We start from the raw sequence: 72,089 nt of genomic DNA on the forward strand, positions 1-72,089 counted from the left end.
GCCAAGCTAATGGATGGGTCTTGTCCATCACATCATTCTCCTAATGATGTGATCCCGTTCATCAAATGACAACACATGTCTATGGTTAGGAAACTTAACCATCTTTGATTAACGAGCTAGTCTAGTAGAGGCAACTACGGACACTTTGTTTTGTCTATGTATTCACACATGTATCAAGTTTCTGGTTAATACAATTCTAGCATGAATAATAAACATTTATCATGATATAAGGAAATATAAATAACAACTTTCTTATTGCCTCTAGGGCATATTTCCTTCAATCGGGACTTCAAAGACGTTTTGAACGTCATGGAGCATATGAGATGTTCTAGTAGTTGAAGCTAATATTGCAAGCAAATGCCCGAGTTGAGAGATATGAAGTCTCCAACAAGTTCTATAGCTGCAAGATGGAGGAGAATATTTCTGTCAGTGAACATATACTCAAAATGTCTGGGTACCATCTCCAAAGCACCGTCATGATCACCATCATCACCGGCTTGACACCTTGATCTCCATCGTAGCATCGTTGTCGTCTCGCCAACTATTGCTTCTTCGACTATTGCTACCGCTTAGTGATAAGGTAAAGCAATTACATGGCGATTGCATTTCATACAATAAAGCGACAACCATAAGGCTCCTGCCAGTTGCCGATAACGGTTACAAAACATGATCATCCCATACAACAAATTATATCTCATCACGTCTTGACCATATCACATCGCAACATGCCCTGCAAAAACAAGTTAGACGTCCTCTACTTTGTTGTTGCAAGTTTTACGTGGCTGCTACGGGCTTCTAGCAAGAACCGTTCTTACCTACGCATCAAAACCACAACGATTTTTCGTCAAGTGTGTTGTTTTAACCTTCAACAAGGACCGGCCATAGTCAAACTCGATTCAACTAAAGTTGAAGAAACTGACACCCGCTAGCCACCTGTGTGCGAAGCACGTTGGTAGAACCAGTCTCATGAATGCGGTCATGTAATATCGGTCCGGGCCGCTTCATCCAAAAATACCGCCGAATCAAAGTAAGACGTTGGTGGTAAGCAGTATGACTATTATCGCCCACAACCCTTTGTATTCTACTCGTGCATATAACATCTACGCATAGACCTGGCTCGGATGCGACTGTTGGGGAACGTAGTATTTCAAAAAAATAATCCTACGATCATGCAATATCTATCTAGGGGAAGCATAGCAACGAGCGGGGAGAGTGTGTCCACGTACCCTCGTAGACTGAAAGCGGAAGCGTTCAGTAACGTGGTTGATGTAGTCGAACGTCTTCACGATCCAACCGATCCAAGTACCGAACGTACGGCACCTCCGTGTTCAGCACACGTTCAGCACGATGACGTCCCTCGAGCTCTTGATCTAGTTGAGGACGAGGGAGAGTTCCGTCAGCACGACGGCGTGGCTACGGTGATGATGAAGTTACCGGCGCAGGGCTTCGCCTAAGCACTACGACGATATGACCGAGGTGTGTAATTGTGGAGGGGGGCACCGCACACGGTTAAGAGAAGACTTGGTGTGTCTTTGGGGTGCCCCCTTCCCACGTATATAAAGGAGGGGGGAGGAGGCCGGCCAAGGGGGGGCGCGCCATAGGGGAGTCCAACTAGGAGTCCCAATCCTAGTTGGAGTCCCCTTCCTTTTTCCAAGAGGGGGAGAGAGAGAAGGAGGAAGAGAGGGAGAAGGAAAGAGGGGGGCGCCGCCGCCTCCCTAGTCCAATTCGGACTTGCCATGAGGGGGGCGCGGCCTCCCCTTGTGGCCCTTCTCTCCTTTCCACTAAAGCCCATTAAGGCCCAATACTTCCCCAGGGGGTTCCGGTGACCTCCCGGTACTCCGAAAAATATCTGAATCACTCTCGAACCATTCCGGTGTCCGAATATAACCTTCCAATATATCGATCTTTACCTCTCGACCATTTCGAGACTCCTCGTCATGTCCGTGATCTCATCCGGGACTCCGAACAAACTTCGGTCATCAAATCACATAACTCATAATACAAATCGTCATCGAACGTTAAGCGTGCGGACCCTACGGGTTCGAGAACTATGTAGACATGACCGAGACATATCTCTGGTCAATAACCAATAGCGGAACTTGGATACTCATATTGGCTCCTACATATTCTATGAAGATCTTTATCGGTCAAACCGCATAACAACATACGTTGTTCCCTTTGTCATCGGTGTGTTACTTGCCCGAGATTCGATCGTCGGTATCATCATACCTAGTTCAATCTCGTTACCGGCAAGTCTCTTTACTCGTCCTGTAATGCATCATCCCGCAACTAACTCATTAGTCATATTGCTTGCAAGGCTTATAGTGATGTGCATTACCGAGAGGGCCCAGAGATACCTCTCCGATACACGGAGTGACAAATCCTAATCTCGATCTATGCCAACTCAAGAAACACCTTCGGAGACACCTGTAGAGCATCTTTATAATCACCTAGCTACGTTGTGATGTTTGATAGCACACAAGGTGTTCCTCCGGTATTCGGGAGTTGCATAATCTCATAGTCAGAGGACCATGTATAAGTCATGAAGAAAGCAATAGCAATAAAACTAATCGATCATTATGCTAAGCTAACAGATGGGTCTTTTCCATCACATCATTCTCTAATGATGTGATCCCGTTCATCAAATGACAACACATGTCTATGGTTAGGAAACTTAACCATCTTTGATTAACGAGCTAGTCAAGTAGAGGCATACTAGGGACACCCTGTTTGTCTATGTATTCACACATGTACTAAGTTTTCGGTCAATACAATTCTAGCATGAATAATAAATATTTATCATGATATAAGGAAATATAAATAACAACTTTATTATTGCCTATAGGGCATATTTCCTTCAATTGGGTGAATGAATGGTTCAGTAAAAAAATTGAGCAAGAAGAAGAAAAACTCATGATCTCTTTCGCTGCCGCACGCAATGGCCATCTTGCGTCCAGCCGAGCAACTGCGTCACAAAACTTGGTGACGGTGGTCTGGATGGCGTACCATTGATACGATACTGATTCCACATTGCATTGTTGGACGATGTGCATGTCATAGGGCGCACTGTGCTTTCGCGCATGAAGCGAATCATGCAAGCGCTGCCAGAAGAGCCCCCTTTCGCTCTTGCCTACGAAATCCACGGAATCCAACCACGCATCGCACAACAGCTCATCCTCCATGGCCGAGTACCTGCCATCCTTCGTACTCTAAAAAACAACATGGCGTTTGAAAATAAGCTCAATTGCATTTGACCGAACACCTGTCGAGCATGATGTCCGCCATGGACGTCGTCAACAGTGGGCGGAGTGTACCTGGCTATGGACAGGTCCAGGATGGACGGTGCTGTCGTAAAAGGCGAGCGGACGCGTCGGTGCTGGTTGCGGAGGTCCAGCAAGCATGTGTGGCGGCCGGAGAGGGACAAAGGGCACGATGCAAAGTATGGCGGAGAAGGGGCGGATTGGAAGGCGGTAGGACCGGGAGGGGAGATTTAGTGGGCCGGGGGTGTCGGAGTCCTACGTATTTGTTGCCTGGACTCCCGCAAACCCCCCACTTTTGTTCCAATTTGGGAGAAAATATGCGTCTGGACAGGTCGACGGACCGATACAGACCCGTATTGAATGAAAAACATGTCTGGTCGTGTAGTCCGGATATATGCGGTTTAAGGATTGATGCGTTGAAGATGCTCTTACTATTCATTAAATAGGGGAGGGTTTTAATGTAGAAAAAGACGTTCCACTTGACAAAAGTTTCCCCCTTGCGTAGTACTCCACAGATTTCTGCCCCGGACTACACGTTGCAGGTAGTTTAGCTCTTTTTTTTGCGAAATCGTTTAGCTAGATATTCATTCGATAGCCGATCGCCTGGACAGTGGGAGAATTCTAGCCCGGATTTTATTTCTCTTCTTCTTGTAAATGATATGACCATTCTATGAGAAATAAAGTCTTTCACCCGTCAAAAAAACTCCACAGATTTCTGCATGCATGCCATGAACTTGATCAGCGACGGTGTCAACTAATGAATTGGTCGTCCTGTGTCCCCAGAGATGCGTTGCGTTTGTCTTTGAGCGGCGTGTGAGTGAGGGCGCGAAATCAAGTTATCAACTTGCGACGCAACGGGCCGATAATGGCACTGAAAGAAGTCGACACGCAGTACTCATAAATTAATGAGTGAGTGCATGTGCATGCATGCAAGGAGAAAAGTTTGAGAGCAATTTAATTGATTGGACAGTTGGAATATTCTCCAGGTTTTGTACCGCAAGTTGAACAATAATTGTATAGCCAGCAGCCGGCTATATGACACTGTCGTGTCATTTAATAATCCACTTGTACAATAGTTAGTCATTACGACTCGGGATATGGAGTGTTGATAGGAAATTGATACAACATCCCCTCGTTTCATTTGTACCATCATACAAAAATTGAATTTGAAAGTCTTATAGCCCGTCTATATCACCCTATTATATTTGCTGTAAGGACCCCTAAAAATTTTTTTTGCTCCAAGGAGATATGCTTCACAATTAATTACTCCCTCCGTTTTTTTTATAAGACGTTTCCGACAGCTTGCTTTGTACTGTTTTGAACAGTGTCTGAATGTCTAAAACATCTTATAAAAATAAACAGAGGTAGTACATGGAAAACAAACCGCTGCGCCATGCTGCCAGCCATGTAAAGGTTGCACTCTCAATAAACGGAGAGCGAATTAAGGTTCTACTAACACTACTAGATTTTTGGGTTTTTTTTTTGCGAGTGAACACTACTAGATTTGACCCTAAGAAAACACTGCTATTTTTTTTTTGCTAATGAAAGAAAAACACTACTAGATTTGCCAAGGACAATATTTAATTATGTACTTCATTCGTTTTATTTACTCTGAATATTAGCTCTATCTTAAGTGAAAATTTGGTCATATTTATATTAAAAATCATTAATATTTTTTGAAAACATGAACATTTTTTGAATTCGTGAACTTTTTTTAAATTGTGAGCATTTATCAAAGACCCCCAAAAAAATTGAAATCATTAATACTTTTTACAAATTCCCTACTTTTGTCTGAAATTGCCAACATTTTTCGGATCCGCGAACATTTCCTAAAATTTAAGAATTTTTTGGAAGTTCACAAAGATATTTTTTTGTTTTGACAACATTTTTCGAATTCAATATTTTTTTTGAATCTGCGAACATTTTTTGAATCAGTGAACTTTTGATATTTGGGCATGATTTTTGAAATTTTCGAACATTTAAAAGAACATGAAGAATTTGTTGATTTATGTACATTTTATGGAATTCCAAAACCTGTACTTGTGAAATTTTTCAAATTGATGAACAATTTTCAAATTAAGAACCTTGAAATCGCGATCATTTTTTTAGAAGACGATCATATTTTTTTTAATTTGGGACAAAAGAACAGGGGTGCATGCGCCCATGGGCTGGCCCAAATCGAGCGCTGCGGAGAGGTAGGGGAGAGCGCGTTTGCTGAGTATCCAGCACGCAGATCGCTGAATAGGGGCACCGCAGGGACAGTAAAATATAAAGTCCCTTTCAAGTCCCGAGCTCAAATGCTCCCTAATAAACAGTAAAACCAGAAAAAAAAATGTATAAAGTTATAAAAGAAATTGATCTTTTTTGGTTGCAAACTTTGACAAATGTGCTTGCAAAAAATTAGCATAAAATGACATTTCATAAAGTCATGATAAAAAAATCAAAACCGATGCTCCAAAAATGATGTGTTCAAAAGCATTCTTGGAGTGCTGATTTTGTTTCTTTTGTCATGACTTCCACGAATGTTGTTTCAAGAAGAAAATTTTCAAGCACTGAGAACATTTGTCAAAGTTTGCACCCTAAAAATTCAGAATTTTCAGAACTTTCTACTATTTTTTCCGGAATTTACTGTTCATTCCAAGCTCATATGAGCTTTGGAGTAGAAAGGGACTTCCGCACCCGCAGGGTGCTTAGCCTGCCCCATGCTTCCTATTCCTTATTCCTACAGCAGTAGCCTGGCTGTATTTAAATGATTTATACGTACTCTGACGCACAGCGGATGCACATCATCAGTCCGAGGACATCAACCAAACGCACGTAGCCTCGCCAGGCAATATTTTCAATCTTCTCAGGCTCAATCCAGGCAGTCCATTTCTCCAGGCACGGTGTTCAGGTATCCAACCAAACAGGCCCTACAAGCGACATATATACCCCTCTCCAGTTTATTCCTCTACTCATCAAATGGTAAAAAAAAATCTATACGGCTACCAGATCTCCACCTGCACCTAGCAACATTATTACAGAAACACACTGTTCCAGCACGTAACCCGGCCAAAGAGAAGGAAGACGGTACTACTTCTTGGCCGCGCCCAGCACCCGGCAGCGGTACTCGCCAAGCGCCCAGATAGGGAAGATGTTCCGATACTGGGAGTAGCTGATCATGCAGTTCTTGTTGAAGACTCCCATGATCTCCTGTTAAATGCGGCAAAAAACAAATTTAGATGATATAACGCTTGAGCTTCCCTAGTACTGTATCAAATATCATGCAAAAAGACAAGCAATTCCTACCTATTCAATGGCATGTTTTAGACTGTCCAAAAAGACATGCAAAAAGGTCACAAGTATTGTTGCAAGATTCTGGTGGGGAGGTGACGACAAGAAAAAGGAAATGCATTGGAAAAAGTGGCAGGACATAGGTATCCCAAAATGTGAGGGGGGAATGGGCTTTAGAGATTTTGGCCTAGTTAATCAAGCCATGTTGGCTAAACAAGGGTGGAGGCTATTGACCAACCCTGACTCGCTTTGTGCAAAGGTGCGCTCAAAGGCAGATATAATCATGATTCAGATTTCTTGGCAGCAACAAAAAAGAGGAACTCCTCTCATACTTGGAGGGCAATTCTACATGGAAGAGAATCCCTGAAACTAGGGCTGATTAAACATGTGGGGGATGGTGCTAGTGTTAACATATGGGAGGACCCTTAAATACCCTCTATGGCTATCGTCCAATTATTCAGTTACCAGGGGATACAGTCACTAAGGTGGAGGAGCTTATTGATCTTGAGAATAATAGTTTGGATCTTATTGTCTTGGAAGAGAACTTTGCAGCACCTGATGTTCAGGCTATTGCTAAAACACCAATAGGTAACTGGGGTGAAGATTGCTGGGCCTGGGCGTTGGTGAGGAATGCTAATTTTTCTGTTCGGTCGGTGTATAAAATTCTGAGCACAAGTATGACACATTCCTATGAACCGTCTTCTTCAGGCACGGCAGGAAATGTCTTCTGGAACAAATTATGGAAACTGTCGGTACACCAAGAGTCAGGAATTTTTGGTGGAGAGTTATAAGAGGATTTGTGACATGTAAATCTGTTCTGCTCACCAGACACATAGAAAAAATCCCATTCTGCGACCTATGTTGCAAGGAGGAAACTATAACCCATGCTCTGTTCGAATGCACTTGGGCGAGACTCTTCTGGAAGGAGATGAAGACCATGGTGCATATAAAAATCCCAGTGCTACATCGTGCCTGAAGAAAACTGGGATCAGACCAATTTGTATGCATTGTATTGTGTGGCTGCTGGGAGGTTTGGTCTGAAAGGAATGCTCGTACTCACGGCGAGAAGGGCCGATCAGTTCAAGCTTCTGTTCGGTGGGCACTTGGTAATGCCGTTGATTTACAACAGCAGGTGAAGTTACTCGCCCTGCGGTAACAGGGAGGAAGCTTGCTGGCAAGCACCGGAACAAGGGACACTGAAAATCAATGTGGATGTGGCATTTCTTGAGCAGGCAGGCTGTGGAAGCACAGGGCTGGTGGTCCAAGATTCAGAGGGCAACCTAATTCGAGCGCAGGCCTTCTGGTATCAATTTGCATCAGGTGCTCAAACTATGGAGCTATACACTATCCAGGACGGGATTCAACTAGCCAAAGAATGGGCTACTCCAGGATATGTGTTGAAATTGATGCTAAAGAGATGGTTAAGATGTACAACTCTGGATTTTCAGACAGAGCAGCGGATGCAGCTGTTTGCCATGAAATCAAAGAGCTTTTGGGAGGGTTTATGAGCTAATGTCTGGTGTTTGTGCAAAGGGAAGCCAATGAAGCGGCCCACCGGTGTGCAAAGCAAGCCACAGAAGAGAGGAAATGTTTGTGGATTAATTATATGCCTTCTTTCTTAGTTGGTTGTATTCAGCTACCGTGTAATCCTCCTAACTGAGTAATAAAGCTCTTGATTCGCAAAAGAAAAGGTTTTCTCTGGTCAAATAGTAGTTACATTTCGCTGCACTGGTTTGAACTGCCTTCACATGCACAGCTGTGTTTATTACTAAAATGTTTTCCTTTGGATCTAGAGAAAATTTGTATGTTGAGAAACCATGAGATGGTGGTAAAGCATTTATGACTTACTTGCTGAGGAAATTCCCCATCCTCTGATTGTAAGTTTATCAAAACCTTCGCTGCTCGATGCAGAGGCGTCGGGTCTCTCTCAGCCTGTACCCAAACGAGATTTTAAGAACCATCGTGAATGAAGACATCATATGGTACTACCACAATCCACAGGTAACTGTAAACACACCTGTCCTGCGTCAATTAGAGTCAGCATGGCCCAGCCAGTGTTGACAGCATGAGTATGCTTCCCTTCAAGATTGGTGTAAACCTAATTGAATGGAAGTCAAAACATGATTATTGGTTAGTAAAAATTTCTTATGGTCCCCAGGAAGATGATGTGCATCTAAAGATCAAGATGCAAGAATACCATGCTTTACAGGGCATGCAGTCCTGAACGGTGAAAGCAGGAAAAAGAGCAAATGACTCTTTAGAAGAAAAGGAGAGTTTTATATCAAGTTGTTGTCCATTACGTTGACTCATATGTAACAATATTAACATTAATTCTAATAGACTGACATACAATATTTATCACATCACACTGACGATGAAGATTGGAATATAGAGATGCAATCCAGTATTCCAGTAAACAAGATTGCAAGTACATTCAAAACTAGGTAGAAATGAATCTACCTGATCTTGAGATGACAGATAGCTTTCTCCCCAGCCACCGAAAGGAAGCTCTTTTGACATCAGAAAGTCACATGCCTTTCTGATTGCAGGACTGCTCTTGAAGGTTCTACCTGCAGCTAGTAGCCCCTTCACTCCGAACCATGTGCCATAGGTGAAGCACACAGCCCAAGAGCCATACCTGTAGGAAAACAGATATAGAACGACGCAGTGTTATATGCATGTATTACTTGTATTCTTCTACATGGTGTCTGAAAACTAACCATGAACCATCTTTTCTTTGGATGCTCTCAATGTAACTAGCAGCTTTGTTGATACAGTTATCTACATCTTTCCTGCGGTGCCCAGGATAGAGCTTTTTAAATGATGTCAGGGCCTGAATTGCGGCTGAGGTACATTCCACATACCTGACACCAATTGAGTATTTAAAAAAATTCAGTTTGTCTCTCTATGGCAAGCAGCATAAAAATTGACAAGTTATTGCATCTTACGGGTAATCAATCACAATATCTCCGAATGTCTCGGCAGGGTTGATAAGCTGAACAGTTTAACAAACAATCAGATGGAAGAATTTTCGTAAATCAATAAGATTATATGACTAATGATTGGTTGTAGTTTTCAAACAAAGGAAACATCGGTCCAGTAAACCTGTATTAATTCAATATGAATTTTTTAATGGATGTACCTGTCCTCTTTGACTTGATATTTAATGATTCAAATTAGGCAATTACCTCATGAAGCACGCAACTTAAGAGCAACCTCCTAGTTGTAATGGTAGCACAACAACAAACAAATGAGGCAGGTACATACCTCAAGCCAGGCATAAGACCTTTGGAGTTCATATGTTGCGAAGCCACCATTTTCATTCTGTAAAGATTAAAACAAATTTGTTAAAACGGCACATCTCAAAATAATGTTTTACATATAATGCAAAAAAATACATAGAAGAGACTTTGAAATACAGGTTTCTTCCTTTTGAAGGAGTCTAGTCCACAACAGTTTTATATATGTTACCCCTGGGGCAATAATCTGGTGAAGCAACCAGGGCAACCAAAATTTTCAAAGCAAAGTCCAATTTGCAGCTACACTGCTCCACTTTGGTTTTGATGTGAATACAGCAAGGGAGAGCCCTGGTGTTCAGTAAATAACACCACTTCACTAATACAGTATTGCCTTATGATCTGTGCAATTTAGCAGAAGATAGAAACACTACTCGATATTAATCAACAGCTTAGCAGTACTTATCCTGAAGGCCGAAAGCACTTGCAGATAAAATACCTTGTGTGATATAACCTAACTGCAGCTTTGTAAAATATCAAAAGTTTACCATTTCACAGTAATGTACTGATAGCAAAAAAGCACTTGCAGATAGAATTATCCTATATGACAAAACCTATGTGATGCTTTATAGTATATACTAGCAACCGTCCACATGCAATGCACATTTCTTGCCATATATGTTACAAAAATAGGGCATACCCAGTGCTGAAAGCTCCCAGAAAAGGTGGGAAGTGGGGAAGGGAATTTCTAGACAGCCTTACCCTCGCATAATAGTTCTGCAGGGAATTTCTTGCCATATATATTGCATAGAATAAAATATATCCACATATGTAGAAACCCAAATTTATAATGTAAGTGTACTCAGTATTGAAATTATTTTTCACCATGTAAATTACTCAAATGAAGAAAGACTAAGCTCTAACCATACACTAAATGGTAAGCTATAAACGTACAACTAAAATAGACGATCCATTATTATTTATGAACTGTCGATCAAATAGACCATTATTAGAGGAGAGAATACAGGGTAAGGTTCCAAGTAAAATTCTCAACCCTTGGATCTGCGAGATAAAGATCATAAATATTAAGAATGGCTAAGATTGTTTGGATCAAACTCTAACTCATACTTTTCATATTTGCATAGATATAGATATATAAAAAAGTAACAATTCACTACTCCTAGACTGAGTGCTCACATGACATGAGAGAGATATATGGACCCTCTTCTAGGCAAACTGATACAATAGTTACAACTAACACAATCTAAAGGTTTGAATGCATTTACCATCCAAGACATCAAACAATTGACAGCATCATATAGTCTGTTAACTTCCACCGATTCGCCCACAATTTCTGGAGAAATCTTTGATAGCAATAATGAGGCCTGAAGGTAAAAGAAAATTCAACAATTAAACTATTTAAAACAAATGGTTATGCATATGAGAACTTGGCAGTTGACAAAACATACCAGCAGCTAAAAACCAGTGAACAAAACCAGATCTTATACATATGAGAGCTAGAATGATTCTTATTCCGTATGGTGCAAGAATAAAATTTCCTAGATTTCAAACAGGACAAAGTTTTAACTTCAAAGGTAGCTCCTTGTTGCTAACACTGACGGCCTAATTCACCTTTAGTCCTTCTGCAGTGCAATCTGATATAGGCCAACCATGATCAGCTGTAGAAAAGGGCCATGCACCTTTAGATATGTGACGGTACCAGTAACTCAGATCTCCAGGGCAGTCATCAACAACCTTTCGTATAATAGCAACAGGTAAGTACTAAGTACTGAAATGTACTTAAACGTTTCTTTTTTGCGGAGTAAAATGCACTTCAAGTGTTGACTGGTAAACAAACAGCCATGTGACATGTACCTGAGAGTTCTTAATAAAATCATGTGCCAGCTTAAGAGTGGGAGCAAACTCTTCAATGAGGTCAGTGGCCGCAATAGCTTGAACTGCAAAAGCTGTGTCCCAGAGCTGGCTGCCATTATAACCCTACAGTGGACAGAAATTGGATCGATTATAATCAAAGAGAAAGAAAAGCTAATGATGGACGGGTATAAGCAGGAAATCCGGTTACTAACCGAGTAAAAAAAAACAACTTTCCAGTTCCATGTAAAGACAGTAAGACATAGACAAATAGCTGTCTCTTATTGTAGCAGCTGCCTTAGTGAAAAGTAAATGAATGAAGTAAATAAAAACTCATTACCTGCATCTTCATGCCATCTTCAGCAACCCATAAGTAATCATATATTCTTGGAATGTGTAGCTTGAATGCTTCTGAGTTTGGATCTTCAATCCAGCAAGCAAGCATATTTAATACCTGCACATAAATTTATTCAATAATCAGTTGAACAGTATGATTATCTTTTTTGAGAAATATATTAAACTTATCTAGACATTATTAAGGTTTAAACTCCTGGTATGTAAGTTCACAAGCTTTGAACAAGAAATCATAGAATATGAGGATTCTTTCTCCACTAAATCAGCAAGATAGGGAGAAGTGCACAAAATGAACATATGTCCCAAACTAAAGAAATCATCATATATATTAAGGCACTAAGAACAATTTCCGATTTGAAAATATTATGAATTGGAGCAAAAATGAAATAAACCCCTGTAAAGCTTCACAAACCATTCAAATAATGCTTGCTTGTAACTTTTGTGCGCTTTACAGAGGATTATGGTTTAGCATTACTGAACACTATGGTTTGCCTTAGGGGACACTAGCTTGGCATAGAGGATACTGTCCACAAGTCCTTCAGCCCTTGTGACATAGAAGTGTACATGTTTTAAAACCAAAGGGCAAACCCGCAATATATAATCGTGGGATATGGTATTACATGAAGTAAGAATAGGTGAACTTGCTGCTGCAATTGTGGTCAATTACAAGGCTGTAGAGAGACTTTAGTTCTCACATGCGATTTGGGCACAGGTAATGCTACAGTACAGTGGCTGGACAATCAGGCCAGCAAAACCAGAAAGTTTAAAGAGGCATGCATGAAATAAAGCACTGCAGTTATTATCTCTGCATCTTACAGGACGAAAGGATCATCCTGATGCTTGAAGCAAGAAAAAGACAAAAGGCAGATCAGCAGGCAAGCATATTCTTCAGATTACCTTGTTCACAGGACCAATGCAAATGTATCGAGTGTTCTCATCTTCATAATGAACATGCTGCATGACATGGTTCAAAGATTTCTCTCTCAGTTTGTTCCCAGGCCAGTGCATCATAACAGGTTCAACAAATTTATGGAGAGTGGCCCATAAGATATCTTGTATGAGTGGATGTGGGTAGTACAGATCTTCCTACAATAAAGCACAAGAAAAAACCTTCAAAGAACAATCTTAATCATTAGATCCTAAATAGACATCATGCAGATAAAGAAAGATAAATAGGGCAGCTTAGGCTTCTATAAATTTCAAAGATTAATTATAAATCTATAATCACTTATCCTTCCGCTAAGACCAGTAATCTATAATCTATTCTTTGAAGGAAAAGGGAATTCTCTCAATGTTGAAGATGCTGTTGATTGTGAACCCATATAGGCTATTTGTAAAGAGGAATGGGAAAAAAATCACGGAAAACCGGGCTATTATACAATACTTACTATCTTATGTAACACAGCGGGATTATTTCGCTACTATGTTTACACAAGCAATAACGGTAAATGCACCAGAATTCTTGGAGAATATTCAAATACCAGAAAGAGCCAGCTACATTAAGATAATTATTATGTTACTTGAGTCTGCAATTATGAAGCAAGCACGAATGAGAGGGAACCGTGCTCTTCAGGCGGCTATGGTATCCCAATCTATTGTGTTTCAGATATTATCACCTATTGAATCATGAGTTATAAGTAGCACAACAAAACGTTTTGACCACATTCACATGGAAGATGCACCGCAATCAGTCTTTCTCCTGCACCAGGCAGTGTACGATAGCAACTTACAAGCATGAAAATCTGGGAATACAAGGCAATCCCCATCAAACTTGTAGGCTGCTTATATCAAAGCCTCCGAACCAAGGACTAGTAAACTATTCAGTGGTACAACGAATATTTCTGAAACTGTATTTCACATTCATGGCCCATACTGCTATTCAAATCGAAATGGCTATGTCAACTCATTATGTTGGCAATGGGACTTCTTAAAGACCCTGTACTTTGGCAATGAGGTTCCTTAAAGACTTTGTACCTTGGCTATGGGTCATCTTAAAGACTCTTTCCTAGAGTGAGGACCACATTGGCACAAGTAGATCTACTTAGGATTTTTTCCATTAACTCTGGCTCATCATGGCCCATAAGAAATTTGGCTCGCACACATCAACATCACTAAGAAAGATTGAGATAAGCAAAAACCTTAGCACAGAGATTGCGAGCACTGTCCCAATCAACCTCGCTGTAGGGGACTTTGAAGAGTTCATTTCTTAGTTCCAATATAATTGGTGTAATTCGGCCGACAAACCTCTTTCCATAAACGTAGCACATGGGTAGATACACCATTCTGCAGTGACACCACATTCGACCTGCACGATAGCGTCAGGCATATCAGCAAGACATAACCAACATGGAAGATCAAAGCAATTAATGCTGACATAGTGCAAAAAAGAACCTGGGTGGACTGGCAGGCAATACGGCAACATCCATGTTTCCGGTGGCAGTGGATTGTTACCAGACCAATCAAATACACCAAGTACCTTAAATAAGTCAGGGAATTAGGAGGAATTCCTTAGGCCATAGTCAGACTGTGCAAAATGGAAGCAGCCTTCATAGAGAGGAAAAAATGTTAATTCCATACCGCGAGCCAAAACTTTCCCCATGATGTTATATAAGTTGCTCCCCCATGGTCTAAAATCCAGTTTCGACCTTTCTCCATAGCTCCATCTCCACTATCTGGTCCCTCACCAAGCAATCTCAAAGAAACATAGGTCAAGGCTGAGCCAAACATGGTGCTTGGACCCTCAATGTGTAATCCCCAACCTCCATCTTCATTCTACACACAATCGCCAAAAAATTATTTACTTTATCCACTGTGAGATGGCACAGTTGGCAAATAGATCCTTGCCTGATGATTATAGAGATATCGACGGATCTCCTTTTGATGTTCTGATGATAAAACAGTGTTCAGTGCTCCAGTAACATGTAGCATTATAAGCTGAATAGAAGATAAAATGCAGTGAGTAAGTTTCCATATGACATAAACAAGTTTTTAAATGAAATGTCAAACCAGGGGAAGTACCAATCCTGGCATAAGGAACATAGGACCCCCATAATCCCCAGGCCAGTGTCCATCGTGTGCCTGGAGAGTAGAAAAAGTGCTGAGCGCCCTTCTCAAAGTGGTCGACACAGCTTCCTCCGTGACATCTTCATTCTCCCCCAGCTTGATAGCAGGAAGATCCAACTTAAGTGGATTTTCTTTTGCAAGCTGCAGTACATACAAGAGAACAAACGCTTTAGAAGCTACGGAGATATTCCAAAGCAAAAAAACACCCTAGTTTTAGTAGCACAAAGAATCCACAGGCAAGTTGAACTGAAGTGGTAGAACAAAAAGGAAAAGACTCAGGAAAATATCACTACTCCAGCATCAAGAATTGGTCTGCCCTCTTGCTAAATACTGTTAGAGCACTATGAATTGTGCTTCTGGTCTTAACTCTTAACCCAGTCCCGAAAAGTATTGACCATCTCTGTGGTAATTGGGTTAAAAACCTTTTAACCTGAAGGTAAGGGAAATGACTCTAGTGGAGATAACAGCAAGTCAGCAATACAGTGCCCTTCCTTTAACGCACGCAACAAAAGCATGTTCTCAATCAACATCATAGACCTTCTGACCCCAAATGCTGTTATAAATATCGATAGCTACGGTTCAGCTGAACATTGCATTGCATTGCTTAAATCAAGTCTGCTACAGGATACACTCTCCTCGCTTGCTCTGCTCTTTGGTTGCTTGATAAAAACACAGGTGTAATACACCTGGAAATTCCGTGGTTTATATGAACGGAAAGAAAGAACTGCAGGCGTCATGCGTCCCGTTCAGAGAACAAAATGCCCAGCGTCAGCCAGCACACTTGCCGATCGCGTGCACTGTGTGCTTCCGGTGGGCATTAAAAGCTGAAGTAGGAGCAGTTGGCAACGGGAAAGCGGGGCCGTGCCCGTGCCCATCCAGAGCGTGGCGCTTGCGTCTCAGATATTCATAGTATATACGTATGCAAGATCGGATCCCAGCATACTCGCTGCGCATTAAAACCTTTGCCAAGTGGTGTAGGAGAGACTAGACAGTCTGATGCTGCAATCTTCCTTTGCTTAGAAAGGTTGCGGCATACTGTAGTCTCGCTGCGCATTAAAATCGTTTTGAAATGTAAGGTGGCTCGCTGGCAGCTACCTTCTGGCGCGGCTGCCGGCTCGTACCAGTACGCGGCGACTAGTCGTTGGATGTGGCAGGCGGCATCATCCAGGTGACAAAAAATGTAGCTACGGTAGGGGGAAAAAACTGTGGGGCTTCGCCATCGCGGAGCCACCCGGAATTCGAAATCGTGGCATGCAGGGCAGGGCAGCGGCGACCGAGGGGGAGGGGCGGGAGGGGGGCATTCGGTTCGTGGGGTTACCTGGATGCGCATGGGGAGGTCGGCGCTGTGCTTGAGCTGGTGGCGGCGCGCGGCGAACTCCCGGCGCGCGGCGTCGACGGCGGCGAGGGCGTCGGGGTCGTCGGCGGCGGCGTCGAACTCCCAGACCTGGCGGCCGACGTGCGCGTTCTTGGTGCGCAGCCACGGGTCGGCCCCGCCCTCCGCGATCTTCAGCCGCCACATCCCTCCGGCCCCGGCGAGCCTCCCCGGCGACCAACCGAACAGTACTGCACGACCACCGCCGGCACTGGCAGCAGGAGGAGCAGAGGACGAGGGCGGAGCAGGACAAATGGGCAATGGCGAGATCTGCCGGCCCGATCCGGCGAAGAATTAGATAATGGGGGTTTCGGATCGCGCGGGGCGGGGCTGGAGCGGGGTTTGGACGGGAGCGCGCGCGCGGTGCGGCGACGTGGCGTGGGACGTCTCTCGCCCCCTCGACTCTATCTCTCTCGGCAGTGGCTTTTTGGCTCAACGCCTGCAGGCTCTCTGACCCGCTCGTGGAGGGGAGAGGGGAGGGGGGTTGGGGTTTTGTGGGGGCAGGTGGTGGGGCGTGATAGGTGTCAGCGTTCTAATAGTACCGTGATGCCGTCCGATCTGTTCCCCGTCGACGACGTCCAACCAGCACCACTAGTTCGTTCTCTCCATTTTCTTTTGTGCGGGAACACGTCACTGCCCATCCTCTGGTTACTTAACCAAAACCACTCCATCGGTCGGACGGCGAGTTAAAATCCAGGTAACCACCACATTCGCGATGCGGTTAGCATAAAACTACGTACTACTCCTACCACTTTAGAGATCGTTGCACTTTGCGCCACGCCGAATTTTTTACGGTGGCAAAAAACACTACGCCGTTTTTTCAACATAATTTGACGTGTCCAAGCACTCGCATGGGTGGCGGCGCACCTAACGCTCGTCCGACCAACACTGTCGGAACCAGTTTCCCTAAAGGGAAACGGACGACCAACTCACTCTCTCGACCAGCTCACTCCCTCGCTCCCTCTCACGCCCCTCTTGATCTCTCTCCCATGTGCGCCGCCGACGCCGCTCACTCTCACCGTCAGCTCGCAATGTCGTTCTGAAAAGACGGGAAGGAGAGCTGTGAGAATGAATTGAGCTACACCGACATGGACATGAATCTGTGGGTAAGATTTTCCATTGGTTTGGGTTTGGGTTAGGGTTTGGATTTGTGCTGTTACCATCTTTGATTTAAGCTAAGTTGACCAAGCAGGAAAACCCTGAGACCACTATTGATGTTTCCTTCTGTGGATGAGTGGCTCATCCGGTCATGAATGCAAGCTTCATCACTTTAGGGCCTAGAAATGCGTTGCCTTTTATAGCATAGACATTGGGAAGAGATTTTATGGCTGCGTTAAGCACATAATGTGTTGTAGATGTTGAATTGCAAAGTAGACAACTGAAATCAGCCATATACTGAATCTTGTAGTTGCTGGCTTGCAAAGTTCTTAACTGAACTTAGCCATGTACTGAATGTTGTAGTTGATGACTTGCAATGTGCCTAACTAAATATACATATACTATATGTTGCATTTTCTCACTTGCAAAGTACTTAACTGTAGGGATGAACTGGGTAGGGTATGGGTGGATAAAACCTCCTTTTGCCCAAACCCATACCTGTTGGGAATCGTAGCATAATTTTAAAATTTTCCTACGCTCACCAAGATGCATCTATGGAGTATACTAGCAACGAGGGGAAAAGAGTGCATCTACATACCCTTGTAGATCACGAGCGGAAGCGTTCCAATGAACGTGGATGACGGAGTCGTACTCGCCGTGATCCAAATCACCGATGACCGAGTGCCGAACGGACGGCACCTCCGCGTTCAACACACGTACGGTGCAGCGACGTCTCCTCCTTCTTGATCCAGCAAGGGGGAAGGAGAGGTTAATGGAGATCCAGTAGCACGACGGCGTGGTGGTGGATGTAGCGGGTCTCGGCAGGGCTTCATCGAGCTTCTGCGAGAGGGAGAGGTGTAGCAGGGGAGGAGGGAGGCGCCCAAGGCTGAGATATTGCTGCCCTCCCTCCCCCCCATTTATATAGGCCCCCTGGGAGGGGGGGCGCTGGCCAAACCCCATCTAGGGTGGGGGGCGGCGGCCAAGGGGGTGCCTTGCCCCCCAAGGCAAGTGGGAAGCCCCCCCACCCTAGGGTTTCCAACCCTAGGCGCATGGGGGAGGCCCATGGAGGGCGCCCAGCCCACTAGGGGCTGGTTCCCTTCCCACTTCAGCCCATGGGGCCCTCCGGGATAGGTGGCCCCACCCGGTGGACCCCCGGGACCCTTCCTGTGGTCCCGGTACAATACCGGTAACCCCCGAAACTTTCCCGGTGGCCGAAACTTGACTTCCTATATATAATTCTTCACCTCCGGACCATTCCGGAACTCCTCGTGACGTCCGGGATCTCATTCGGGACTTCGAACAACTTTCGGGTTTCCGCATACACATATCTCTACAACCCTAGCGTCACCGAACCTTAAGTGTGTAGACCCTACGGGTTCGGGAGACATGCAGACATGACTGAGACGCCTCTCCGGTCAATAACCAACAGCGGGATCTGGATACCCATGTTGGCTCCCACATGTTCCACGATGATCTCATCGGATGAACCACGGTGTCGAGGATTCAATCAATCCCGTATGCAATTCCCTTTGTTAATCGGTATGTTACTTGCCCGAGATTCGATCGTCGGTATCCCAATACCTTGCTCAATCTCGTTACCGGCAAGTCTCTTTACTCGTACCGCAATGCATGATCCCGTGACTAACGCCTTAGTCACATTGAGCTCATTATGATGATGCACTACCGAGTGGGCCCAGAGATACCTCTCCGTCACACGGAGTGACAAATCCCAGTCTCGATCCGTGCCAACCCAACAGACACTTTCGGAGATACCCGTAGTGCACCTTTATAGTCACCCAGTTACGTTGTGACGTTTGGCACACGCAAAGCACTCCTATGGTATCCGGGAGTTGCACGATCTCATGGTCTAAGGAAAAGATACTTGACATTGGAAAAGCTCTAGCAAACGAAACTACACGATCTTTTATGCTATGCTTAGGATTGTGTCTTGTCCATCACATCATTCTCCTAATGATGTGATCCCGTTATCAATGACATCCAATGTCCATAGTCAGGAAACCATGACTATCTGTTGATCAACGAGCTAGTTAACTAGAGGCTTACTAGGGACACGTTGTGGTCTATGCATTCACACATGTATTACGATTTTCGGACAATACAATTATAGCATGAACAATAGACGATTATCATGAACAAAGAAATATAATAATAACCATTTATTATTGCCTCTAGGGCATATTTCCAACAGTCTCCCACTTGCACTAGAGTCAATAATCTAGTTACATTGTGATGAATCGAACACCCATTGCGTCCTGGTGTTGATCATGTTTTGCTCTAGGGAGAGGTTTAGTCAACGGATCTGCTACATTCAGGTCCGTATGTACTTTACAAATATCTATGTCTCCATTTTGAACACTTTCACGAATGGAGTTGAAGCGACGCTTGATATGCCTGGTCTTCCTGTGAAACCTGGGCTCCTTCGCAAGGGCAATAGCTCCAGTGTTGTCACAGAAGAGAGTCATCGGGCCCGACGCATTGGGAATCACCCCTAGGTCGGTAATGAACTCCTTCATCCAGACTGCTTCCTGTGCTGCCTCCGAGGCTGCCATGTACTCCGCTTCACATGTAGATCCTGCCACGACGCTTTGCTTGCAACTGCACCAGCTTACTGCTCCTCCATTCAAAATATACACGTATCCGGTTTGTGACTTCGAGTCATCCAGATCTATGTTGAAGCTAGCGTCGACGTAACCCTTTACGACGAGCTCTTCGTCACCTCCATAAACGAGAAACATATCCTTAGTCCTCTTTAGGTACTTCAGGATATTCTTGACCGCTGTCCAGTGTTCCATGCCGGGATTACTTTGGTACCTTCCTACCAAACTTACGGCAAGGTTTACATCAGGTCTGGTACACAGCATGGCATACATAATAGACCCTATGGCCGAGGCATAGGGGATGACACTCATCTTTTCTCTATCTTCTGCCGTGGTCGGGCATTGAGCCGTGCTCAATTGCACACCTTGCAATACAGGCAAGAACCCCTTCTTGGACTGATCCATATTGAACTTCTTCAATATCTTGTCAAGGTATGTACTCTGTGAAAGACCAATGAGGCGTCTCGATCTATCTCTATAGATCTTGACGCCTAATATATAAGCAGCTTCTCCAAGGTCCTTCATTGAAAAACACTTATTCAAATAGGCCTTTATACTTTCCAAGAATTCTATATCATTTCCCATCAATAGTATGTCATCCACATATAATATGAGAAATGCTACAGAGCTCCCACTCACTTTCTTGTAAACACAGGCTTCTCCATAAGTGTGTGTAAACCCAAACGCTTTGATCATCTCATCAAAGCGAATGTTCCAACTCCGAGATGCTTGCACCAGCCCATAGATTGAGCGCTGGAGCTTGCATACTTTGTTAGCATTCTTAGGATCGACAAAACCTTCCGGCTGCATCATATACAACTCTTCCTTAAGGAATGCCGTTTTGACGTCCATCTGCCATATCTCATAATCATAGTATGCGGCAATTGCTAACATGATTCGGACGGACTTCAGCTTCGCTACGGGTGAGAAAGTCTCATCGTAGTCAACCCCTTGAACTTGTCGATAACCCTTAGCGACAAGTCGAGCTTTGTAGATGGTCACATTACCATCCGCGTCCGTCTTCTTCTTAAAGATCCATTTGTTTTCTATGGCTCGCCGATCATCGGGCAAGTCAGTCAAAGTCCATACTTCGTTTTCATACATGGATCCTATCTCGGATTTCATGGCTTCTAGCCATTTGTCGGAATCCGGGCCCGCCATCGCTTCTTCATAGTTCAAAGGTTCACCGTTGTCTAACAACATGATTTCCAGGACAGGGTTGCCGTACCACTTTGGTGCGGAACGTGTCCTTGTGGACCTACGAAGTTCAGTAACTTGATCCGAAGCTTCATGATCATCATCATTAACTTCCTCCCCAGTCGGTGTAGGCACCACAGGAACATTTTCCCGCGCTGCGCTACTTTCCGGTTAAGAAGGGGTGACTATCACCTCATCAAGTTCCACTTTCCTCCCACTCAATTCTTTCGAGAGAAACTCCTTCTCTAGAAAGGACCCGTTCTTGGCAACGAAGATCTTGCCTTCGGATCTGAGGTAGAAGGTATACCCAATGGTTTCCTTAGGGTATCCTATGAAGACGCATTTCTCCGACTTGGGTTCGAGCTTTTCAGGTTGAAGTTTCTTGACATAAGCATCGCTTCCCCAAACTTTTAGAAACGACAGCTTAGGTTTCTTCCCAAACCATAATTCATACGGTGTCGTCTCAACGGATTTCGACGGAGCCCTATTTAAAGTGAATGCGGCAGTCTCTAAAGCATAGCCCCAAAATGAGAGCGGTAAATCGGTAAGAGACATCATAGATCGCACCATATCCAATAGAGTGCGATTACGACGTTCGGACACACCATTTCTCTGAGGTGTTCCAGGCGGCGTGAGTTGTGAAACTATTCCACATTTCCTTAAGTGTGCACCAAACTCGTGACTTAAATATTCTCCACCACGATCTGATCGCAAGAATTTTATTCTCCTGTCATGTTGATTCTCAACTTCACTCTGAAATTCCTTAAACTTTTCAAAGGTTTCAGACTTGTGTTTCATTAGGTAGACATACCCATATCTACTTAAGTCATCAGTGAGAGTGAGAACATAACGATATCCTCCGCGAGCCTCAACACTCATTGGACCGCACACATCGGTATGTATGATTTCCAATAAGTTGGTTGCTCGCTCCATTGTTCCGGAGAACGGAGTCTTGGTCATCTTACCCATGAGGCATGGTTCGCACGTGTCAAATGATTCGTAATCAAGAGACTCCAAAAGTCCATCTGCATGGAGCTTCTTCATGCGCTTGACACCAATGTGACCAAGGCGGCAGTGCCACAGATATCTGGGACTATCGTTATCAACTTTACATCTTTTGGTATTCACACTATGAACATGTGTAGCATCACGTTCGAGATTCATCAAGAATAAACCATTGACCAGCGGGGCATGACCATAAAACATATCTCTCAAATAAATAGAACAACCATTATTCTTGGATTTAAATGAGTAGCCATCTCGAATTAAACGAGATCCAGATACAATGTTCATGCTCAAAGCTGGCACTAAATAACAATTATTGAGGTTTAAAACTAATCCCGTAGGCAGATGCAGAGGTAGCGTGCCGACGGCGATCACATAGACCTTGGAACCATTCCCGACGCGCATCGTCACCTCGTCCTTCGCCAGTCTCCGTTTATTCCGTAGTTCCTGTTTTGAGTTACAAATATGAGCAACCGCACCGGTATCAAATACCCAGGAGCTACTACGAGTACTGGTAAGGTACACATCAATTACATGTATATCACATATACCTTTGGTGTTGCCGGCCTTCTTGTCCGCTAAGTATTTGGGGCAGTTCTGCTTCCAGTGACCACTTCCCTTGCAATAAAAGCACTCTGTCTCAGGCTTGGGTCCATTCTTCGACTTCTTCCCAGTAACTGGCTTACCGGGCGCGGCAACTCCCTTGCCGTCCTTCTTGAAGTTCTTCTTACCCTTGCCCTTCTTGAACTTAGTGGTTTTATTCACCATCAACACTTGATGTTCTTTTCTGATCTCCACCTCTGCTGATTTCAGCATTGAATATACCTCAGGAATGGTCTTTTCCATCCCCTGCATATTGTAGTTCATCACAAAGCTCTTGAAGCTTGGTGGAAGCGACTGAAGGATTCTGTCAATGACCGCGTCATCCGGGAGATTAACTCCCAGCTGAGTCAAGCGGTTGTGCAACCCAGACATTCTGAGTATGTGCTCACTTACAGAACTATTTTCCTCCATTTTACAGCTGAAGAACTTGTCGGAGACTTCATATCTCTCGACCCGGGCATGAGCTTGGAAAACTAATTTCAGCTCCTCGAACATCTCATATGCTCCATGGTTCTCAAAACGCTTTTGGAGACCCGGTTCTAGGCTGTAAAGCATGCCGCACTGAACGAGGGAGTAATCATCAGCACGCTGCTGCCAAGCGTTCATAACGTCTTGGTTCTGTGGGATTGGTGCATCACCTAGCGGTGCTTCTAAGACATAATCTTTCTTGGCTACTATGAGGATGATCCTCAGGTTCCGGACCCAGTCCGTATAGTTGCTGCCATCATCTTTCATCTTGGTTTTCTCTAGGAACGCGTTGAAATTGAGGACAACGTTGGCCATTAGATCTACAAGACATAGTGTAAAGATTTTAGACTAAGTTCATGATAATTAAGTTCATCTAATCAAATTATTTAATGAACTCCCACTCAGATAGACATCCCTCTAGTCATCTAAGTGAATCATGATCCGAGTTAACTAGGCCGTGTCCGATCATCATGTGAGACGGACTAGTCAAGATCGGTGAACATCTCCATGTTGATCGTATCTTCTATACGACTCATGCTCGACCTTTCGGTCCTCCGTGTTCCGAGACCATGTCTGTACGTGCTAGGCTCGTCAAGTTAACCTAAGTGTATTGCGTGTGTTCCGAGGCCATGTCTGTACATGCTAGGCTCGTCAACACCCGTTGTATTCGAACGTTCGAATCTATCACACCCGATCATCACGTGGTGCTTCGAAACAACGAACCTTCGCAACGGTGCACAGTTAGGGGGAACACTTTTCTTGAAATTATCATAAGGGATCATCTTACTTACTACCGTTGTTCTAAGCAAATAAGATGCAAAAACATGATAAACATCACATGCAATCAAACAGTGACATGATATGGCCAATATCATTTTGCTCCTTTGATCTCCATCTTCGGGGCACCATGATCATCTTCGTCACCGGCATGACACCATGATCTCCATCGTTGTGTCTTCATGAAGTCGTCACGCCAACGATTACTTCTACTTCTATGGCTAACGCGTTTAGCAACAAAGTAAAGTAATTTACATGGCGTTATTCAATGACACGCAGGTCATGCAAAATAATAAAGACAACTCCTATGGCTCCTGCCGGTTGTCATACTCATCGACATGCAAGTCGTGATTCCTATTACAAAAATATGATCAATCTCATACATCGCATATATCATTCATCACATCTTCTGGCCATATCACATCACATAGCACTTGCTGCAAAAACAAGTTAGACGTCCTCTAATTGTTGTTGCAAGTTTTTACGTGGTTTGTAGGTTTCTAGCAAGAACGTTTCTTACCTACGTATGACCACAACGTGATTTGCCAATTTCTATTTACCCTTCATAAGGACCCTTTTCATCGAATCCGTTCCGACTAAAGTAGGAGAGACAGACACCCGCTAGCCACCTTATGCAACTAGTGCATGTCAATCGGTGGAACCTGTCTCACGTAAGCGTACGTGTAAGGTCGGTCCGGTCCGCTTCATCCTACAATACCGCCGAAACAAGAAAAGACTAGTAGCGGCAAGAAGAATTGGCAACATCAACGCCCACAACTGCTTTGTGTTCTACTCGTGCATAGTAGCTACGCATAGGCCTGGCTCATGATGCCACTATTGGGAATCGTAGCATAATTTTAAAATTTTCCTAAGCTCACCAAGATGCATCTATGGAGTATACTAGCAACGAGGGGAAAGGAGTGCATCTACATACCCTTGTAGATCGCGAGCGGAAGCGTTCCAATGAACGTGGATGTTGGAGTCGTACTCGCCGTGATCCAAATCACCGATGACCGAGTGCCGAACAGACGGCACCTCCGCGTTCAACACACGTACGGTGTAGCGACGTCTCCTCCTTCTTGATCCAGAAAGGGGAAGGAGAGGTTGATGGAGATCCAGCAGCACGACGGCGTGGTGGTGGATGTAGCGGGATGCCGGCAGGGCTTCGCCGAGCTTATACGAGAGAGAGAGGTGTTGCAGGGGAGGAGGGAGGCGCCCAAGGCTGTAATACTACTGCCCTCCCTCCCCCCTTTATATAGGCCCCTGGGAGGGGGGGCGCCGGCCAGAACCCATCTAGGGTGGGGGCGGCGGCCAGGGAGGTAACTTACCCCCCAAGGCAAGTGGGAAGCCCCCCCACCCTAGGGTTCCCAACCCTAGGCGCATGGGGGGAGGCCCATGGGGGGCCGCCCAGCCCACTAGGGGCTGGTTCCCTTCCCACTTCAGCCCACGGAGCACTCCGGGATAGGTGGCCCCACCCGGTGGACCCCCGGGACCCTTCCGGTGGTCCCGGTACAATACCAGTAACCCCCAAAACTTTCCCGGTGGCCGAAACTTGACTTCCTATATATAATTCTTTACCTCCGGACCATTCCGGAACTCCTCGTGACGTCCGGGATCTCATCCGGGACTCCGAACAACTTTCGGGTTTCCGCATACACATATCTCTACAACCCTAGCGTCACCGAACCTTAAGTGTGTAGACCCTACGGGTTCGGGAGACATGTAGACATGACCGAGACGCCTCTCCGGTCAATAACCAACAGCGGGATCTGGATACCCATGTTGGCTCCCACATGTTCCACGATGATCTCATCGGATGAACCACGGTGTCGAGGATTCAATCAATCCCGTATGCAATTCCCTTTGTTAATCGGTATGTTACTTGCCCGAGATTCGATCGTCGGTATCCCAATACCTTGTTCAATCTCGTTACCGGCAAGTCTCTTTACTCGTACCGCAATGCATGATCCCGTGACTAACGCCTTAGTCACATTGAGCTCATTATGATGATGCACTACCGAGTGGGCCCAGAGATACCTCTCCGTCACACGGAGTGACAAATCCCAGTCTCGATCCGTGCCAACCCAACAGACACTTTCGGAGATACCCGTAGTGCACCTTTATAGTCACCCAGTTACGTTGTGACGTTTGGCACACCCAAAGCACTCCTACGGTATCCGGGAGTTGCACGATCTCATGGTCTAAGGAAAAGATACTTGACATTGGAAAAGCTCTAGCAAACGAAACTACACGATCTTTTATGCTATGCTTAGGATTGGGTCTTGTCCATCACATCATTCTCCTAATGATGTGATCCCGTTATCAATGACATCCAATGTCCATAGTCAGGAAACCATGACTATCTGTTGATCAACGAGCTAGTTAACTAGAGGCTTACTAGGGACACGTTGTGGTCTATGCATTCACACATGTATTACGATTTCCGGACAATACAATTATAGCATGAACAATAGACGATTATCATGAACAAAGAAATATAATAATAACCATTTATTATTGCCTCTAGGGCATATTTCCAACAATACCCACATAAACCTTCTATACCCACCCACTTCAATACCCATGGGCGTAAATTGATACCCATGCTCATACCCATCGGGTACAATGTATAGCATTTAAATTTATAAAAAGTAGAGAAAAGAGCCTAAAATTCAAGTGATGATGGGTAAGTAGTATAGCACCGACGCGGCCCCCTCTGGTGGGTGGCCTCTTGGAGTAATCAAGCGAGTACGAGCAACGGTTGGTGGAAGCCTCACGCGGTGGGAGGCGGCGGCGGGAATCGGGAATCGCTGGATCGAGAGATGGAAAGGAGTCTGGTTTAGGGAATACGGCATTTAGGGTTGGGTCAAAGGAGTTGGATGTTGACCCCACATGTCATATGATTTACTTTCATTTTTTAATATTTTGTGGGTATCCATCCGATTACCTATGGGTGCAATTTCATACCCATGCCCTACCCATATATTTTATTGGTATGGATACTCATTACCCGTGGGTACAAAAATCTCTACAAGTCTTGCTCATGTCCACTGTTTTCGGGTAGGGTACCCACGGGTATCCATACCCATGGGCAAAATTGTCATCCCTAGATATCACTAGCAATGGAATGAATGTTCATCATAGAGATAACTAAATTCAGAGAAACTGCACACATTTGGCCAAATTATGCAATAAAATAGTAGAAACACTTGGCTTGCATTCACCGACTGATTCTTGTTCTGAATGCACACAATTAGTACTTACTCAACTAAATAGTATTTCCAAAGGTAAAAAAATTATGAAAACTGTAAACATAACAAGGATTAACATGAAAAAAAAAGATCAGGACAGGGATTGCTGCTTACTTCCTCGCCACATCCATAAAACCTCCTTCCAGTTAATATACCTTCAAATGCTACGAATTCTTGTAACTTTCTGGTGGTAGCACATAATAGGGCCCTTCTCTGTCTCCACATCAACTTCAAATTCTAAGTCATCTATGGTTATGAGGGGTTGGATTGAGTTTAAAAGGAATTATGAGTGGTCAAATGCACTGGATCCGCTCCAAACCACCACAAATCCTACCAACAACCCTAGCCCTAGCCTACCAAATAGAGTATATTAGATGCTTACCTCGGAGTCGAACAACACCATGTCGTCATTGCGGCTTTCTTCCCTGTCTTTCCAGGAAGGCATTGCGTGCAGGTTGGGGCTAGGTGGAGCGGCGAAGACGACGCAGAGATGAGATGAGAGCAAGAGGCGAATGAGCGAGAGAGTGGGCTAAGAGCTGGCTGAACTGGGAGCTGACCATTTATTTCCCTTTAGGAAAACTGGTTCCGACCGCGTGGACAGTGTTAGCGGCCGCGTTGTCCACGCGAGTGCTTGGATACGTCAAATTCTGTGCAGAAAATAGCTCAATATTTTTTGCCACTGTAAAAAATTCGGCGCAGTGCAAAGTGCAACGATTTCAAAAATGGTGGTTTTATGCTAATCACGCCACAAATATGGTGGTTCTGTGGATTTAACTCTTGGACGTTCGTCCATCGTGATTTATTTTTGAGTCCTCCTATACATAGGACACTGTTGGGGAACGTTGCATGGAAAACAAAAAAATTCTACCCACATGCAAGATCTATCCATGGAGATGCATAGCTACGAGAGGGCAGAGTGTGTCTACATACCCTTGTAGACCATTAAGCGGAAGCGTTTTATCAACGCGGTTGATGTAGTCGTACTCCTTCATGATCCGCCCGATCAAGTACCGAACGTACGGCACCTCCGCGTTCAGCACACGTTCAGCTCGATGACGTCCTCGCCTTCTTGATCCAGCAAGACGGGCGAAGTAGTAGATGAGTTCCGGCAACACGACGGCGTGTTGACGGTGGTGATGCAACTATCTCTGCAGGGCTCCGCCGAGCACTACAAAAAAATGGCCGAGGACGAACTAGAGGGAGAGGGGCCCCGCACACGGCTTGGGGATCGTGGTGTGCGTTGATCCTCTCCCTCCACACATATATGTAGGTGGGGGAGGAGGGGAGGCAGCCTAGGGTTCCCCTAAGGGGCTGGCGGCCACCTTGGGCTCCTGCCCTTGGCCGCCCCCTCCTCCTTGGGCGCGCGGGAGGAAGGCAGGAGGGGGTGGCGCCCCCTTTTCCTTTCTCTTAGGTGGAGGGAAGGCATGAGGGGCTAACCCTCCCCCTTTTCCATCCATAGGGCCGTCGGCCTAGAGGTGGGGTGCGCCAGCCCCTTGTGGGCTGGTGTGCTCCCCTGTTTTGGCCCATATGGCCCATTAACCTCCCGGGGCCTCCCGGGGCCTCCCGGAACCCCTTCTAGTGATCTGATGACTACCCGATACATTCTGAAACCTTTTCGGTGACCAAATATCATCGTCCTATATATCAATCGTTACCTCCGGACCATTCCGGAGCTCCTCATCATGTCCGTGATCTCATTAGGGACTTTGAACATCATTCGGTCATCAACTCACATAGCTCATATAATACTATATTGTCAACGAACGTTAAGCGTGCGGACCCTACGGGTTCGAGAATGATGTAGACATGACCGAGGCACCTCTCCGGTCAATAACCAATAGCGGAACCTGAATGCCCATATTGGTTCCTACATATTCTGTGAAGATCATTATCGGTCAAACCTTTATGACAATATACGTAATTCCATTTGTCTGTCGGTATGTTACTTGCCCGAGATTTGATCGTCGGTATCTTCATACCTAGTTCAATCTCGTTATCGGCAAGTCTCTTTACTCGTTTCGTAATACATCATCTCATAACTAACTCCTTAGTCACTTTACTTGCAAGCTTCTTGTGATGTGTATTACCGAGAGGGTCCAGAGATACCTCTCTGATACACGGGGCGACAAATCCCAATCTCGATCCATGCCAACTCAATAGACACCTTCGGAGATACCTGTAGAGCATCTTTATGATCACCCAGTTACATTGTGATGTTTGATAACACACAAGGTATTTCTCTGGTATACGGGAGTTGCATGATCTCATGGTCGAAGGAATATGTATTTGACATTAAGAAAGCAATAGCAACAAATTGAACGATCATATGCTAAGCTAACGGATGGGTCTTGTCCATCACATCATTCTCCTACTAATGTGATCCCGTTATCAACTGACAACTGATAAGTCTCCAACGTATCTATAATTTTTTATTGTTCCATGCTATTATATTATCTATTTTGGATGTTTTATATGCATTAATATGCTATTTTATATTATTTTTGGGACTAACTTATTAACCTAGAGCCCAGTGTCAGTTTCTGTTTTTCCTTGTTTTTGAGTTTTACAGAAAAGGAATATCAAACGGAGTCCAAACGAAATAAAACTTTCGCGATGATTTTTCTTGGACCAGAAGACACCCAACAGACTTGGAGAGGGGGCCAGAAGAGTCCCGAGGGCTCCACAAGCCCTCAGGGGCGCGCCTCCCTGGCTTGTGGGCCCCACGGGACTCCTTCAACCCTAATTCTTTCGTTATAAATTCCCAAATATTCCCAAACCACCAGAAGTGTCCACCAAAATACTTTTCCGCCATCGTAAACTTCTGTTCCCGTGAGGGGGATTCGATCACAGAGGGCATCTAACTTTATTGCCCTTCCGATGAAGCATGAGTAGTTTACCACAAACCCACGGGTCCATAGCTAGTAGCTAGAAGGGTTCTTCTCTCTCTTTGATCTTCACTACAATGTTCTCCTCGATGTTCTTGGAGTTCTATCCGATGTAATATTCTTTTGCGGTGTGTTTGTCAAAATCCGATGAATTGTGGATTTATGATCAGATTATCTATGAATATTATTTGGTTCTCTTCTGAATTCTTATATGCGTGATTTAATATCTTTGTATTTCTCTTCGGATTATCGGTTTGGTTTGGCCAACTAGATTGGTTCTTCTTGCAATGGGAGAGGTGCTTAGTTTTGGGTCCAATCTTGCGGTGTCCTCACCTATTGACAAAGTAGGGGTAGGAGGCATGTATTGCATTGTTGCCATCAATGGTAAAAAGATGGGGTTTTCATCATATTTCTTGAATTTATCCCTCAACATCATGTCATCTTACTTAAGGCGTTACTCCGTTCTTATGAACTTAATACTCTAGATGCATGATGGATAGCGGTCGATGTGTGGAGTAATAGTAGTAGATGCATAATCGTTTTGGTCTACTTGACACGGACGTGATGCCTATATTCATGATCTTTGCCTTGGATATCGTCATAACTTTGCACTTTTCTATCAATTGCTCGACAGTAATTTGTTCACCCACCGTATTATTTTCTTTCAAGAGAGAAGCCTTTAGTGAAACCTATGGCCCCCAGGTCTATTTTCCATCATATATTTTCAGATCTATAAACCAATAACCCAAAAATACCTTTCTGCAATTTATTTACTTTTATTTTGTTTTACATTTTAGTAATCTTTTATATCTATCTCTATCAGATCTCACCTTTGCAAGTGACCGTGAAGGGATTGACAACCCCTTTATCGTGTTGGGTGCAAGTGTTTGATTGTTTGTGTAGGTGCATAGATTGGAGACTTTGCATGTACCTCCTACTGGATTGATACCTTGGTTCTCAAACTGAGGGAAATACTTATCTCTACTTTGCTGCATCACCCTTTCCTCTTCAAGGAAAAAACCAACGCAAGCTCAAGAAGTAGCAACTACACATGTCCATGGTTAGGAAACCTTAACCATCTTTGATCAATGAGCTAATCTAGTAGAGGCTTACTAGGGAAACAATATTTGTTTATGCATCCACACATGTATTTAATTTTCCGATCAATACAATTCTAGCATGAATAATAAACCTTTATCATGAATAAGGAGATATAATAATAACAACTTTATTATTGCCTCTAGGGCATATTTCTATCAGTCTCCCACTTGCACTAGAGTCAATAATCTAGATTACATAGTAATGAATCTAACACCCATGGAGTCTTGGTGCTGATCATGTTTTCCCCGCGGAAGAGGGTTAGTCAACGGGTCTGCTACATTCATATCTGTATTTATTTTGCAAATTTCTATGTCTCCATCCTTGACCTTTTCACGGATGGAGTTGAAGCGTCTCTTGATGTGTTTGGTTCTCTTGTGAAACCTGGATTCCTTCGCTAAAGAAATTGCTCCAGTGTTGTCACAGAAGATTTTCATTGGACCCGATGCACTAGGTATTACACCCAGATCGGATATGAACTCCTTCATCCAGACTCCTTCATGCGCTGCTTCCGAAGCAGCTATGTACCCCGCTTCACACGTAGATCCCGCCACGACGCTCTGCTTGGAACTGCACCAACTGACAGCTCCACCATTCAATATAAATACGTATCCGGTTTGTGACTTAGAGTCATCCGGATCAGTGTCAAAGCTAGCATCGATGTAACCTTTTACGACGAGCTCTTCGTCACCAGCATAAATGAGAAACATATCCTTGGTCCTTTTCAGGTACTTCAGGATGTTCTTGACCGCTGATACGTCTCCATCGTATCTAATTTGCATGATTTGAATGGAACTAACCCGGACTGACGCCGTTTTCAGCAGAATAGCCATGGTGTTATTTTTGTGCAGAAATAAAAGTTCTCGGAATGACCTGAAACTTCACGGAGAATATTTTTGGAATTAATAAAAAACATTGGCGAAAGAATCAACCAGAGCGGACCCACCGGCTATCCACAAGGGTGGAGGGAGCCCCCCCAGGGCGTGCCCCCTGCCTTGTGGGTCCCCTGGACCTCCACCGACCTCAACTCCAACTCCATATATTCACGTCCGGGGAGAAAAAAAGAGAGAAGGATGCATCGCGTTTTACGATACAGAGACACCGTCACCCCCTGTTCTTCATCGGGAGGCCAGATCTAGAGTCCGTTCGGGGCTCCGGAGAGGGGAAATCATCGTCATCATCATCACCAACCTTCCTCCATCACCAATTTCATGATGCTCACCGCCGTGCGTGAGTAATTCCATCGTAGGCTTGCTGGACGGTGATGGGTTGGATGAGATTTATCATGTAATCGAGTTAGTTTTGTTAGGGTTTGATCCCTAGTATCCACTATGTTCTGAGATTGATGTTGCTATGACTTTGCTATGCTTAATGCTTGTCACTAGGGCCCGAGTGCCATGATTTCAGATCTGAACCTATTATGCTTTCATGAATATATTTGTGTTCTTGATCCGATCTTGCAAGTTGTAGACACCTATTACGAGTTATGATCCGCATACCCCAAGGTGACAATAATTGGGATTCTTTCCGGTGTTTACCGTAGTTTGAGGAGTTCATGTATTCACTAAGTGATAATGCTTTGTTCCGGTTCTCCATTAAAAGGAGGCCTTAATGTCCCTTAGTTTTCATTAGGACCCTGCTGCCACGGGAGGGTAGGACAAAATATGTCATGCAAGTTCTTTTCCATAAGCACGTATGACTATATACAGAATACATGCCTATATTATATTGATGAATTGGAGCTAGTTCGGTGTCACCCTAGGTTATAACTATTGCATGATGAATGCCATCTGACATAATTATCCATCACTGATCCATTGCCTACGAGTTCGTTTCATAAGTATCTTTGTTAAGTTACTTTTCCGTTACCACTGTTACGATTGTTACAAAACTGCTATTGTTACTTTTGCCACCGTTACCGTTACTTCCATATTACTTTGCTACTAAATACTTTGGTGTAGATATTAAGTCTTTCAGGTGTGGTTGAGTTGACAACTCAGCTGCTAATACTCAAGAATATTCTTTGGCTCCCCTTCTGTTGAATAAATAAATTTGGGTTGAATACTCTACCCTCGAAAACTGTTGCGATCCCCTATACTTGTGGGTTATCAAGACATTTTTCTGGCGCTGTTGTCGGGGAGCATAGCTCTATTCTCTGAGTCACTTGGGATTTATATATGTTGATCACTATGAGGAATTTGAAAGACAACAAAACCAAGATCTATCCCTCTACTACGAGGGGAAGTAAGGAACTGCCATCTAGCTCTACACTTGATTCTTCTTCTGTTTTGAGTAAACTTGCAACACCTACACCTGCTATTGATTCCGATATGTCACATGTTATTGATGATGCCACTTCTGTTATGCATGATGCCTATGATGATACTACTTCTTTGCTTGATAATACCGTGCCACTAGGTGAATTTCTTGATGAACAACTTGCTAGGGTTAAAGAGAATGAAATTACTGAAACTGATGATATTATTGAAACTGAAGATTATGATTCTCCCCCTAGATATGAATTGCCTAAAGTACCTAAGGGTTATATTATGGATGAAGAAACTGCTAGAGACTTTTTTGCTTGCAATGATAGAGATGGTCTTAAGAAACTGTTAGCTAAGCTGAAGGAATCTCTGAATGCTAGAATGCAATATGATCCTAAGTTTGCTACTTCACCTATCTTTGTTACTGATAAGTGATTATGAATTCTCTGTCGATCCTAAGTTAATTACTTTGGTTGAATCTGGTCCTTTCCATGGTTATGAATCTGAAACTATTGTGGCACATCTTACTAAGTTGAATGATATAGCCACCCTATTTGCTCATGAGGAAAAAAATCGCTATTACTATATTATTAAGTTGTTTCCTTTCTCATTAAAGGGTGATGCTAAGATATGGTTTAATTGTCTTGCTCCTGGTTGTGTGCGTAGTCCCCAGGATATGATATACTACTTCTCTGAAAAATATTTTCCTGCTCATAAGAAACAAGCTGCTTTACAGGAAATATTTAACTTTGTGCAAAATGAAGAAGAGAGTCTCCCACAAGCTTGGGGCGGCTTCTCCAACTACTTAATGCTTTGCCTGATCACCCTCTCAAGAAAAATGAAATACTTGATATCTTTTATAATGGACTAACGGATGCTTCTAGGGACCACCTAGATAGTTGTGTTGGTTGTGTTTTCAGGGAACAAACTGTTGAGCAAGCTGAAAAGCTATTGAATAATATATTGAGCAATGATAATGATTGGACTCTTCCCGAACCACCTCCTAAGACAACTCTGAAGAAAAGAGCTATTCTATTTCTCAGTCCTGAAGATATGCAAAAGAGGCAAAGAAATCTATGAAAGAAAATGGTATTAAAGCTGAAGATGTTCAGAATTTACCGCCTATTGAAGAAATACATGGTCTTAATGCTCCGACACAAGTAGTAGAGGTAAATTCTCTCTATAGATCTGATGAAGGTGATATTCCTTATAATAAGTCTGCTAGTCAATGCTTAGATGAGTTTGATAATTTTATTGTTAAACAAGAAAATTTCAATGCTTATGTTAGTAGACAATTGAAACGTAGTGCTTATATGCTTGACTGCTTGGGTGATTATATGAGTAGAACTGTTAGTGATCTTAAGCTTATTGGTGAACATGCTTCTATGGTAAAAACTCAAGTAGAACAAGTACTTAAGCCACAAGATGATTTGCTCGATGAGATGAATAGTAAGAACAATGATCATGTTGTTAGAGTTATGACTAGACACTACAACAAAATACACTTCCGTGATGATACGTGTTTGTCACAGTAGGTCACGTTTTCTGTCATGCATGTACATCCATGACAATTTTATGACAGAATCAAGATAGTCATACATGTGTTGTCGTAGAAGTGTTCCATGACATTACCAAAATTATCATCACGGAAGTGTCCACTTCCATGACGATAAATCGCGCGTCACAGAAGTGCTTTCGTCAAGGGTGACCGACATGTGGCATCCACCTTAATGGAACGCCGTTAAGCTATCGGGTCCGGTTTTAGATCCGATAACCCGTTAACAGCCCGGACCAATGGGGATTTCCACGTGTAAAATTCTGATTGGCTGACGGAAACACGTGTCTGCTCCTCGTTGGCACATGTGTCACTCATCCAATGGGCGAGATGCGCCTATGATATGTTGACACATGGACCGGCCCAAAAGTGGCCCATAAAGTTTAAATGGGCCGGACCAACTAAAGTCCTGCAAGATTTTGCGGACCATAATGGGCCGGCCCAGCTAAAGGCCCACGACATTTTGCGGACCATAATGGGCTGGCCCAGCTAAAGGCCCACAAGATTTTGTGGGCCATAATGGGCCGGCCCAGGTAAAGGCCCACAAGATTTTTGCGGGCCATAATGGGCCGGCCCAGGTGAAGGCCCACAAGATTTTTGTGGGCCATAATGGGCCGGCCCAACTAAAGGCCCACGAGATTTCGCTGACATTAATGGGCCAGCCCAGCTGTAGGCCCACAAGATTTTGAGGACCCTAGTAGGCCAGCCCATTAACTGGCTACCATGTTTTGGGCCAAGTGTCGGCCCATATTTGATCCGGTCCATTAATGGCCTGCCACGTTCCGGGCCTAACAATGGCCCATATGAGATCCGGCCCGTTAAAAGCCTACCACGTTCTGGGCCAAATTACGGCCCAGATCAGGTCCGACCCTTTAAGAGGCTTTGGGCTAAATTATGGCCCATATCAGATTCGGCCCGTCAACTGGACGCTATGCTTTTGGGCCCACTTGCTAAAGGCCCATTTAGTAATTCAGCCTGATATTAGTTTCGACCTGTTAAGGGCCTGCTTAACATTTCGGCCCTATATTAATTTCGGCCTGTTAAAAGCCCGTCATATAGTTGGGCCTAACTACGGTCTGGTTTGCATCCGGCCTGCTCACAGCCGATAATCTGATTGGGCCAAACAAGGACCGAGACAATTTTGGCCTGTTAAAAGCCCGTGATTTGATTGGCACAATCATGGTCCGGGGTCCATTTCGGGCTTCTGCCAGCCTGTGAGCTGTTCGGCACGTTTCAGGCCCAACCTACTTCTCAGCCTACTAAAAGCCCATTGAGTTTTCTTGCGAAAAGAGGGCTGGGGGTTTACTCGGCCTATTAAAGGCCCGAATCTACTAGTGGGCCAGTTTACATTTAGGCCTTCTAACGGACCAAGATGACGGGGCCCATGATGCAAATCATACATCATGATTGCATGACGGCACGATTATGTACCGTAATTTTACGGTTTGGCCGGTTTACTGCGAAGACAGGATATATATACAGTAAAATAACTGCAGCATCGTGAATAAGAAAAAACCTAGACTATACAATAAAGAAATTACGACATATTACATCCACTGGGCATCAAAGTTCGCCACTATGATAATAAAGCACAAGCAGATAGCAGATTACATACACGGGGCATCAAAGATCGCCACCGGTGCAACTAAACACGCCGAAAAAATAATATACAAAACCGACAACACTTCAATAGAGTTCAAGAAAGGTTAGCCCTGCTGGGGAGCTGCAGCGCAAGCAGCTGAGCAAGCTGATGAGACTGCGCTTGTTTAACACTTATATCCTCCTCACTCTGAAAGATAAACAAGCAGACAGATGACAGGTTTTGCACATAAAAGTATCAATGCTGACAATTCATCACATTTCTTACTGACAAATAAAGTGACACAGTTTAAAATTGCATTAACACAATATGGTATTGTTCAGGTCAAGACATGGCAGGAAATGACATTGTGAAGGAGTTGGCAGCTTCACGACACCACTCGATTACACAAGAACTCATAAGTATCAATGGTCAGTGTGCTGTCAATTTATCCCATTTTCAGATTGGCAAATAAAGAGACGGTTTAAATAATAGTAGAATGATATGACATTGTTCAGAGTTAAGACATTGCAGAATATGACATTGTGCTGTAGTGGGTAGGTTCACCACACCACTGGATTACGGATCAAGAACAGAAGCATACATGCAGTGCAAAAGAAGATCACTTGCTCTGTATAGTTTAATTTACATGGTATGAAGAAGGAACTTGGTTGTACAACTGAAAACTTAAATTGAGAAGGACAAACTTTTGTTTATGAACTACATAATAAACTTTAAACATGCAATTTAATGCAAACACCAAAAATAAACAGCTGTTGCAGTCATGCCTAACCAAATATACACAACAAAGTTTGAAGGCTTGAGAAGGACAAACTTACATTATTGGTGAAGGCAGGCTCTATAAAGCCCTTGTCCATGCTGATGGGGGGGGGGCAATTCAAGAAGTTTACCACAAAATCTTCTTCATAAGCATTGCCTTTATTCTACATTTTGTTAAGAGTAAATATAGATGTGACAATATAAGAAAAAATGGAGAATATTTAAGATAAGATGAAGAGTGATGCTACATAACCAAGTAGCTATAAATGTAAGTACAGCGTTACAGGCAAAAGGTACAGCCAAGAGCAATGCAGAGCTAAACTTCTTCAGTACCATCGGTGTTATCCAACCTTATGGTAAGAGTAAATATAGATCTTATGTGTAGAAAATGGAGGGCAAAGGAAAATAAGCTGCAGAGTGATGGTACATGAACAATTACCTGTCAATATAAGTACACTGATAAAGGACAGCAGGTACTTACAAGAACAATGCAGAGCTAAAATTTTTCATTGGCATTGGATATATTCTACACTAATGTAACCATTCATACAGATCAGATAATTTGGAGCGAACAATTGATAAGCAAGCTATCATGCATACTGCTGTCACATAATGAACCAGGTATGTATGCAAGTACAGTGATATAGGACAACATGTACTAACAAGAGCAAAGCAGCGGGCAGCATATTTGCGATATCCCGTCGTTCTTTTCAAACCGGAATTCTTTTTCGAGCATATTTCCTGCAAAAAAGATCCATAAGGCACATGCGGAAAAGTAGAAGTTCAAATTGTCATGCGATATCATAGACAGTACCTCATCCTCGGAACAAGACCAGTGCATAACAAGGTTTTTCCATTCAATGTCTTCTAAATTTAGCACAGGAGACTTCACCAGAAATTCATTTATAGACTTGCCATCAAAGTGTGATTTCCTCAGGTAACACCAATACTGCTGCAATGCTTCCTTGAAAAGCGCAAGCAAGCTTTGCTCGTCATGACTATCCAGATTAACCCTCGCCTACTTACAACAATGTAATGTAAATCATTGATGTGTTCAATCAGCAGAAAACAGGAAAATAATCACCATGAATAATAGCACTTACACGTAAGTGGGACAGGAAGATGTGAAAATGGTGTTTGTCTTCACTATAATCTTCCCATGATGGGAATATATGCACGTAGTCCCTAACAACATTGAAAGCATTGTCTTTTAAACTGGGAATAACTGGAATGGGGTTCCAATATGCAGGAATTGGCCGTCTCTGCAGTTGGGATAGGTCTTCGGCCGGTGGACTTGCTGTACTTTTTGCTGGAGTGGGATTTTTCTGTGGTACGGCTGGTGCTATGGAAACTGAAATCGGCATACCTTTTGCTGGAGTGTAGGTCCTGTGTGGTGCGGCTAGTGGTGTGGCCAGTGAAGTATGGGTACAGTCTGCTGGAGTCGGTCCTACGTTTTGTGTCACTGGTTGTACATCCAATATAAGTGGGGTGCTGTCTGATTTCTCCGGCACAACCACGTTTTTCAAGGACTTTGCTGGTGCTCCTTCAGGTTCGGCAATCACCCTCTTCCTTTTTGATGTATGATACACAAGAACAACATTTGAGTGGAAAAACATGGTATGATGACAGATGGAAAATGTATTGATAATGGATGGGCATGGCATCTCGACATATATGATGAGTAAACTAAGCAGATGGCGGTGCAACAAAGTAGAAGAAATGCAAGATAACATATGCAAGATGCGCGAAATCAATAAAACCTTGCCAAATTAGAACAGGCACCTTGATGGGTGAATAGGACAGGCCATCTGCCTTTGACTCCTTGAGGTTAGAATAGTCATTAGGATCATATTCTGAACAAGAATCAACAGGTGGGGAGCGTATGAGTTTCATTGCATCCAGAATGGCACTCAATGCCTTGGTGCCAATTTTGTAAGTCATTACGGTGTTTAGCTTCAAGAGTGGACTGCTGCTAGTGCAACACAAAGTAGCTACACAGATCATAGTGTAGATATAACGGGAAAACCGTAAGCATCAGAGTAAAATCAGCAAAGTGGAACTTGCTGGAATATATGTGCTAGTATTGCCGGTACGGCTAGAAAGGCTTCAGATACCAGCTCTCTTCAACTGAAGGTGCGGTACTGTTAATATCAGTGTAACTCTCAAAGGCGACACAAATCCCCGCATTTCCTTGCTATTCTTATAGGATTCAAGTGGGCAGGCCACTACAAATCCTATTCCCATGTTTACAAAATCCTACGAATCAAAGAGGCCCGAAGAGTTCAAAGTGTCCATACCAACCGACCGTATAGACCTCTACACTGCAAATGTCCCTGCTCATCTTCACTACAAGGAACATACTGTACTACTATCATACTCCCTCCGTTCCAAAATATAAGTCTTGGTAGAGATTTCCAGTATGGATCACATACAGATGTATCCAGATACATTTTAGAGTGTAGATTCACTCATTTTGCTCCATATCTAGTCCATGGTGGAATCTATACAAAGACTTGTATTTAGGAATGGAGAGAGTACTGATTAAAGAAGAACGGAAGAGGAACATGCTAAAGAAGAGCAAGCAGATTTTGGATAATAAAATGTTCGTTGCGCAGTGCCCACACATGATGAACCAGAGCGCATTAAGAAAGCAACTCCTTGCTGTCTCTCTATATGTGGTGCACGTGCTTTTTCCAAAGTAAAGTAGGAACATTAGCTGACTAATTAAATGTTATCTGTTTTAGTAATATCAGCATCATATCAGATTCGTACTTGAGCAACAAGTTTGGAATTATGAGTGGCACGTTGTTTAGCTTGATGGATTCAGGAGCAGTGCTAAGCAGGTACGATGATGGTACAGAATATAAAGGCATGTCTGCATGCAAGTCGCGTGACTTTTGTCATTTGGGCCAGTCGATCATTTTAGGCGGTTGGATGAAGATCCTACGTCTCCTAGCCCTTCTTCTTCCTCGTCTCTGATTCTTCCCATACAGAACACCGCACGGGCCGCCGGCCGGACCATCGGCCCCCACCGCCTGTGTTCCTCCGCCACCCCCACCCCCGCCCCCACCCGCGTCGAGTTTTATTCGTTCGGCGAGGCCCCATCACCGCCCCCACAACCAAAGTCCCCACCCGAGCCCCTTCGTTCGCACCGGCGAACTCCGGCGAGCTCTGAAAAATCGACTGACCCAATTTTCAAATTTGATCTACTGTGATTTAACTAGTGTGGAATATAAAAGGGGAAAACCATAAGCATTGGGAGTATAGTGTTGAGCGTGCCATGGCGGATCTGAAGGTGCAAACCGGACAAAGGCAACTTCGCAACTAATGTTTGCTTTCAACTAGCAAGTAAGTGATGGACAAGAAATCAGAGTAAAGCAGTGGCGATCTATTTTCTTGCTGCGATAAATAAGTTGAGCAGATACGAAAGAGTACCGCCTCTGGTGCGGCGCTGTGTATGCATAGCTGAGAATTTGACGGTGCTGCGGTAGCGATGGCTGTCGGCGGCGCGGAAGCAGATCTAGGAGGGTAGACGGTGGCGGCAGGGCGCGGTGGACGAGACGGTCGTAGGAGCGGCGCCGGCAAGATGGACGACAGCGGGGATGAAGCGAGAGGACAGGATGCAAGGATCCCGGTCCGAAGCCGTGGATGAGAGAGGTCGATCTCTTGTAATGGACGGCGGTGTCGGGGTATCAGCTCCGACATGGTGGAGGAGGACGGCGGTGGATGGGGTGGCGGACGAAGGAGGCTGGGGTGGAGAGGGTGTTTTGGCGCCCACGGAGTATGAATGGGGAAATGGAGGTGGAGAGGAAGGGGGGAACCATGTCTTCAGGGCGCGCTTGTCTCAAATGCGAGGAAATTTACAAACTTAGCCCCCGTTTCAAATTTCCTACATCACAGCAATATTAGTCGGTTGGGGATAGGACGGTAATCTTGCATACACCGAATATTTGCCGACGAGAGTTTGTTTTTGGCGCCCACCGTGTATGAATCGGGGAGGGAGTCGATTTCGGCCGAGGACACACTGTGTTTTGGCGCCCACCGTGTATGAATCCGGGTGAGAGGCGGTTATGCCATGTTTGAGTGAAATTACAAACCTACCCCTATCGAAACCTATAGAAATCGAGCAGATACGCTTTACGTGGCAGGGATAGGCAGTAGTAATTTCCATCTCGCAGATTTTGGTTTCGGGCGGTTACTGCGACTTTCCCCGCTTCGTTCAAATTTTGCAGAGTGCACGTTTACCGTGCCAACTCAATTCGAATCCCGTTTGTACTCTATTTATTTTCGGGCGGGATCCATTTTTGATTGGATAAAATTCTATATACATCATTTTTTATATATACTTTCAAAAGCACAACAAAGAATTCTGCTCCTTTATATGTATATATAATATGATTTACAAATACAATGATCTCAAAATCATAAGGTTGAATTCAAAAAATTAAACCAAATTATGTTCTACTAAAATGTATGGATCAGTAATATCTACATATTAAATAACATAGATGCGCGTGAATTCATATGAGTATGCATGTTTGATAGATCAATTTTGGTTTGAGTATGGATTACATGTATCATCATCTCGAATTGAAATATTTGAATCCCTTTTATGTTCACTCCTTTCACGCCCATCTCTCTCGCATGCATGCTCCTTCATGTAGCTATCACTCTCTTTTCTCCAGCTCACCCGCACGCTCACTTCATGTTTCTCCTATCCTCGCAAACGTGGTCTCTCGACGTCTCCCTTGAGAAGTGTCACACTCTCCCTATCATTATACATTACACGGTTTTCATTATCTCTCACGTCTCTACCGTTCTCTCGTATCACTAGGTACCTAAGCTTTCTTTTTCACCGCCACACACACAGTCTCCACTCGTCTTTCACTTTGTCTTTCTCTCTATGGGATTCTCTCACACACCCTATATGTCTCTAGATATGAATCATACCACTAAAATTACTCTCTCTCTCCTGTAGACACAACATTTGTTGCGGTCTCCTTTTCGTCTCCATCCCAGACTGACATTATTCATTTGTTTACCGATCAGACAAACTCCCCGCCCCTCTCTCTCTCTCACACACACAACTCCTGCTTCCACTCCCCTTCCCGACTACCGTCTCTCTCTCTCACACAAAACTCTCGCTTTCGCACCCCCGACTTGTATTTCTCTCACAAACATTTATCGACTAGCCTCTAGATAGGTTTATACACCCGCACACTCGTGCTTCCACTATCGCATGCATGTCTCTCTCCCGCTCCTTGTATCTATGTAGATTTTTCTTCCCTTCTTGAGACACGCCCTCTCGATCGTGCACACACACACTATCGCCTCATTTTAAGCTGATACCTCTCGCACACACACTCTTTGTGTCTTTGTCACACATGCACTCTGTCCTCCTCCTCTCTCCCTCTCTCTCTCACACACACGGGCTTTTTGCAACAACTAGCAAGATGCCCATGCGTTGCACGGAACATGAAGATGCATTTGTATGAGTAGTTTATCTTGTGGGAGAAAAGGATGAACAAGGGAAGGCCTTATTTGCAAGTGTGGAGAGGGGTGTGGGTATCTTTTTGCAAAATTGCCATAGTTTACTTCCTATCCGTCAGATATAGATCGGACGGCCTATATTGCAGGATGGCAGGCACACGATCATCACCGACTATGCTTTTTATAAGAGTAGGGATAAAAAACAGAGTTGGTGATGATGGTGGGCCTGCCATCCTACAATATAGGCCATCCGATTTATATCTGATGGATAAGAACGAAACTATGGCAATTTACCCGCACTCCTCTCCACATTTGCAGATAAGGACTTTCCTCGTTCATCCTTTTCTCCCACAAGATCTTGATGTTCCGTGCAACGCACGGGCATCTTGCTAGTAAGAGTAGAAATTAGACATATACCACTTCTCGAATCTTGAAACCAATAACATTCCTCCCTTATCTCATCAAAACCGCCAAAGGAATATATTTTGAGTGAAACATAACATTTTTTAGTGATATACGTATTTCAAAACTAGACTTTTTTTCTATCAAATCGGTGAATATGTATTAATCTACTCTGATCGTGTGGCAACGCATTGGCACATTGCTAGTAGTTATTATAATTTTTTGGACACCAGACAAACGGTGGAGTACATATACGAAGAGAAGAGGCGCACGCATGCAGTCGGTCTCTCGCTGTCTTGCACACATGAGTGTTACGTAAAGTCAACGTTAACAAATAAACCCTAAAACCCTAGGTGCACGATTGCTGCATTTGCGGGTACCGGGTACATGGTGGAGCGCACCATTGTAGGAATAGTCAGCTCGCGTGATAATTTGATCCGTAGGAGTTGATGGTCGGGACCACAGGTGAACGACTTGGAGGCGGTGGCTCGCCAGTTGCCACAGATCGAGTAGCCACGTTTAAAATATCATTTTTTAGCGGGGTTAAGAGTTCCGATTTTCAATGGCGCGTTATAAGTACTAAGTAGTTTTTAGAACGATTGGTATGGAGCGAAAACGGAATTCATAGTACTACGTACCTCCTTGGCGTATGGTTGTATGGGTTTATGTTGCGAGATGTTGAACCTGGTAGTTCTAGGGAAAATACTATGGTTTAGATTTAGATGTTGGTTTTCAGTAATGAAAATCAGAAGGGGGAAACCCTTCTTTGATTAAAAAAAACTACTACCTCCGTTCTGGTTTACTAGTCCCCATCGTATTTTGGGTCAAAGTTTGTCAACGAATTTTACTTGTAAAATGTGAATGGAAAACGAGATTTTGTTATACATAAACAAAAAAGGACTGGAGGGAGTGATTGCTCTGACATGGACGCGACCTCTCATAGCACAGGCATTGAACCGGCGCGCCGGCCAAGAGGGCCCCACTCGCTGCAGGCCCGGCTGAACATGCCTCCTCGCCGCATGCAACCGGCTTCAGACTGCCCCGCCTACCTTCATTGATTCCGCGCGTGTGCCGGCAACACGTCCTTCCACGAGCCGGCTGGCATTTTAGAACACAAAAAATGACCAAAATATAATTAATTACGCATGGTCTTGACTTGTTGTGCTCGCACTGGTAGCAGGAACTAGAGGTTTTTCTTTATTCATAACTCTCCTCAATTTTTTTGGCTTTGAGGTGAATCATGGTTGTGGACATTATGTATGAATGTGGAGATATCTGTGAACATGAGTTTGATGTGGAAGTTGAACTTGGAATGTCGGGCTTGCGCGTGAACTATACCATGTCCAATGCTTCGTCTGTTATCGTTTGGAAAGTAATTGCTGTTATTACATGACCCGAAAAAAAATATGTTGTGCCACATCAGTAGATGCACGGACATCACAACAGGCATGCTGACTGGATAAACATTTGAACCTAGCTACTATGAAGGAAATTTTGTATTGACAATAGTTTTAGATAGCAGGAGATGCCTAGCCTGCTCTGCCTCTGCTAGCTTATTTCTGGCTACTTCCATCTCTTCTTTGGCATGGGTGAAGAGATCATCTGATTGCTCTTTTCTCTTCTTCAGGAACTCAGCTACATTCTCAAGGGCTGCTGCACGCTTTCTTTCAGCCTTTACTAGAGCCACGAGGACACGAACAACCGACGACTCCACCTGGCTTGTGTGTAATCCAGCATCATTTGGGAATTTGCACCTTGTGTCTAATCCAGCATCATTAGGGAACTGGCACCTTGTGTGTAATCCAGCCTCATTCTGGAAACATGATCTCGAGGTTGACGATACTTCCCTCCTCGCAGGAACTGCATCCCGACATGAAGTTACGTCTTTTTTAGATCAATACTCAGAGCAACCCAGATCCATTTAGTAGAAGCCAGATAAATAGAACTGGGAGAAGTGAATTCAAAAGGAAAAATAAAAAATAAAAACAGACTACAAGGTGAGAACACCCACTTCCTACATCAAGCTAAAAACGAAAGCATTAGGACGATTAAGACTCTTCTTATGACACATCAAAGAACACGAGGCTTAAGAGAAACAGAAACTACAACATATACACATCGAAGAACACGAGGCTAAACGAAAGTAATTGAAAGGGTGTTACTTACCAAAGCTCGTTTTATAGGTTCGGTGCAGCTCCTCTTTAACTTGCCACGCTCCTTGAAGATGTCCCCAATATCCCATGTTTGGTCTTCATTGCTCCTCTGCATGTTCGCACTTGTGGTTTTAAAATCTCAACATGGCAAGAAAAATGGAGGCTATAACCAATTACTTTTATGGGAACAATAGCACCCAGGAAATTTGAAGGTTAGGTATGAACAAAATTGGAACTGCACATGTACTGCTAAGTGATTCAATACACACATTACCAATCGAGGAGGAGAACGATGGTCGCGGCGGCCTCTGTGAGTCATGGTCGGCAACGGGAGTCAGTTCATTGTCCATGACGGTGGTGCTTCTGCGCTTGGCGTCGGCTTCCAGGAAGCAGATCTGAGACCATGGAAGACGGTGCCGGGGAAGAGGCTCCGTGTACGACGACGACGGTGGACCGGCTCCAGGGCGGCGTACGAGGTCGTCGATGAGGTAGATGCGCTGCGGTGGACGAGTGCGCCGATGTAGAAGGGGAGGAACACGAAGGCTGCGGTGCCGTGGAGAAGTCTATTTTGCGGTGGGGATAGAAAATGGGGAGTATTCAGGTGTACTACTCTGGGTGTCGGGGTGGGGTTGGCTGGGTAGGGTGAACCTGAAGTTACGAAAACAACTCCCTACCAACCGTCATCCGTAGGCCTGTTTCCGAAGGCTATGATGGTAACTTCCCACTGCTCGAATCAGGGTCGCGGGAGATTTTCCCGCCGACCTCAAAATTTTGTGACACTGAACTCCCCGTGTGGCGTGTTGGGTGATTCGGCTAAGCAACTAGCGAGTAGTACTAGTAAACTCTGCATATTAGGTTTGACCGAAGTCAAACTTCCTAAAGTTTGACCAAGTTTATAGAAAAATATAAACATTTACCATAAAAGATATGTATGATGTGAAAGTACATTCAATAATGAATCTAATGGTATTTATTTGTTAATGTATATGTTAATATTTTTTGTTATAAACTTTCTGAGAGTTTACAAAACTTGACTTTGACCAATGCTAATATGCGGACTTAAATAAAAACGGAGGGTGTACACATTTGTTTTCTTAGTATGTAGTGAATTAATCATTTGTTGAAATTGTGAAATAAATATATTAGGCTACTGATTTCGAATGTAATGGTCTATACAATTCAATAGTTACAATCATTGTCGAATTCCAAGATGTATACGAGGTCTATAGTACTTCACAACATGCTCAAACTCGCATAATCCCAGTCAAATGACAATCAAAATGCATTTCATAGATATTACTTTGTAGGATGCAACAAAACCAACAATAACTCTACATCAGCCATTATAAAAGCAACATTTTGAACATATCCCAATGTGTGAATGAAACGTGCAGAGAGAGCTTGCGAAGATGGAGCAGATAGGGCGGGAAAGACTGTATGTATGTGGACGAGAGAGTAGGAGACAAACCTAACGAAACAAAGAGAGGGAGATAGAGAGAGAAAGAGAGAGGAAGAAGTTAGGTCTGTGAGAAAGATGGAGACATGTAATATACGTGAGATGCGTGTGCATCCGGATTCTGTACACGTGGAAGAAGAGACGACAGGTTTGATGAGAGAGCTGGAAAAACATGGACGAGAGGGGAAGGATCTCGTGGGTTGAGGGATTGCTAAATTTGTGTGGGGGAGAGAGGGATTGGTAATTTTGTGCGAGAGAGAGAGGGTGGGGGAGGAGTCAGCCAGCCGTCATCACATCATCCTGCTTCCAAATGGCCCCGCATTCTCTAGCGTAGTGTGGTCGCCGTCTTCGATCTCCTCGATGCCCTCTTTGAAGATTGAGGTGTTGTGCATGCTGGGGTGCAGAGAAGCACAAGCAAGAGTGGTCGCCATATAAACTTGGATAGGGATGAATTGTGTGCTTGGGGGAGGGGGTGTGTGTGTGTGTGTTTGTGAGATATTGAGAGAAAACAAACCTAAGGAGAGAAATGTGTGTGTATGTGACGGAAAGCTACATGCTAAACAGGGTATTCACAAAGAGATTGTGCGTGCGAGATAGAGAGCGATATGCGGGCCTTGAGGTGGGCAGGGGCCAGGTGAGGGTGTCAAAATGTGCGTGTTGATGCATGTGTTACATGCGATCGTGCGAGGGACGGACGAATCGAGAGAGATGGTTGTTGTGTTACGGATGCTCCTCTCTCTCTCTCTCACACACACACACACAAGTAAAATAGAAGACCGTTCTCTCATGTATACACAAGTACACAACGTATCAGCATCTGTCTATGTCTCACTCATGCATGATCATTTGCACATTCACACCTCTCTATGTCTCTATCACACGCACACCGTATCCACATTGCCCTTCCGCCACAACACACATATGGACACATACACACGTTCTCTCTCAGTCACACACACAAAATCAGTATTAAAAAAAACTAGGGTGCACCTAAAACGTCCAAATCCAAATAAACACGAACTGGAGCTAAATTCAAATATATGGAAAAATTGTAGCGTCAAGAAATTTTCCCGGAAAAAATAAGTTGAGTAATATTCGGGGATTGTTTTCACACACACAAAAAGGTTCGGTGGATGTCCTTCGAGCGCGACACGGTGACGCACCGTTCGATCGACCGCGTGGCCGCGGTTCACGCGCTTGCACAAGATTCCGTATCATGGCTGTGGTAACTAATAAAAGTGTTGCCTAAGTCTAATGTTTACGTGTACTAGTACGGTTTTCTTTTAAGTTTGACCAACCCTATATAAAACTAAACTAAGCTCCCATACACACACTCATCAATATGCCGCCGCCGCCGTTGCGCATGCCAGCGCCCGCCTGCTCCGGCCAACAATTTCTTGCCCATCACCGCCATGTCGCCGCCAAGCCGAAGGCTCGCCCGCTCACGTCGTTTGCAGTCCCTCCTCGCGATGCCGCCACACTGCCAAGCACGCGAGCAGCTGGTGGAGCCGCGTCTATGCACGCAGCGTATGAAGAGGAGGACGAGCGCGTGCTCCAGCACGCCGGCGAGGAGGAACTAGCTTGTCATTGTCGTCTTCGCCCGCGCGGAGGAGGCGTGCATGGTGGCTGTCGCGGCGGAAGCCGGTCGCGCGCGCGTCGAGCCCGCAAACCGGGTGCGGACGTGGAATCTACCTTCGAGACCTTAAATGCCACGTGGATCCTCCAATCTGAAGGAGCAATTTGGGTTAGTCGACTCTTGTGAGCCGTTTGATGCAACATGGATGGCTAGAAGGGCTTCTTCAACCTCCGAAATTGATGCACAGTTCATCTTCTCAGCCCGCCACACGCCTAACCGCCTGCCTGCCGTCGCCGCGCCCTCCCCTGAACCGCCTGCTAGCGCCATGCTCCCCCACTCCGCCATCCGTTTAACCCCGGACACGATCCATTTTTTCCTGCGAACTGCATTCCACACCCAACACTCATAAGATAGATCATGGGCACCCTGCCACCCTAATATAGATACTGGGGTAGCTTCTCTGCCGTCTTCTTCCTTCGCTCAGTCGAACTTCTTTCACAAATCGACTGACCCAAATTATACTACTAGTACGAACGTATTAAGTACAGTAGGAACACGAAGATATGAGAAGTAGTACCAACTGCAAGAAGAACAGTAGTAAGACATAGTACTAGTACTACTATACGTACTAAAGAGTTCAAATAACGAGAAAGAACATAAACATAGTTCTGCTGGGGCCTCAGTACAACACATCCTTGAAAATAAACTAAGCAACTAGTCCGCTTGACACTGCAGTAGAACTAGCATGAGCGACGGCACAGCCACCTACTCGGAGTCTGAGTCGACGTCCTCGACTTCATCCTCGTCCCTCCTCCTCTTCCTCTTTGCTGACGCTTCTTTGCTTGAACCGGACACTGGGCTCTACTTCTTCATCCAACCCTTGTAGATATTTAAACAAAGGTAGGCATCCATTGCTGCGTACAGGCTGTGATCTTCATCTAATGTCTTCGACTCCCATGCATGATGAAACTCGTGGTGAGGTTTCTTCAGTTTAGCGTACGAAGGATCAATCATGGTTGCTGCCAGGGTCAGCATTGAAGGCTGAGAGGAGGACACCAGGCTTGCCTTCTGGAGATCGAAGGGCTGGCCTACAACGAGGCCTATCCGACCCAGGACATCCCTGTCATTCCTAAAGTCTACAGTAACGAATTTCACTCTTTCGTCCTTGAGGAAGTTCTTAAAATCCTGGCACTCAACGTCGGCATGGCATATGTGGTAGACCAAGAACACGTTATGTACGCAAACCTGGATCACGGCGGGCTTCTTCTTCTCTGCCTCCTTTAGTTTCTTCTCTCTTTGCTGGACTGTGGTGTACTCGACATCTAGCCCAGTGACCCACTCATCCGTTGAACTGTTGAACATGCGTAGGAAGCGAGCAAGGCATGCTTTCACCATCGCGGATCCACGTGTGTAGATGACGAAGAACTCATCGCCGGTGATGGCTCTAACCTGGTACTCAGGAGCGACCATGGAGATTTGGGAGGCCATGGATTTTGGAGGAGGGTTAGGAGAAGTTGAACTGGTGTAATGTGAAAGGACGGGACGACTGGGAGCGAACTGTTGTAAGGTACTGTACTAGTAGAAGACGGGGACGAGTAGGCTATGCGAACGGCGTGGGGTTGCTGGCTTGCCCGGTGGATAAACGGCTGCAAGCCCCAAAGAGTTCTCGAGAACTATGCGGGGCCCACTAGATGTCATGTCTACTAGACCCATATCGTAGGCCTGACGGTATAGCTTCTGCCTGTTTGCACGCCATGCCGGCGCGTGGGTAACTTCACTTAATTCCGTCAACCGTCGCGCCTCCCACGACCTTCGCCTCCCTCGCGCGGTCGCGCCCTTTGAGACTTCGACCGGCTATAAATAAGCAATTTTTTGTGCCTACTCCGCATGCATGACACTCCCTCTGGTCCTTTTTACTTTCGTCAACCGTTTGCAAAGTGTTTGACCAAATTTATACTAAAAATATCAATATCTACAATACTGATTATAATGAGTATAAGAACTACTATTAGATGAGTTAAAGATTCTAATCCTGAACTAACCCTGAAGTAACTCTAGCGAAAGAGGTGTTTGGATGACAGGGTTAGATGGAGCGCGGATACGGCGAGGTCCCTTCATGGGCGGTGCGAGAGAGGGATCTGCTACAGGGAGAGCGAGAGAAAAATGTGTTTTTTAGTGTCCCGAGAAGAACTAACCCAAATAAGCACCTCTTGGGTGGGTTAGATTTTTTTTGGGTTAGTTGAGTTCAAACTAACCCAAACTAACTCTAACACATGGATCCAAATAGGGCCAAGGTTAGCTATTAGAGTACTACTACGTCCCTTCTAGTTTAAAGGGCTCGATTCAAAATTTTCACCTACTCTTAGCAAGATAGAGGCGGTGGAATAGTTTTTGTAGTTCTTCACAAAAAAAATGTGTTTACCAATGCATGCATGAACACTAGTTACTCTAACCCCCCTCTCTTCTTTAATTCTTTGCCACATCAGCATGTTTGCTATTCCCGTGTGCATGATACCACCTAAGATACCACCATTATGGCTAGCCTTAATCATCGCATGCAATAATTTAGTGCACCTTGAAATATGAACATGTGTGGGGCGTGTATGTTTTTAATGACTTGAGACTATACCTAGCCCGGCATGCAAGATGAGAGTTATTATGCACCGTTCCCCATACCTGCAGGAAGCCCGTTCGTCTCCAAATCTTTTCCTCTCCATGTGTGGAAACAATATGCCTGCCAGACTCTCCTTCTCCCTCCGGCGGTCCCACCACTCCACCCCGTGTGGAAAAAATCTGCATGCATGACTCTCCTGCCCCCGTGCTCGTCCAATCCGTTGTGACCAGCAATATTTCCACCCCTTCCCACACCCATGTAGCTGTTACTCCCTCCTTTCCGGTTTATAGGGCTTATCTCAAAATTTTAGTTTTTCCATTTTATAAGGCTCAATTTGGTTGTTTCCCATCACATGTTCAGATTCCAAAGTGCATTAAATCATTGCATGCAAGTATTAAGAGAAAATTGACCAATGCATGTAATTTATGCATGCATGCATTGCAATTAATGCATTGGTAAACATACTTTTTTGAGGAAAACAAGAGCATTAATTGGGTGCTTTTGCAAACTACAAAAAGTATTCCACCACTTACCATCTACCTTGGTTGGTGAGATTTTTGAATTGAGCCTTATAAACCGGAAATGAGTACGTTAATCACGCAACATATCTTCTGGGACGCTGCTTCAGTTACTTAACTGCAAGTGCATTGGGTCACTGACATATGGGCCCAACACGGGTCTAGCACACATGTCAGTGACGCAACTGGACCTGCAGTTAAGTCAGTGCAGCTCAGTCCATATCTTACATAGGTGTGCCATTGCTCGCTATAAATATTGTGCCTCCCACGACATCGCTATCTCCTCCCCCTCACGTTCATGTTCATCGCTATCTCCTCCCCCTCCCCCTCACGTCGACCACCATGGCATCGCCCCTCCCAAGCCCTAGGCGCCCCTCGCTGCACCACGCGGACGGTCACGCGTCGCCGTTTCGTTCCTCGCCGCCACTAGTCGAGGAGGACGCGTCGGCGTTCCGCTCCTCGCTGCGACATGTCGAGGTGGACATGTCGCCGTTCCGTTCCTCGCCGCCACTAGTCAAGGAGGACGCGTCGGCGTTCCGCTCCTCGCCGCGACGCGTCGAGATGGATGCGTCAGCGTTCCCAATCTCACCAGCACGCGCGTCGAAGGACGCGTCGGCGTTCCCAATCTCGCCAGCACGCGCGTCGGAGGACGCGTCGGCTCCCCGCTACGGGAAGAACGCCGCGCCGCCCGCCGAGCCCCCCCAGCCTTGAGGAGCTTTGGAAAGAAATGGATGTCGCCTTGTGGGAGGCTTTGCCTCCAGTAGAGCGCGCCAAAATAGAGGCGGAGAAGAAGGCCGAGGAAGAGAAGCGCACCGCGGAACAAGCTGCCTGGCAGGCCTATGTCGCGTCTGAGAGAGTCAGGCAATTGGCTCTTTGGCAGAAGGCTCGTGCGAGGGCCGTGAGGGTGGCGGAGGACGCCCGTGGCGAAGCCCTGAGTGCAGTCGGGCCCAAGCGCCTCATCTACGCTTGGTGGTACGTGGACCGGGTGCACGCTTCTAGTGAGGAGGAGTACCTCTTGGCGCCGGATCACCACACCGGTGAGATCGCGCTTGCCCGCCGGCAAGCCGCCAATCAGCACCTCGCGAGTTGCGAGGCTGAGGAAGAGGCGTTGTGTCGGCGCGCTGGGAAACAGCCGTGCACCAGGGCACTCGTGGCGCGCCGCAAGCGCTCCTGCGAGCGCCGTGGCTTTTAGTAGGAGTATAATTTTTGTTTCATAAGGCGATCTCATTAGTTTTGGGACGCAATGATAAATCCCGAACGTTCAGGAATTATTAGCGTCCTTAATTAAGTATGTAAAAGGGAAAGTTTGGAAACCTTGTGTATTCGTACGCATTTTGCAAGTACGTGCATATAGCACAAACTTTACTATATACTATCGCACTACACGTCTCTCTTTATATATGCTTGCAGACTGTGCTACTCCCTCCGTCCAGGTCAATAAGTCATCTTTGGTTGTGCACCGTGACCAAGGAGGGAAGACTTATACACCTAGATGGAGGGAGTACTACTATTACTTATGTACATGCAAATGCACGTTTTAACATTACGATGCGGTTTTTGTAAAAGTAGAAAAACAACACTAGTCAAGCTTGTGAAACGATTCAATGCAAAACAAATGCAAAAATGATCATTTGATTGTTTACTTTTAGCTTCCTTCTCTGTGGTTATCTCTCTGTCATACTTTGTACGGAGTATCTCACTGGTCGGAAAGGCATGCAAATTCCCAAACCGCTTCCTACACCCTGTATCGAATTTTTTGCCTAACAAGTTGTGCTGTGCAATTGGAATTCCAACTTGAGTACTACTACTAGTAGGAGTACCAGGGGCCAGTTCTTTTAGGCTTCTAGATTAGTAATCCCATAACTACTACCTCCGTCCTGGTTTATTGGTCCCCATTGTAATCTGTGTCAAATTTTGATCATAAATTTAACTAATGAAATGTTATCTTTGGTCAAAATTTAGCACAAATTACAATGGTGAGGAATAAACCAGAACGGAGGTACTACAAGTAGTAGTTTAGAAGCCCAAATAAATGAGTGAGTCGCCTTAATGTTACTCTCCACTGTGACTAGTCTTATGGGAAAAGCTGGGGAAGCCGCCAAAAGAACTGGCCCTAGGAGTAGTAGCTAGGGATCGAGTGTGCGAGATGAACCGGAGAAAGTAAATGCAGAGAGATGAAATGCAAAAAAGACGGAGGGATGTGATGGTTGCTTTTCCGTTTATTTTACCAGGCCACTTATTACTGGGAGTGGTTGGGTTTTGTGATATGACGGCTTTACTGCCGCGCCACGAGCAGGGTGAGACTCCCGTGCAGCGCCGCCATCTACACCAGTACTCGGTCGTGGTTTACTACATTGGTCGTTGTTTATCCCCCATTGAATTTGACTGAAGTTTAACTGACAAAATGTTAGTGCATGTCAACAAAAACAATATCGTTGGATCCGTATTTGAACATAGTTTTCAATGATATAATTTTAGGTGACATGCATCATCATTTATCGTAGTATATATAATGTTAGTTCAATTTTTGGTCGTACTAATCTATAGTAAGGTGCCCGTGCGTTGCACGGAAGAGTGAAATGCATTGATCGGGGAGTTGTTGATTTTGACAAAGGATGTGGGGGTCATCTCATGTGTAACGGGTATCGATAGGTTTCTTCGGATATTATTTCATCTCTAGAGCTCATAAACATCCGGGTGAAATAGATAAAAAAGTATATTTTGCAAACAAAAGCGTTCAACTGTTCAACCTGCATCCAAAACTTGTGAAGAAATAACTCTTATTGTGCTTTGCAAGAAATGATCATCAAGAATTAGTTTTTGAGTATGCATTGTTATACATGTTGGCTACAGATGACATGGCACTTTCTTATAGTCAGCAGTTGGCTATACTATTTAAGTATTAACCATGCCCTTATACACCTAGACGGAGGGATTAAATTAGGATGACTTGGAAGGGGGTAGAGGATATGTAAGAAATGGTTCATCATAAGTCTTTCACCAGTACTGTAGTAAAAATTCATATATGGAAGATTCTAGACTAAACCATAAATGGATACACTTTTATTCATGCGTGATACTCCAATAGAGCAAGATCATGCATGGAAGTCTCCACATGCTTAGACAGCGGATTACATTGAGCGAAGACTAATGATCAACATTTAACTTGATAATGCAGATGTCCAGGCGAACCTCCTTGGAGTCCCCGTGCACATTGTTGGGAGTCAAATAATACCGTGCGTCTTCCATGTCCATATCGGCGGGAAGGTCCCAGCTCGGCAGAGTCCAAGTCAGCTTGACGTAGCCTGTGTCACCGCCCACGTACCTCCGAGGGGTAATAATAGTGAGCACGCACCCGTACATCGGCCTCGTGTCAGTGTCAGCGTCAGCGGCGTCGCGTCCAATCCATTTGAGTTAATTGCGTGTATGATTCTCCCTCTATAAAAAGTTAATTGCACCGTTAATCTTGTATTCTAAGTACTCTGTGGGTTCCACTGTCAGTACAGTGTACATGACTTGCAGGCTAGCTACAGATTTGTACAGAAAGTTAAAAAGAAACAAATCCATCCTTAATCCTGTATTCTAAGTACTCTGTGGGTTCCACTGCCAGTACAGTAGCGAAAGAAGTATAGTATATATTAAAAAAATATATAAAAAGCTAAAGTTTAGGACAGAATTCGAACTCAGGTCATCGCGCTGCGAGTATTCGGCCCGGACCAGTACACTAGGTGCTGGTGCGGAGAATGCAAGAGATAAACCTTTATAACAATGAGCCCGTCCGTTGCAACGGATCCAAAGTAGAATAATACATATTCACAAATTTGAAAGAAAACAATTTACTTTTGATATACATATCACTAAAAATATCTTATGTTTCACTCCAAACAGTTTACTTTTGATATAACAATGATTGGACCAGTACTGTGATCACTCAAGCAAGTTGTCTGACTTCGATATGACCCTACGCTGCTGGTATGTGTCTCGTAAGTCAAGTGGCGTGCTGTAGGCATCATCACTTGTCCACTTCCCGCAGCACATATTCGCTTCTCCATCTTTGTCCGCTCTTCCATCCCCGCTAAGGCGCCTCCCCCCTCGTCCAATCTTCCGTCCCCGCTAAGGCGCCTCCCCCTCGTCCGAAACCCAAGCACTAACAATGGCAGAACCGAGCAGCGTCCGCCGAAAGAGTGGCTGGAATTCGCTCCCCACAGAGGTAATCAAGCTCATTGTTTCACGTGTGGACAATCTCAGTACCATGCCGCTCGCCGCGTGCTCGTCGGGGCTGTACCGTTTACTCAAAGCCCTCAGGCTGGAGCTTTTCAAGCCAGCTCCTTGCTTGCTGATGCCGCCTGATCTTCAGAAACGGCGTGTCACGCAGCATAACGATCGTCAGGTGGCAAGCATCAACCCCCTTGACTGCGATCCGATCCCCATCACCCTCAACTACATTAATGGTATGTACTGGGTCGGCATGAACATGTCTTGGATGGTGCTCATCGACGGTCGCGGCAGCTGGATGCTCGTGGAGGTCTACACCCGGCGATTGATCCCCCTTCCTTCGATTAACACTGCACTGCTTTGGCACCGCGGCCCAGAATACTCGGAATCTTACAGTAGCCAACATGATACCAAGTTCGATTTGCTCAAGGTTGTAATCTGCCAAGTGCCCACAAGATCTGCGAATTATAAACACTTCAGGCTAATTGCGTTCTTCAACTGCGGTCTCGCCTATCTGACAGGTCACTGCGGTAAGTGGATAAATCTGCACGTCCATCGCAGGATCATACATCCTCCATGGTTCTCTGATGCCATTGAACACAAGGGCTTCATTTACGCTATCGACTCCTTCTATGGCTGGACATATTGCTGGCCTACTCCAGTCATCGCTACAAATGGCTGTTACAGCAGTATGTTACTTTCCTATGATATCATGATGGCTTGCTTATATTACTGTCAACATTTACTGAAAAAATATTCATGCTCATAACATGCTGTTCTTAAGATTGACTACATCAAGAGCCCTTTTTTATTTGACTCCAACTTTGTTTTGAGGGTTATTTGACTTGATATGATGTTGTAGGCCGCCTGGTGTCCCTACCCTTCCCAATCCCAGAACCTTTCAAAGAAAAGCGGCATGGCAGTTGCATGTGGTTCCTGGATTGATCAGACGACGGTGAACGATTGATGATCGTTCGCACGTACCGGACGTGTTGTTTCGCGGAATACAATCACAGTCACTGCAAGGTCTTTGAGCAGGATCCCAGCTTCTCTGGGCCTTCAGGAATTTTTGACTGGAGGTCGGTAAGTAGCCTTGGTACACGCTCTCTGTTTGTCAGACTGAATTATCCGATTAACCAGGAGATAACCGACGGCAAGGATCATGATGGCAGCGCGGTTTCATTCATCAGGCAAAACTGTGTGTACACAGCGTACCATGCGTCTCTGCATGCACCATACCCTGATATGTGCCGCCATGCTCTGCAGCCCAAAGTAGGAGAGAGGGTCGCAAGTATCAGACTTTGACCTGCTGGCTGGAGTTTCCCCCGTCAGGCACCCATCTGGTTCAAGCCGTCAGCCAATCTCCACAGCTTAATAAATAGTAACGTCTAACTGAGCCAGTTAGTTAGATGCGTACACTTGGTGTAGTAGGATCTTTATTTAGTTTGATGCATACACTTGTTCTTTTTTGGTAGCCCTTTTGTAATGATGGCTGATGTTTGGTTTGGAAGAGAGAGCTGCGTCTTCACTCTTCTGGCCTTCTTACTGCTTCTGTTGCATCCCCAGCCCTGGTTGCTGCTGCTACTGTTTTCAATGTACAATCAGTAGTATATTTCATCTGTTGGTTGAATAAATGTGTTGTTAGAACGACAAACACAATGTTTTGGAAGTCGTTGCACGGTTCAATCCTTTAGTGCCCCGTACCGTACGTAGCGCATACTATTTTTTGTACGGAACACATTTTCCACTTGTTGATAACATGCAGCCCACTGATGAAGGCCCAATAGAGAAGTCCATAATTAACTCGAAGGGAGGCTCTCACATGAATCCGGCCAGGTACATGCTCATGGTCACCTAAACATAAATAAGTAAATAAATAAATAAAGCTAAATGCTCATGCACCAGTTCTTTAAATTCACGATTTAACAGGAGGATATTATTTCCTATGATAGTGTCGTTACATTCAGTCGATATTATTCTTCGGCAAAGATAGCGACCTGTCTTCTTTCTCCCAGCATTTTCTTCCTGCAACTAGCGGACCCATGCAAATCATAGTCAACGTCGTAAATAGATCCGGTCCATTTTTTTAATAAGAATGTCCAACCCAGCCCAGCACATTGGCGACAACACTTTATCCTCCGCCTTGGTGCGCTCGCCGTGGCGCCGCCGTCCGGTCCTGTCAACATAGTTTTTTTCGAAACGGTCCCTGTCAACATAGTGAATCGGGAGAGGACTGTAGTTGTGAGCATGACAGTACGGACCCACCAGGTCCACTCCCGAACAGAAGCAAGCGCCTCTTTTACTACTGAGATGAACCCCTCGTTTTTTACTCTAATCCACCCTCCCGATATCTGGGACCCACATCATTTTTAACGTATAGTCAATTAACGACAGAATTGCACAACTTTTTTTTAGTAGTAACTCGGAGGAGCAGGCTATAAACTGGGTTGTGCGGTCTCTATGGCCCGTCTAACAACATGACCAGCCCAGTAGTTTTTTCTTTGGGAAAATAGGTAGCCCAATATTTCTTTTTGAAGAATACCCAAGCTAGGCCTATTTGTTTTCTCCGACTTACTGGGCTGCAAATCTTTCAAGACGAGGAGGGATGCATTCTGGCCTGGCCAAAGAGTATGGTGTAACGCCTCGGATCCGATGCGCCAGGTGTCTTCCAGTTATTCGCTGTCATTGCCATGTCATGTGCTTGCGTGTTGCATTTTGCCATGTCATCATCTACATTGCATCCTCATGTTTTTGAAAACTTGCATCTGGTCCTTTCCCCCGTTGTCCGTTTCGTGATCCGACACTCTCACACGCGCCCGTTGCACCTCTCTGACCTCGTTTCGTGAGTGGCATTTAAATGTTCTCGGAATGGGATGAAACTTGGCGTGCAGTGTTGTTTTAGAGTAGGTAGACCGCCTGCCAATTTTTGTTCCATTTGGAGTTCGTTTGACGCCCCAACGGTTAACCGCGTAGCCCGAAACCCCTCTCTCTTTGCAGCCCAGCCCCTCTTCACCACAGCCCATGAGCCCATCCAAACCCCCTCCATGCTCTCAGTCGTTCGATCACGATCGTGTGGGCGAAAACTGCACCTCATTTGGACACTCCTAACTCCCTCTACCTATAAATAGATGCCTCCCCCCGAAATTCCGCAGTCCAAACCCTAGCCCCGCTCCTCTCTCCGCGCCGGACATGTCCGTCTCCGCCGGACACAGTCGCCGCCGCCGCCCGCGCCAATCCGGGCATGCCACGTGGCATCCGCCGCCGCTCTCCACCGCCGGCCCGCGAACCCGCAGCGGGCCCGCGAGGCCCATCCGCCGCCGCCCGCCTCCCGCGCCGCCCGCCCCCGACGCCGCGCGCCCGCCCGCGCGCCGCCGCCCTCGCCCTCCGTCGCCGCTGCCTCCTCGCGAGCCCCGCACAACGCCGGCCACCGCGCACCGTCCCGCCGCCCGTGCGCCGGCCACCGCGCGTCGTCGCCGGAGCTCCAGCCTCCGCCGCCGCACCTCTTCACCGGCGCCGCCCCCGCGCCGCCTCGCCCCGTCCGCTCGACCCCCCCGACCTCCTCGGCATCCACGCTGTCGCCGGAGGAGCTCGCCGCCGGCGTTGACCTGCCCCTGGACCAGATCCACCGGGAGGTGAATCAAACACCTCCGCCGTCCCGGATATCTTCGTCCCGATCCTCTCCGTCCAGTTTTTCCGCGGGGTATAATTTTCACCGTCCTGAAATTTGCATATTCTGGTGCTCTGTTCGTCATGCCATAACCTCATGTGTGCTGCTCTGTTTTGTGCGTGTAATATTTCAAAATGTTCATTGAGAGGTGCTCTTCATTTTGCTCCATTGTGCAATGCTTGTTTGAATCCATCTTGATGCCCTTATCAGCGTTGCAAGAGTGCTATGTGATGTTGTCTGCTGTAACTTAACATAACTTGCTGTTTTGTCATTTTTGTTGCATTTTGTGTCTGCATATTTTGTGCATCGTGTCTACATGTTTTAAGAGCATATCCATGACATCTTTACAGTGGTGCAAGCCTTGTATTTTGTTATGCCCTGTAGTGAGTGGATCAAGCTTGTGAAGTGGACTACTTGCTGTTAATGTTCTGTCAATGCTGAAACTGTTATATCATGTTGCTATATTTTCTTGATGCTACCAATTAATCTATGCATAATCTGGAGATGTACATTAAAGATGTTTTTTCTATAAATCTGATGCTCTATCAATGCGTGCCTTCGGTTGCATTTATAGACTACTGTAGCTTATTTAAATCGTGCTCTAAAGTTGCTAAACAATGTTGCTGTTAGCCTGTTAACATTAAGTTCAGTTTTGCCATGTGTTTTGCTAGTGGTCCATGCACCCTATGAACTTTCTATTGCCATTCTTAGCTTCATGAACATGTATTCTTACTGTTGCTTACCTTTTCATGCCATTTAATGCTCTGTAGTGAGTTGTACAAGCTCACCAACATGCCTACTTATCGTTGTTCCTGCCATGTGCTGTTATTTTCACCGTCTGAATCTGCCATATCATTTTCCATGTTTGCATGGGTGCTACTATCTTTTCTGTTGATCTTTGGAATAAGTTATGTAAGGGAGTTTTGTTAATTGCTTTTAGTACTAGCATTCCATGCCTTTGGTTGCCATGGTAAGTTCCTGTATCATGTTGTTTGATAGCTCTAAACTTTGCAACCTGATGTTATTTGTGTCATGTCTAGTGAAATTCTGCAAGTCTGTGAAACTGTTATTATTTGCAATCTTGCCATGTCCTTTTGAGCATGTTCTAGTGATTTCTGGAGATAGCTCAGTGTTCATGTTTTGTAATGCTTTACCTATAGATCACGTCCATGTCATTTTTTTCTTCATGTTGAGGTGCTGTAGCATGTTGTTTTGATACTTGCAAGTTCCCTAGTTGCTGTTTTGGACAGCTTGCCCTTTAAACTTGTTTCATGTGTATGTGATGAACCGTTGCTCTGTTTTGAGTGTGCTCTACATGAAAATTGCTTAGTTTTGCATGTAGTCTCATGTGACCTTGTTGCATCCATGTTTTGAGTGTGTTTGCTTGATGTTTGAATGCATTTTGCATCAATGCCATGTTTAACTTGTTTTGCTCACATCTTCTAGGCCGTAGCTCCAAATTAAATGAACTTTATATGTAACTTGACTAGAATTTCGTGTAGATCATCATGGTGCATCTTAACTTGCTGTTTAACAACTTGAAAATAAGGTTTATTCATATCTGGACCAATTTCGAAATTTGCATATGAGGACTTACCGGAATTGTTATATGTTGTTTTCGGCCTCATTTAAACTTGCTTTGATGTGTTGTTCTAATATGCATCATCTCTTGCCATGCGTAGCCTCATGTAGCCTTGTCATGCATCATACTTGGTTGAGCATCATGCCTTGTTCATGTGTGGTGTGTTTACCATGTTGTGTGCTTCTTCTCGATAGTTCCCGTTTCGTTGCGATCGTGAGGATTTGTCCGTCTACGCTTGGTTCGTCTTCGTGGCTTCATCTTCTTCATGGATTCGTTCTTCTTCCTAGCGGGATTTCAGGCAAGATGACCGTCACCTTGGATCTCATTACTATCATTGCTATGCTAGTTGCCTCGGTGCTATCGTTATGCCGCGTTACCTACCACTTGCTTATCAAGCCTCCCAAATTGACATGAACCTCTAACCTTTGTCACCCTTCCTAGCAAACTGTTGTTTGGCTATGTTACCGCTTTTGCTCAGCCCCTCTTATAGCGTTGCTAGTTGCAGGTGAAGATGAAGATTGCTCCATGTTGGATTATGTTTATGTTGGGATATCACAATATCTCTTATATTATTAATGCATCTATATACTTGGTAAAGGGTGCAAGGCTCGGCCTTATGCCTGGTGTTTTGTTCCACTCTTGCCGCCCTTGTTTCCGTCATATCGGTGTTATGTTCCCGGATTTTGCGTCCCTAACGCGGTTGGGTGTTATGGAAACCCCTTGACAGTTCGCCTTGAATAAAACTCCTCCAGCAAGGCCCAACATTAGTTTTACCATCTGCCTACCTACCACCTATACTTTTCCCTTGGGAGTAATTAACCCGCGGGTCATCTTTATTTTAGCCCCCCCGGGCCAATGCTTCTCCAAGTGTTGGTCTGAACTAGAGCCACTTGCAGCGCCACCTCGGGGAAACTTGAGGGCTGGTTTTAGTTGTACGTAGTGCTCATCCGGTCGTGGCCTGAGACGAGATACGTGCGGCTACTATCAAGGTGTCGGCACGCCGGGAGGTCTTGCTGGACTTGTTTTACCATTGTTGAAATGTCTTGTAACCGGAATTCTGAGACTGATCGGGTCTTTCCAGGAGAAGGAATATCCTTCGTTGATCGTGAGAGCTTATCATGGGCTAAGTTGGGACACCCCTGCAGGGTTTGAACTTTCAAAAGCCGTGCCCGCGGTTATGTGGCAGATGGGAATTTGTTAATATCCGGTTGTAGTAAACTTGAAGTAAACTCTTTTAAAATACACCAACCGCGTGCGTAACCGTGATTGTCTCTTTTCGGGGTTGTTCGAGAGGAGAACACAGTTTTTGGGTTATGTTTGACATAAGTAGGAGTTCAGGATCACTTCTTGATCATTACTAGTTGACGACCGCTTGTTAAGCTCCTCTTCTCGCTCTTGTTTCGTAAGTTATCGACCATACTTTTCTTAGTCGCTGCTGCAACCTCACCACTTTACCCCTTCCTTACCCATTAAGCTTTGCTAGTCTTGATACCCATGGTAATGGGATTGCTGAGTCCTCGTGGCTCACAGATTACTACACCAACAGTTGCAGGTTCAGGTTATCCGATGATCATGACGCGAGAGCGATGTTTACTCATGTTGGAGTTCTTCATCTTCGCCGTCGATCTTGGGTTAGGTTCCGGGTCGGCAGCCTGGGCTAGCAGGGTGGATATTGTTTGAGTTTCTATTTCTGTTTCATCCGTAGTCGGATGTTGTTCTCATGTATGTTATGTATTCCTGGGCGTTTGTGCCTTTTGTATGTATCCCCATCTATTATGTAATGTTGATGTAATGATATCTACCTTGCCAAAGTGTGTTAATATGCGGTTCTATCCTTGGTGGGACCTTCGAGTCTCTTTAGGATAGTATCGCGTATTGGGCGTGACATATGGTCAATGTCTTAAAAGTAATATCAAAAGGGATTGAAAATTCCAAAAAAAATTATAGCAAATGGGATATTAGTTTCTTTTTTGTTTTTGTTCTTCACTGATATCTTATACTCCCTCCGTCCAAAAATTCTTGTCTTAGATTAGTCTAGATACGGATGTATCCAATACCAAAACATGACTTGATACATCCGTATTTAGACAAATCTAAGACAAGAATTTTGGGACAGAGGGAGTATTTCATTGGATTTAACATGACATAGTACTAATTTATTTTTAAATTTGTTTTAATATGGCTACTAATTTTTGGATTAAGAATATTTTTCCCCAGCAAAAATTTGCGAATTTTCAAAATTTCCTACATATTTAGTTAATTTTTTAAACCCTGGTACTGACCAGAAAATGGGCAGCAATTCTAAAAATGGAAAACGGGCTGCAATAAATTCCATATGAATTAGAAAATGAGTAAAAAATATAAAAATAATAGAAAATGGGCTGTACACGCCACAGATTTCGAGGCTGACTTGTTTACGCAAGGCTTTGTCAGTCAACACACGATTCTAGCAGCAGTGACTGTTGAATGTCCATCCAACGGCCGACGTGCTTCTTCAATCTCTGATCTTGCTACTCCAGCCGCCTAAACTAGCGCCGGTGGGACTGCCTGCTCCCTCCTCTTGTGGCCCACTGTGATGCTGCGCAGGCTTCCCCGGCCCACCCTACTCCCTCCGCTGGGCTGGCTGCACGCAATCAACTGCCTCCTTATTACGCGAAAAACTGATTACTCCCACTGACATCTGGGGCGCACCGGTTGGGAGGCTGACCTGTGGGCCTACTAAGTTGACGCGTACGCAGGGCTTGTCAACTTAGTCAACAAACGATTCTAGTAGCAGTAACCGTTGGATTTGAATCGAACGGTCCTGCTGCTTCTTCAGTCGCTGCTCTTCTTGCACCGGCCGCCCAAACCAGCGCCGGCGAGTGATACGTATCCAACGTATGTATAATTTATGAAGTATTCATGCTATTATATTATCCATCTTAGATGTTTTATATGCATTTATATGCTATTTTATATGATTTTTGGGACTAACCTATTAACCTAGAGCCCAGTGCCAGTTTCTGTTTTTTTTCATGTTTTTGAGTTTTACAGAAAAGGAATACCAAACGGAGTCCAATGGACGTGCCAATTTTTGACGATTTTTTATGGACCAAAAGAAGACCCCGGAGCAAAAGAGTTGGGCCAGGAGAGTCCCGGGCTGCCCACGAGGGTGGGGGGCGCGCCCACCCCCTGGGCGTGGGCCCCTGCCTCGTGGACAACTCGGAGACCCCCCTGACGTGAGACCTACGCCAAAAAATCCTATAAATACTGAAACCTCCAGAAAACAGAATAGATCGAGAGTTCCACCGCCGCAAGCCTCTGTAGCCACCAAAAACCAATCGGGAGCCTGTTCCGGCACCCTGCCGGAGGGGGGATCCCTCACCGGTGGCCATCTTCATCATCCCGACGCTCTCCATGACGAGGAGGGAGTAGTTCACCCTCGGGGCTGAGGGTGTGTACCATTAGCTATGTGTTTGATCTCTCTCTCTCTCGTGTTCTTGAGGTGATACGATCTTGATGTATCACGAGCTTTGCTATTGTAGTTGGATCTTATGATGTTTCTCCCCCTCTACTCTCTTGTAATGGATTGAGTTTTCCCTTTGAAGTTATCTTATCGGATTGAGTCTTTAATGATTTGAGAACATTTGATGTATGTCTTGCGTGGGATAACCGTGGTGACAATGGGTTATTCATTGATTCACTCGATGTATGTTTTGGTGATCAACTTGCGGGTTCCGCCCATGAACCTATGCATAGGGGTTGGCACACGTTTTCGTCTTGACTCTCCGGTAGAAACTTTGGGGCACTCTTTGAGGTTCTATGTGTTGGCTGAATAGATGAATCTGAGATTGTGTGATGCATATCGTATAATCATACCCACGGATACTTGAGGTGACATTGGAGTATCTAGGTGACATTAGGGTTTTGGTTGATAGGTGTCTTAAGGTGTTATTTTACTACGAACTCTAGGGCTGTTTGTGACACTTATAGGAATAGCCCAATGGATTGATCGAAAAGAATAACTTTGAGGTGGTTTCATACCCTACAATAATCTCTTCGTTTGTTCTCTGCTATTAGTGACTTTGGAGTGACTCTTTGTTGCATGTTAAGGGATAGTTATATGATCCAGTGATGTTATTATTGTTGAGAGAACTTGCACTAGTGAAAGCATGAACCCTAGGCCTTGTTTCCTAGCATTGCAATACCGTTTACGCTCACTTTTACCACTTGTTACCTTGCTGTTTTTATAATTTCAGATTACAAAAACCTATATCTACCATCCATATTGCACTTGTATCACCATCTCTTCGCCGAACTAGTGCACCTATACAATTTACCATTGTATTGGGTGTGTTGGGGACACAAGAGACTCTTTGTTATTTGGTTGCAGGGTTTTTTGAGAGAGACCATCTTCATCCTACACCTCCCACGGATTGATAAACCTTAGGTCATCCACTTGAGGGAAATTTGCTACTGTCCTACAAACCTCTGCACTTGGAGGCCCAACAACGTCTACAAGGAGAAGGTTGCGTAGTAGACATCAAGCTCTTTTCTGGCGCCGTTGCCGGGGAGGTGAGTGCTTGAAGGTATATCTTTAGATCTTGCAATAGAATATTTTTGTTTCTTGTTTTATCGCTAGTTTAGTTTATAAAAGAAAACTACAAAAAAATGGAATTGAGTTTGCCTCATACGCTTCATCTTTTTAATATCTTTCGTGAGTATGATGGAAAGGAAAATTGTGCCAAAGTGTTAGAAGAAGAAGTCTATAAAATGTTTGGCACTAAATATTTGAACGACGAGCATGATGGCAATGTTGTTAGTATGGATTCCTTGAATATCTATGATGCTAATGATATGCAAAGCCACAAGCTTGGGGAAGCTATGTTTGATGAAGATGATATTTTTTTGTCCCCCAAGCTTTGATGAGCAAATTTACTATGATGAAAGCATGCCTCCTATCTAGGATGATTATTGTGATGACACGTATGCTCTAAAGAATAATGATAACCATGAAACTTGTCATCTTGATCTTAATTTTCAATCATATGATAGTTATTTTGTTGAGTTTGCTCCCACTACTATTGAAGAGAAGAATTTTGCTTATGTGGAGAGTAGTAAAATTTCTATGCAAGTAGATCATGAAAAGAATGCTTTAGGTGCTGGCTATATTGTTGAATTCATTCATGATGCTACTGAAAATTATTATGAGGGAGGAATATATGCTTGTAGGAATTGCAATAATACCAAGTTTCCCCTCTATGTGCTTAAAGTTTTGAAGTTATGCTTGTTTTGCCTTCCTATGCTAGTTGATTATTGTTCCCATAAGTTGTTTGCTCACAAAATCCCTATGCATAGGAAGTGGGTTAGACCTAAATGTGCTAGTCATATTCTTCATGATGCTCTCTTTATGTTTCAATTCTTATCTCTTATGTGAGCATCATTGAAATCATCATGCCTAGCTAGGGGCGTTAAACGTTAGCGCTTGTTGGGAGGCATCCCAATTTTTATTTTTGTTCTTTATTTTTGGTTCTGTTTAGTAATAAATAAATCATCTAGCCTCTAGTTAGATGTTGTTTTGTGTTTTAATTAGTGTTTGTGCCAAGTAGAACCTTTGGGAAGACTTGGGTGAAGTCTTTATGATCATGCTGTAAAAAACAGAAACTTTAGCGCTCACGAGATTAGCTAAAACGTTTTACTAGAGAGTGATATTTAGTTGATTCTTTTTGAAGATGATTACTAGACAAATTCCTCAGGTCCACCAATTTATTTTAGAATTTTTGGACTTCAAGAAGTATACGTTTGATACAGATTACTACAGACTGTTCTGTTTTTGAGAGATTCTGTTTTCTATGAGTTGTTTGCTTATTTTGATGAATCTATGGGTAGTATCGGAGGGTATGAACCATAGAGAAGTTGGAATACAGTAGATTTAAAACCAATACAAATAAAGAATGAGTTCATTACAGTAACTTTAAGTGGTGTTTTCTTTTCTTTCGCTAACGGAGCTTACGAGTTTTCTGTTGAGTTTTGTGTTGTGAAGTTTTCAAGTTTTGGGTAAATATTCGATGGACTATGGAATAAGGAGTGGCAAGAGACTAAGCTTGTGGATGCCCCGGTAGGCATCCCACCTTTCTTCTTCAACAATTATCGGTTAGTATCGGTTGGGCCTAAGTTTTTGCTTCTTCACATGATGAGTGCTATCCTTGAAATGTCGTTTTATTTTGTTTTGCTCATTGTTTGAATAATATCCCAAGATCTGAAATTCTTAAATGAGAGAGAGTCTTCACCTTGATACATAATTATTTAACTACTCATTGATCTTCACTTATATCTTTTTGGAGTAGTTTGTCATTTACTCATGTGCATCACTTATATCCTATGAGTAAATGGTTGAAAGATTTGAATGTCATAAATCTGAAATTATGTATGTTTCATATGCCTTTCCCATGGGGAGTAATGCCTTCACATATAAGAAGTAGAGGTGGTAAATTTATTGAAGGTTAGCAAACGTTGTATTGGTCACTTGAACAATTCATGAAAGAATATTAAAGGAAGAGAGATTTCACATATAAATATACTATCTTGGACATCTTCTATGATTGTGAGCCCCATTAATTATTTTCAAACCTGAGCAAATTAGTTGAAGTTGGACAAGGAAGACAACATAATGAGTTATGCTTGGGTATATTTGTATAGAAGTTATATTGTTATGGATCCTCTAACATGTGGTGCTTGCTATTTAGAATCCTTTGCTAGCCAAAATATCTGTACTAAGCGGGAATACTGCTTGTGCATCCAAATTCCTTGAACCAAGTTTCTTCCATGAGTGTCCACCATATCTACCTATATGCGGTATTTACCTGTCGTTCCAAGTAAATTTGCATGTGCCAAACTCTAAACCTTCAAATAATAATCTATTTTGTATGCCCGAATCGCTCATGTAGCGACTAGGGGCTAGCAGTATCTTCCATGCTAGGTGGGTTATTCTCACGATGAGTGGACTCCGCTCATCATTCACGAGAAGATGGCTGGTAACTAGGATGCCCAGTCCTATGATCAAAAGATCAAAAACAAATTCGCAAATAATTTAAACAAAACTCCCCCAGGATTGTTGAAAGTTGGACGGCACAAGTTGTTTCGGACAAGCCGTGGAGTGTGATTGTTGGTGGAGGGGGAGTAAAATCTTTACCTTTCTGCGTGGGAACCGCCTATGATGTATCTAGTATGGAAGATATTGGGAACTCTTGGTCATTATGTTGACAATGAAAGCATATCTCTCAAAATTATTTTCATCTCTGTTTTTGCTTCGAGCTCTGGCACCTCTGCAAATCCCTGCTTCCCTCTGCGAAGGGCCTATCTTTTACTTTTATGCAAGAGTCAGTAGTATTCCTTCTCATTCCAACCTACTGTTTAGTTGGCAAGCATCATGTGATGGAAAGATCTAAGCATATATGGCCATTCAAATATATTTGGGCATGAATTATTATTGTTGACATTACCCTTGAGGTAAAAGGTTGGGAGGTGAAACATTAAGCCCCTATCTTTCTCTGTGTTCGATGAATACTATTTGTTCTAAAAATATGCTTTGAGTGGTAGCAATCATGGAAGAGTAAATGATAGTTGAGTATGTGAAGTTTGCTGAATCAAAGCTCTGACATAGACTCTTCCTGAAAATAAGATGAATTGTAATTGTTTGATGACTAATAACACGGTTTGTTAGTTTTCAAGAAAGTTTCTGATCTATACTTTAACATGTGAATAGGTTGTTACTTGATCATGAAAAGTCTTATGAGTTGAGCTACTGTTATGACATATAATGATGCTAGAAAAGGTGATTGAAATTATCATTGATCAAAATTATGCACATGTTAGCATTCACACTTCATAAATTATTTCTTTTATCATTTACCTACTCGAGGACGAGCAGGAATTAAGCTTGGGGATGCTGATACGTCTCCAACGTATGTATAATTTATGAAATATTCATGCTATTATATTATCCATCTTAGATGTTTTATATGCATTTATATGCTATTTTATATGATTTTTGGGACTAACCTATTAACATAGAGCCCAGTGCCAGTTTCTGTTTTTTCCTTGTTTTTGAGTTTTACAGAAAATGAATACCAAACGGAGTCCAATGGACGTGCCAATTTTTGATGATTTTTTATGGACCAAAAGAAGACCCCGGAGCAAAAGAGTTGGGCCAGGAGAGTCCCGGGCTGCCCACGAGGGTGGGGGCGTGCCCAGGCCCCCTGGGCGTGGGCCCCTGCCTCGTGGACAACCCGGAGACCCCCCCCGTGAGACCTATGCCAAAAAATCCTATAAATGCTGAAACCTCCAGAAAACAGAATAGATCGGGAGTTCCGCCACCGCAAGCCTCTGTAGCCACCAAAAACCAATCGGGACCCTGTTCCGGCACCCTGCCGGAGGGGGGATCCCTCACCAGTGGCCATCTTCATCATCCCGGCGCTCTCCATGACAAGGTGGGAGTAGTTCACCCTCGGGGCTGAGGGTATGTACCAGTAGCTATGTGTTTGATCTCTCTCTCTCTCTCTCTCTCTCTCTCTCTCTCTCTCGTGTTCTTGAGGTGATACGATCTTGATGTATCGCGAGCTTTGCTATTGTAGTTGGATCTTATGATGTTTCTCCCCCTCTACTCTCTTGTAATGGATTGAGTTTTCCCTTTGAAGTTATCTTATCGGATTGAGTCTTTTATGATTTGAGAACACTTGATGTATGTCTTGCGTGGGATAACCGTGGTGACAATGGGTTATTCTATTGATTCACTCGATGTATGTTTTGGTGATCAACTTGCGGGTTCCGCCCATGAACCTATGCATAGGGGTTGGCACACGTTTTCGTCTTGACTCTCCGGTAGAAACTTTGGGGCACTCTTTGAGGTTCTATGTGTTGGTTGAATAGATGAATCTGAGATTGTGTGATGCATATCGTATAATCATACCCATGGATACTTGAGGTGACATTGGAGTATCTAGGTAACATTAGGGTTTTGGTTGATTTGTGTCTTAAGGTGTTATTTTACTACGAACTCTAGGGCTGTTTGTGACACTTATAGGAATAGCCCAATGGATTGATCGGAAAGAATAACTTTGAGGTGGTTTCGTACCCTACAATAATCTCTTCGTTTGTTCTCCGCTATTAGTGACTTTGGAGTGACTCTTTGTTGCATGTTGAGGGATAGTTATATGATCCAGTTATGTTATTATTGTTGAGAGAACTTGCACTAGTGAAAGTATGAACCCTAGGCCTTATTTCCTAGCATTGCAATATCGTTTACGCTCACTTTTACCACTTGTTACCTTGCTGTTTTTATAATTTCAGATTACAAAAACATATATCTACCATACATATTACACTTGTATCACCATCTCTTCGCCGAACTAGTGCACCTATGCAATTTACCATTGTATTGGGTGTGTTGGGGACACAAGAGACTCTTTGTTATTTGGTTGCAGGGTTGTTTGAGAGAGACCATCTTCATCCTACACCTCCACGGATTGATAAACCTTAGGTCATCCACTAGAGGGAAATTTGCTACTGTCCTACAAACCTCTGCACTTGGAGGCCCAACAACGTCTACACGGAGAAGGTTGCGTAGTAGACATGAGCGAGACCGCCTGCTCCTGCCTCCAGTGGCCGGTTGTGCTGCCGTTGAGGCCTCACCGCCCCCTACTACTCCCACCACTAGCCAGGCCATGCGGCGACGGCAGCCTCACACCGCAGCCGAACCAGTGAACCCTCGTATTCCTCTCTGCGTGGGCATCCACTGCCACGTCTTCCCCGGCTCCGCGTCGTCCCCTTCCTAGGCCTCGCCGTCGTCCATCGCCTTGGTGCTCTCGGCGCGGCGTGGTCAATGTGGTCAACGACCGACTTCCATCGGAAGAGTACTGTACGTGGAGAGGCTGACAGCTGGGTCCACGGCCACAGCCCAGTTTTTTTGTGATTTTCCAAGTAAGTGGCTTTGTCAGGCCTGTTGGGCTGCAAATCTTTCAAGACGAGGGGAGCTTCATTCGGCTGGCCGAGAAAATGGCCTATCAGTAATGAGAAATGGGCTGTACATTTCTAAAACACATCAAACCGGCAATTAGTTTCAAATTTCTTTTTTTCATTTTGAGATTTTAAATTGCATTGATTTTTATGCGTGGACAATTTGTTGGATTTTATATCGATATATATATTTATTTTTAAAATCAGTTTGAACGTGACTCGAAATTTCGGGATTAAAAACAGTTCGGACCGCACCGAAATATGCAAAATTTCATATAATTTTTTAACCGTGGCCACAATATGGGCTGTAATGCTAACAAAAAGAATATGGGCTCCAAAAAAAACCTTAAGAATTAGCAAATGGCTGTAAATTATTAGAAATAATGGCAGATGGGTTGTATGCTGTTTTCCACAGATTTGAGCCTTTCCTAAAAAAAAGGTTGACGCACAAGCAGTGATTGTTGGATGTCCATCCAACGGCCGTCGTGCTTCTTCAATCTCTGCTCTTCCTGCTCCAGCCGCTCAAACAAGCGCCGGCGGGACTGCCTGCTCCCTCCTCCTAGCGGCCGGCTGTGCTGCCGCGCAGGCCTCACCGCCCCACCGTACTCCCATCGCTGGCCTAGCCATCCCTCTAGTCACCCACACCTGCTGTTATTCTCCGGCGACGGCAGACGAACCAGTAAACCCTCGTACAGTCGTACTCCCTCCGCATGGGAAACAACTGTCGAGTCTTCCCTGGCTCCGTGTCGTTCCCTTCCTAGGCCTCGTCGTCGTCCACCGCCCTGGTGCTCTCGGCGTGGCCTGGTCAATGTGGT

At 44.5% G+C, this 72,089-nt stretch overlaps 1 protein-coding gene across 1 annotated transcript; it reads right to left on the bottom strand.

Moving 5' to 3' along the window:
- Nucleotides 1-6,063: 6,063 nt before the first annotated feature.
- On the bottom strand, nt 6,064-16,895 carry LOC123143724 (cycloartenol synthase). Its single transcript, XM_044562687.1, has 18 exons — nt 16,377-16,895; nt 15,014-15,199; nt 14,840-14,929; nt 14,573-14,767; nt 14,387-14,471; nt 14,134-14,300; nt 12,893-13,081; nt 11,982-12,095; nt 11,645-11,767; nt 11,402-11,524; nt 11,056-11,154; nt 9,801-9,857; nt 9,482-9,528; nt 9,254-9,397; nt 8,994-9,171; nt 8,551-8,631; nt 8,382-8,465; nt 6,064-6,452 (listed from the first exon to the last, which is right to left on the bottom strand). Exons 1-18 carry the CDS (start codon nt 16,575-16,577, stop codon nt 6,333-6,335), a joined length of 2,283 nt encoding a protein of 760 aa, XP_044418622.1. The 5' UTR covers nt 16,578-16,895; the 3' UTR covers nt 6,064-6,332.
- Between the last annotated feature and the right edge of the window lie 55,194 nt (nt 16,896-72,089).

The sequence above is a fragment of the Triticum aestivum genome, chromosome 6D, assembly GCF_018294505.1.
Source record: "Triticum aestivum cultivar Chinese Spring chromosome 6D, IWGSC CS RefSeq v2.1, whole genome shotgun sequence".
Taxonomy (NCBI): Eukaryota; Viridiplantae; Streptophyta; class Magnoliopsida; order Poales; family Poaceae; genus Triticum; species Triticum aestivum.

Coding starts and splice junctions, on each gene's coding strand:
- LOC123143724 (XM_044562687.1), bottom strand. CDS start 16,577: ATGTGGCGGCTGAAGATCGCGGAGGGCGGGGCCGACCCGTGGCTGCGC. Junction 11,155..11,401: donor GCACTGCAGAAGGACTAAAG/GTGAATTAGGCC, acceptor TTTTACCTTCAG/GCCTCATTATTGCTATCAAA. Junction 9,529..9,800: donor GGTCTTATGCCTGGCTTGAG/GTATGTACCTGC, acceptor TAAACTGTTCAG/CTTATCAACCCTGCCGAGAC.